The 71,163-nt window shown below is 40.1% G+C and overlaps 2 protein-coding genes across 5 annotated transcripts; both read left to right on the top strand.

Moving 5' to 3' along the window:
* Nucleotides 1-21,895: 21,895 nt before the first annotated feature.
* Nucleotides 21,896-59,011, top strand: NDP (norrin cystine knot growth factor NDP). 4 transcript variants are annotated; one of them, XR_014793778.1, is made up of 6 exons: nt 21,896-22,228; nt 35,769-36,149; nt 45,537-45,981; nt 49,727-50,383; nt 58,622-58,780; nt 58,897-58,949. XR_014793778.1 is itself a non-coding variant. In XM_084870935.1 (3 exons), exons 2-3 carry the CDS (start codon nt 35,976-35,978, stop codon nt 45,762-45,764), a joined length of 402 nt encoding a protein of 133 aa, XP_084727061.1. In that variant the 5' UTR covers nt 21,896-22,228; nt 35,769-35,975; the 3' UTR covers nt 45,765-48,681. The 4 variants fall into 4 exon arrangements, 1 of the variants encoding a protein (XP_084727061.1); XR_014793777.1 differs by having other exon boundaries at nt 58,622-59,011; XR_014793779.1 differs by lacking the exons at nt 58,622-58,780; nt 58,897-58,949 and adding an exon at nt 51,190-51,354.
* Nucleotides 59,012-66,218: 7,207 nt separating this feature from the next.
* On the top strand, nt 66,219-68,322 carry LOC311615530 (erythroid transcription factor-like; the record flags this gene model as incomplete). Its single annotated transcript, XM_084870883.1, has 3 exons — nt 66,219-66,633; nt 66,736-66,842; nt 67,951-68,322. The coding sequence occupies 3 exons, from the start codon at nt 66,219-66,221 to the stop codon at nt 68,320-68,322; spliced, it is 894 nt and encodes a 297-aa protein (XP_084727009.1).
* Between the last annotated feature and the right edge of the window lie 2,841 nt (nt 68,323-71,163).

The following is a 71,163-nucleotide window of genomic DNA, read 5'->3' as shown; positions in this document are numbered from 1 at the left end:
TTGTCTTCCAAGGACTTCAGACAAAACACTCACACAGGGTGGCATATCATACAGCAAAATGAGCCGCAGGTTGTATATGCCAGAAGTCTGAGAAAAAAATAAAATGAAAACAAGTGTGTTGGGCCAAATAATAAGAAATAAACAGAAATGAAGTAAAGTCACAAACCAAGCCAGAAAAGAAACAGAAACCCCATAAGAAAACACTCCTAAGGAAATCAACAAAATGTGTAGCCAAAGGAACATCAGGAAGGTTGTTCCCAGATGGCCATCTCTCCTGGGCAGTCTCCCCTTGGGAATGGAAACTCTAGTAGGCAGCCAGACTCTCCATTCTAGGCCCAGTGCAGAGCATTGCCTGTGTTAGGGCATGGGCCTTTTTAACTTCAGGAACTTTTAGTGAATATATGAGAAAGGATTCTTTCCTCAAAGCCCAGCCCTTCCTGGGGAGGCTTTGTTGCTGAGGCTCCGAGTTCAGGGTTGGGGAAATGGAGTATGAAGTGGAGGAGTAAGGGGCCTCTCCACTTCCTGGGGCAAGCAAGATGCTTAAGAAATGAAAAAGGGTGTGGTGAAGATCATGAACTTTGTAATTCTATGGTGCTAGGCCTGAGTCTTACTTCCCTTAGTTCTATGGCCTGGGGTGTTCATTTCAGTTCTCCTGTGTAAAAAGAGGTTAAAAGGTTACAGTGGAAATAAATGGGATAATTTAAGTAACCACTTGGTGCTCAAAATGGTGTCTATTGTTATATTAAGGTCTATTATGTTAGTGTTGGATGGGGGAACAGGAAAGGGACAAGGGATTAACCAGATGGTAGCAGAAGTCCCATAAAGCAATGAAGGAATACTGGCTTGTCCAGGAATAATCTGCCCTTGTGAACACTTTAGTTACAGTATTCTTATTCAAATTTCTTATGAGTTCTCCGTCTCTTTGAGGAGTAAGTTCTCTGGGAGCTACCCATGAACCAATTTGCCCTTCCTGGATGTCCTCAGAATTGTCTGGATCAAATTCCCCACACAAATATATAGATCAGTTGTGTGTGTGTGTGTGTGTGTGTGTGTGTGTGTGTGTGTGTGTGTTTCTTTGGGACAACCCAAAGATCCTGGCATCTCTGGAATTTCCTGGGTACCAGGAGTTGGGTCCAGGGAACCAGCCACCCAGTGTGGCTGGCTGCAAAACAGACACACACACCAAACAGAGAATGGAAAATAACTACCACTCCTGTGGGTTTTCCCCAAGCTTATCTGAACCTTCACAGTCTCTAATGGCTGAATCAACACGCATTACGGAGATATAGGAAAAATAAAGATAAGGTAAAGAAAACAAATATTCATTCTGCCTTAATCTCACCCAATTCCCAAAGGGTCTGTTCACGTATCCATTGGCCCTAATTGTCTAATAACAGAGGGGACATGGTGCCCTCAAACTGGGTGAGTCCACTGATGGAATATCAAAGCTTTTTTCCATTACATTTTCCCGTTCCTACCCTTTACAGGACATGGCTGCTATATCAGTCAAGTTTAGATTATTTTCTGTCAAATAGGAATATTACAGTAGATTGATATAGACAGTTTGGAGGCTAGTGTTTTTATTGATTTTAAAGAGAGTAATGAAGAGAAAGAGAGAAAGAGGGAGAAGGAGAGAAGAGGAGGAGGAGGAGGAGGAGGAGAGAGAGAGAGAGAGAGAGAGAGAGAGAGAGAGAGAGAGAGAGAGAGGGAGAGAGAGAGAGAACATCAACCAGTTGTCTCTTATATATGGATCAAACTTGCCACCTTTTGGTATATGGGATAATGCTCCAACAAACTGAGCCACACCGGCCAAGGCTGGAAGCCAATTTAAAAGCTCAGATATTAGAATTTGTTGGATGATCAAAAATTATTCCATGCTGCACACAGTATTATTCATGTGGGCATTTATCTTCCAATTGTAGCATTCTTAGCAACCCTTCATGGTAATATTGTTAAGTAAGTGAATTCTTACTTCTATACCTTCTTTTTAGGTATTCTCCATTCCCCATCCAGTGTTTTCCTCCTCTGCATGGTCCCAAAGAGACCCTCACACTAATATACCCCAGCTTAGCTAACCTTTCTCTCCCCAACCTCTCTCTACACACAACAAAAATTTATGGGTCCCGAGACTTAGTCCTTCAATGCCAGGAGATATCTTGCTTGACAAGGTGACAACAAACTAATCCAATCAAAGAATACTTCATAGTTTGTTAATGTCCATAATGAATTCATGTATAGTCATTCTTGGGGAATATATTTCCATTTTAACAGAAACTTTCTGAGATCTTGAAGTCATGAAGTCAAAGGAAGGGGGGGAATATTTGTATATCCATTTGAGGCACTGACTATTGCCTTTATGCTGCTGATTGTCTGTACCATCAAACATTTTGATGTATCTTGGAGAAAGCAGCTTTTACATTCCTGGATTGGGATAGTGTGCTTGGACAACATCAATGATAGTTTGGCTGTGCTACAGAAAATAATCCAGAAGCTCTTGCCTTTTCAGGCTTGAGCTATGTTATTTATATTGTCAGATACTTCTGAGGTTGCTGTCATAATGGTGGCCTTAAGAATATTAACAGACTCACCACTAGAATTGAGAAATTCATCCCTCCCTCTGTTACTAACTAAGTTTGTGGTCCCGGGAGAGTAGCTTCACCTCTCTGAGACTTTGTGTGTGTGTGTGTGTGTGTGTGTGTTGTTTAAAAAAAAACAGGAGAGTTACACTAGATGATGTCTAACATCTTTACAAACTTGAATGTTCTATAATTTTAAAATCCACTGGGGAAGCCTGCTAGGGCAATAACTGTCTAAGTGTTAAAAACTGATGTATTTTCAGTGAGATTAGGGTGTTGCAGAGATACTCATTGGTGACATTGTTTTTTTGCCTGAAGATTGGTATTTTGCCACAGTGAGTCCTTTTGCATTGGTTCAAGTGTTATATTACAAACCCATAGCCACTGTTTTAAAATTTTTATCTTTCCAAGAACAATTGGATGGTCAATGAGTATTTCTTCTACACATCTTCAGTGTACTTATTTTACTTACACTTGGTACCAATCCAAAATTCTTGGTTTTATAATTTGTCTGATCTTATTTTAGCTGGTAATTTTTTCTGTCTACTTAGAAAGGCCACACTTTTGAATAGCTACATGGGATATACTCATAGTTTTTCAAATTTGATACTTCCATGTTACTTCTTTTACCCCTCAAATTGTCAAGGTAGTCTACTGACAATTTCAAACATCATGTTATCTCCCAAAATGGATCATACACCTATAAGTCTGATTTAACAGAAGTTTTTCACCAGCAATTCTACTTCTGGTTATGTATCCAAAAGAATTGCAAGCAGGGTCTTGAAGAGATATTGTAATGCTGCTATGCTGTTCATAGCAGCTTTATTCACAATAGCCAAAAGGTAAAAGCCATCTAAATGTTCATTGATGGATGAATGAATAAACAAAGTGTGGTATAGCCATACAATGGATGTTATTCAGCCTTAAAAATAAAGGAAATTCTGGCACATGCTGTAGCATAAATAAACCTTGAGGATGTTATACTAAGCAAAATAAACCAGCCACAAGAGATTAAAAAGTTCTGGATATGCCCGAGCCAGTTTGGCACAATGGATAGACCATCAGCCTGCAGATTGCAGGCTCCCAGATTCAATTCCAGTCAAGGACACATACCTTGGTTGCAGGTTTCCCCGGCCCTGGTTGGGGTGTGTGTAGGGGACAACCAATTGATGTGTCTCTCTCATATCATTGTTTCTCCCTGTCTCTCCGTCTCCTTTTCACTAAAAATCAATGGAAAAATACCCGTGGATGAGAATTAACAAAACAAAAAAAGTTATTGATATTGGTTGCACAATAATGTGAATGTAGTTAACACTACTAAACTGTACATTTAAAATGTTTAAGATGATGTTTTATGTTTTGTGTATTTTATCACAATTTTAAAAAACTGTAAAAAATGTTTTTGGACTGCTTCAAGTTCAACAATTCTGTAGTAGTGGCTCGCTAGCTTGCTGTTTAGGCAAAGTTCTGGGAGCTGTGTCTGGTCACTTTTTTTGTCTGTAATCTGTTTACAGTGAGACACCTGGCCAATATATTCTTAAATTCATATTGAGTTCATAAGTTTGGTGTAAGTCTCAGCTGTACAGATATTTTATTTTTCCCTGTTTATCTCAAGGGATTGCAATTTTGGGGATAAATTTTATCCCAGGAGTGCTAGATATTCTCTTGCCACTTTAGGCATCATCTTAGGATCTAACCAAGGAACTGTTCTGTTGAAAACATGAACACAGCAATCACCCAAACAGCCCCTCAAAGACTTAAAAGATAGCACGTTGTTTGTCTATCTCATTCACTTTTTGCACACACACTGGATGCTCAATAAATGTTAAAGTGTGAAAAGAAATATCCCTTAGGGCTTGCTTCAAGGGTGTGCAATTCTTTACATAGAGGCCCATACTCAGAAAGGACCCACACTTTGATTAAAAGCCCTGTTGTTACTTTCTTGACCTTCTTCATAATTTTACCTTTGAACTTGTGTTTTGTTCATGAAATCTAATGGAACAATAGAGCATGAGTGTAAGTAGAGAAAATATTAGTGATATGAGTGCTCACTGTTCCTTGTCACTCTAGTGTATATAGTATTTGTGATGCTCCATGAATACAGAATTTCAGTGGACCCCTAATGTGAATCAGGGAGACTCAAAGTGTGTTCCATCTACATTTGAGTAAGTTGGATATCTTACAGCTCTCAAGGGTGATGCTTTCCATTTGCACCAGAATTTGCTTCAATTGCAGAATGGAGGCAGTGATATTCTAAGAAACATAAAGGAACAAGGAACCCTATCATATTTCTTGCTTTTATTACTTCCCTGTAGTAGTCAACCACTCACACAGAAAAGGAAAAGATAGAAGAAAAGAGAGATAAAGGGAAACTCATAATTCTTTTTTTTTCAGGCCTTATTTATTTACTATAAACTAAAGATAAAGAGTGTTGATAGAATATATTCATATGAAGAAGCAAAGTAAAAACAGGTTAGTTTTGTGCAGTAGTTCCACTCTTTTGGTAAGAAAAGGCACATGTCTATGTATGAACTAGGAAATCTGAATTGGGTAATATCATTAATTCTACATTTTAGTTAAATATTCTTACATTTGCATTGATTACTGGCATCATGCAATGGAATATGAATGGTAAATTAATGCTAATCATTTAAAATTTTAATTTTTCTTTACTTAAAAATGACATTAAATAACAAGTAAAACCTTCATGGCAAAGCAAGAGAGAAACTACAGAAGAAAGAAAAAAAAAGCTTTATATTTTAATACCTTTAAAGGCACCTTTCCCCTGCTTTGTGGACAAGGGGCTCTGCATTTTCATTTCACACTGGGCCCCACAAATTGTGTAGCTAGCTCTAAGGTCCCTTACAGCATTTGGCTAGCATGCATTTTAGGGAAGTGGAGAATTGTCAAAGGGCCTCTGTGTTCATGGGACCTTGAAATTAAATTCATATCTCTGGTTCCAAGGACTAAAAAACCACAAAACTTTGTTCTTTATTTTTGCTCCTCATCCATACTGGACGTGTGGTCAGGCCAGAGGGATGTGAATGAGCCGCTCACATTCTAAAGGTTACATGACAATCACTTTTGCTTCTCTAATATTAACCAATGGCACCTGTGCTAATAGTTACATGTGAATTAAGTTAGGAACAGATGGAGTTCTAAGGCCAATTGTTGCCAGTCATGGAAAACCTGCCCTCCTTAAATAGCTTTTAGTGTAATTGTCTGCCCACACTCTGCCCACTTTTCAGGTTTAAACACAAGGCGACATTTGGTATGCATTTCCTGTAATAAAGAAACATGTGATGATTATTCCCAAGAAGTTATTTTTGAGACTATTGTTAACTGTGGTCTGTCTTTGGTTTCTCAGTTAAGGAAAAAGCAACTTGACTCAAAGCATCATTTGAGTTAAGTCAGGCAACCACAACAGAGCAAATCCCCTGAAGGAAAATGAGAGGGACACATTTGCTCCCTACTTTACAGACACTGAGATATGGAATTAGTTGGTGAACCCTCAGAGAGAGAAAATAATACAAAGCTGTGTACAACATTGGGAATACAACCAACACGTAAAGCCATCTCTTTTCATAACAGTCATAAATAAACATATAGTTATTTAAATATACCATCTTGAGGATAGGCACACACAGCTTTGGTTTACTTTCCCTTTTTTAATTCACTTCAGAGAGGAAAGGAGAGAGAAACATCAACGATGAGAGAGAATCATTGATTGGCTGCCTCCTGCATGCCTCCCACTTGCGTTGAGCCCACAACCTGGGCATATATCCTTGACCAGAATTGATTCTGGGACCCTTCAGTCCGCAGGCCAACGCTCTATCCACTGAGACAAAACTGGCGAGGGCTTTTTTGCTTTGTTGTTGTTGTTGTTCCTACTTTTAGTATTGAAAATCAATTATGCTGAAAGGTAATAGCTTCTTTCTGTCAATCTGAAGGAAGGTAACACAATGAAGATTGAAGCCATTAATTAAAAGAATAAGATAACATGTACATTCAAATTGGGAAGGGGTTTTGAAAGAGAAATCTATGCTCATAGAGTCGGAACATGGTCAGACCTGATTCATGCTTAGGTCTTCTGTCTTGTGCCCAATGCTTATCTCACAACATCGCCACCAAAGTAAGTAGAGAGAAGGTGTTGAATAGAGGCTAATACCAGGGAATGCTGAGAAATCCTGTAATCTCATTCCCAGGTGAGTAGTAAGGCATTAGTAGTGAGTTGGTGCCTATGGGGCCCACTGCAATTTCTAGGAAGGCTTGGGATCTATGAAAATGATAGCGATCCATTTACTTAGTGCTGGGGTGAACATTCCTGGATAAGTGTGTTTGAGATTAAATGCAGTTTATTTGAGAAGGTATCTGACCGAGGTTAAGGGTGAGGCAGGGCCTTTGTAAATCTACTGTATATTGTACCTATTAAACCTATAAAGTCCTCAGTCAATGCTCATAACTAGTGGCAGGTTGAACCATATGAAAATGTTGATGGAGATTTCATATGGTTCAAGTTAATACTTAAATATTTCTACTTGATATTTTCATAAAAAGATATATTTTTATTAAAAAAAAAAAGAAAGAAAAGAAAACACATTTGGATTGTAGTCTTCTTGTTCCTCCTTTGTTAATTGTGCTTGGGGTAAAATGAGCCCTTTGCCTTATGAAGTTTTATCCTAAGTCTCATATGGTTCTATACTGTACCCTTCTGGTGTATAGTGATCAATTGTAATATATGGAGCAAATAATTCATTATGAATAATAAAGTGCTGACATTTGTGAATTTGTAGCTTATTTAAAATAAATCAGTGCAGCTGAAACCGGTTTGGCTCAGTGGATAGAGCGTCAGCCTACAGACTGAAAGGTCCTGGGTTCGATTCCGGTCAAGGGCATGTACCTTGGTTGCGGGCACAACCCCAGTAGGGGGTGTGCAAGAGGCAGCTGATTGATGATTCTCTCTCATCGATGTTTCCAACTCTCTATCCCTCTCTCTTCCTCTTTGTAAAAACTCAATAAAAAAATATTGGAAAAATAAAATAACATAAATCAGTGCAGAATCCAGGTTATGCCTATAATAATGATACTCTAACCAATTACACAATGGGCTTTTTTGAAAGAAGGGGGAAAAACTACCCTTCTTTCAATAAGGTAGCTTTTCCCCCTTCTTTCAATAGGGATAATGCCAATGGGAGAGAATCATACAAGTGAGCCTTGGGGGGCAGGGGAAGGCTAAAAGAGGTCAATTGAGGGGGTACATATGTAATAGTGTCAACAATAAATATTTAAAATAAATGAATAAATAATAAAATAGAAATAAATAAAATAATTTATGCTTACCTCCCCCCAAAAGAATCAACATATAGAATAAAAGTAGCCCTGAGTTTAATAACTCTTTCTAAAGAGTTATGGAAGACAGAAACAATATACTTTTACAAGTGTAAAATATATGAATCAGCGTAACTGAGGAGTACCGGTTACACAGTATGGAAGCAATGGCCACTTGTCTGCCATATTTGTTTTCCTCTTTTTCCATTCTAATAGACAGTTATGCTGGCACAGGACTATACAGCTTCACTTGCATGCACGGGTAGCCATGTGACTCAGTGCTAGTCAATAGCATGTGAATTGGAGTGGTGTGTGAACACTTTCAAAGGGAAGAGTTATATCTGTCACTGTTTTTCCTGTCCATTGGCTGGAATGAGGATATGGTGGTGAGATGTCTTGAACCCTGCAATGAGGGTAATACCCTTGGACTGGAGAGGCAACAGTACAGAGGAGCCTGGGTCACTGATGGTTTCTGTTTCCCGTGTGCTTAAATAGATACAATTTTCTCTATATTATTATGTGTCTCATTTTCCAAGCCCTAAACACTACTGAATAATTCACCAGAGATGTTGGTTGAGGCTTTTACAAGTCAAAATAATTGTGGTTTTTATCTGCTTTGCCCAGAGATAACTTTAGTTTTTGTAGGCTTTGCTTTGACAACAAAGTTTCTGCCACCATTAGTGTTCTATAGCTATTGTAACAAATTACCACAAATAGTGCTTTAAAGCAGCACACATTTATTAGCTTACAGTTATGTGGTTTAGAAATCCGATGAGGGTCTCACTGGGGTAAAATCATGATGTTGGAAGAGATGTATTCTTCTCTGGGGGGAGGGGGCTCTAGAGGAGAATCCGTTTCCTTGCCTTTCCAGCATCTAGAGGCCCCCCGGCTTTCTTTGGTTCGCGACCTTTCCTTCATCTTCAAAGCTAGCAATGTTAAGCTAAATGCTGCTCATGCTGCCTTCTCTCTTCTGCTTCCCTCTTACTCTAAAGGACCCTTATGATTACACTGGGCTCACCTGGATAATACAGGTTCTTCTCCCCATCTCAAGGCCAGCTGATTAGCAACCTTAATTCAATTTGTACCTTTTTTTCATGTGACCCAAGATATTTATAGTTTCTGGGGATTAGGACAAAGATATCTTTTGGAGACCATTTTCTGCCTACTTCAGTCATTTTTTCTTTTCTTCTGTGTTTTCAACCCTCCAAAAATTCTGCTTTATGTGCATATATGTATGTGTGTATGTGTATGTATTTGTATATATCTATTTGCTACCTCTGTCCTGTGAGAAGACCTAGAAGCAATGGCATCCTAGTAGCAACTGAGCACACCTTGCACTTAAATTTGGCTTCTATCTCCAGGGAAGAAATCTGGACTCCTTAGGATAATGAGTAATTCCAAGGTTGGGCAGAGAAAGATGAGCCTAGAACATCTCATTATGATGGAAAGCCACAAACTCAAAGACCTATGGAGGCATGTTAAAAGGACACCAAAGCCACCTTGAAGGGGTTACTACTGAATAACCTGAGACAATTTGAGCTTAGGTTAACAATAATAACAATAGATTATAGCCCATTGAATGAGAATCCATGTGTTCAGGAAAAACTCTCTTTTTTCCTTATTATCACACTGAATATTTCTGATACCAAATGTGTGTGGTTTTCCTCACATTGATCAATTATCTGACATCAGCTGGGTGTCCTAAAATTCAATTCAATGCTAACCCTAATCAGAGTTAATACAGACCCCACAGGTTAAGGGCTCAGTTCCACAAGACACCCGCATCCCTCACTTCAGATGCCAATTGCAACTTGTAGTTCCCCAGGTTCCCATAATCATCTACACTCCCTACCAAAGCCCCTCCACTGCTCTGACTGTTTTTGCCTAGCTTATGTCACCATGATCTTTTCTCTATGCCTCCTGTTTAGCACAAACTTTGTGCCATGAATCTCTTTTTTAAAACTGAAAGAGACTATATCTTTGGAACTCAAATCCTTTGTTCTCAAACTATTGTCTCTGCCACAGCTTCAAAAGCCTATTTTTAAAAAGCAAAAGCAAAACTAAGTGCATTTCCCGCCTTTACTCTGCTCTAACAATGATTTCTTCCCTGAGTTGATGATGCCTGGAACTGGAAGTAGGAGACAGGAAATGTATACAAAGAAGGGCAAGCAGGAGGACCTTCAGATCCTGTTAGCTTATAGTTCCAAATTATTAATTTAATTTAATTTAATTCTCTCTCTTTCTCAGAAGAGTGCAGTGTTTCTCCATCTCTCTAAGAAGAGTGTAAGAATTAATTAAAATAGGGCTATATTATAAGAGATGTCACAGAGCTATATTTGGTTATTGATTAACATGATACAAATACGATATAGTCATATCTATATATGATGATTTTAGGAGTTTTCAAAAAGGAGAGGGGCACTGATTGATTGTAATATGTAAATCAGTGGAAAGAAACATCTAACGAATTTCATGTTAAACCAAAAATTGGAATACACGAGGTGAGGTCATGAAAGAGATGTTTGTAGTTGTAAAAACATTGGTGCCATAATGTGGTGTTATGGAGGAGGAGATAATTTCAAGGAGTAAGTGGAAAGCTGTATTAAAATGAGACCTGGAGAATATTATGCTAAGTGAAATAAGCTAGTCAGAGAAAGACAAATATCACATGATCTCACATATATGTGGAATTTAATAAACACAATAAAATGATGAATAAAATAGGACTAGAGGCATGGAAACAGGGAACAGACTGATGAAACTCAGAGGGAAAAGGGGAGGTGGTGCTGGGAAGAGATTATCCAAAGAACTTATATGCAATATGCATTGGGCATAGACACAGGCAATAGGGTGGTGAAAGCCTGGGGTGGGGTAGGAACCAGGGAGTTTTGGGGGACAAGGAGGAAAAAGGGGGAGATATTTGTAATACTCTCAACAATAAAGATTAAGGAAAAGCTCTAAGGAAGTAAAATCAAATATCTATTGAGAAAAAGCTATTGTGCTAGTTGGAATGTTCTCATGTGTTGGTGTTGGGAGTGCATCAAGTAACATTCCCTAATATTTCAAAGATATTGACATCTCAATACAACTTGACACATAATAGTACAATAGAGATTGTAGAAGTGGACAAAGAAAGCGGAAATGTTGGAAAGTGATCACTGACCTAGAACCACTTTCCATGGGTACTGGTCCCTGAGGCTCTGAACCCATAACCATATACCTAATGGTGGGGGTTATTTGACTCTTAATAAACATGCAAATGAAAAGAAAGGAATAATAATACTAGTATCCTTTTACAAACTGGCAGGATAGTGTATTCAAAATCAGCCTTACATTATTCTGTTCTACCAGCTGTGCTTAACCATTATCTATTATTTAATATTCCAAATGGGCTCTCAAAAAAAAAAAGGATTAGCAGAAAATTAATATGCAGCATTAAATTTTATTTTATTTTTAAAATATATTTTATTGATTTTAGAGAGCAAGGGAGAGGGAGAGAGAGAGAAACATCAATGATGAGAGGGAATCATTGATTGACTGCCTCCTGCATACCCCCTACTGGGGATTGAGCCTGCAACCCAGGCATGTGCCCTTAGCCAGAACCAAACATGGGACCCTTCAGTCCGCAGGTCTATGCTCCATGCATTGAGCCAAATCATCTAAAACTGCAGTATTACATTTTAAATTTCATTGGATATTCATAACATTATCTGATTTTTTTCTCTTTTCAAAGAATTCCTTTCTGTTCAACCTCTTTGAAAAGAAAAATGACTTTCACTAGATTATTTGAAAAATGAGCTTTGATTTAACTAAAATGAATGTCTTGAAGTCATTTTAGTCTCATCTTTGTACTGCGAATACAGAAATAAAAAGAAAATCTATAGTTTTAAAGGACCAATGTATTTTAATTTATTTATTGAATGATCAGTTGATATGTGATGGAAACTTCAATAACATCAATTCTGAAGTAACCACATGGTGGACATTTGCTGCTAATCAAATAACCATTTTTGGAACTTGGTGGTATGAATAAAGTCTTGCTCTGTGTCAGAGGACACTGGTAGAACCAAATTTAATGTCTTTCTGCCCAACAGCTGGATAGCAGCTTCATGGGATGACTGGGAATTAGACCTTATAGCAAAATGAGGTGGTAAGTCCTCAGTGACAGAAAGAGGGGGAGTATGTAATTGATTGTCTGAGTTTGTATGATTAATGGATGACTGTGGGGGCATGATGAGAATGAAATTTATTTAGAGAAGCTCCCATGTTCAAACTTCCATCCATACATGGCTATGGGGTCATAGTCTTTATGCCAAGTGCTGACTTGGTGGCCACACTACTTCACGCATACATTTCACCAGGATTAGGCAGTGACCTATAAGTTTGAGAGACACCAGGAAGTGGGAAAATTTTTGAAAAGTAGAGAATGCATGTCATGTATCTGTGATTTAAGAAACTTTTTATAAAGTGGGGATTTAATCAAGAAAGCAAGACAGAGCCCACTTTGGGACTAAGGACTCAGTAAACTCCAGCACATCTGCTCAAACACAAATGACAGAAGAATCTGAGTGGATTTTGATGTCTATCGCCAGTGCCTCATCATAGGACCTGTTCAGCCTCACTTAGCTCTTGGATTCTCAAACCAGCTCAGTTTTGCAAAGAGGCGCTTAATTTGTCCACGAATGATCTCCTGTGGAGAAGACTAGCAATTAAGACAACCAATCCTGATTAACCAGGAGGCCTGGACCTCAGCTCTCCAAGCATGCCCTGATAGGTGCTGGTGCTTATCCAATCATGAGTATTGATAGAGAAAACTCTTCTGTTAACTTTTTTTGTCATATAGCTCTAGAATGTTTGGATCCTCCTCCCATTTCCATAACAATAGAAGACAAACTGGCAGGATATGGATGGGACAAGGTTCTGTTATATCCAATTGCTATTAGTTTCTGGTCCCTGGTCACCCAGAGGAAGGTCTGGCAGGATAGGGATCAAGTGTGGTTCTACTGCATCACATTGCTATTACATCCTAGCCCCTCACTACATCAGGGAAAGCCTGGTTCTTTCCTAACCAATCATCTTAAAAGCTTCACATCCAAAAGTGATGGCCCTCTTCCACATCTGACATTTGAAAGGAAGCTACCCCAGAGTGTAAGGAGCAATGGAGAACTCACACATCTGCCCTGATCTTGTCTCCATGAGTTTTTCCCAATAAATGATGTTCCCAAAGGTCTGGTCTATGTGGCAGCAGAATATTTGTTCCTTGTTGTGCAATAGGTTTCTACTATGTCCAAATCAGAATTCTTAGTTATGCCTCATCCATTCACTGTGTGTATCTTCTAATCTTCCCTATTTCAGTTAAATAGGAACACTCATCCATCACCAGTTGTTCATACAAAAATCTTAAGTGTCATTGCCAATTCCCCTTCTTCATCCACCCTATAAAGCCAAACCATCAGCAAGTTCCACAAGAGCTCTACTTTCAAAATATAGTCAGAATACTACCATGTTTCACTGCATTAGCTTTCTAATCAGATTGCCTATTTCCAGAAAAGACCCACAGTCATCTTTTATAATCATGATTCAAGTCATGTCACTCTGTATTTTGAAACTCCCCAGTGGCTTCCCATCACATTAGAATACACTCTGGATGCCTTATCATGACTACAAGGTTCTACATGATTTGGCCTTTGCTTCATTTTCTTCCACTCTTGTTCATTTACCCTGCTGCAGCCACAGTTGCATCCTTTCTTCATATGGACAAGCTAGTCTTGCTCTCACCTCAAGGCTATTTCCTCTGGCTGGAATTGTCTTTTCCCAGCCCTTCCACAACTCTTCCTCACTTCATCCATAACTTTGTTCATATACCACTTCATCCGGGGTGCATTTCCAATCACACAATCTAAAACAGCATTCTTCTTCACTCTGGATCCCCTCGTGCCTTTTTTTTTCTTTTATAATACACTTAGCATCACCCGAAAGTATATTTTATATTTATTTATGAAATTTCTAATAAAATTTCAGCTTCATGAGAACTGGGAGCTTGTCTGTCTTGTCTGTCTCCAAGACCTAAAACAAGGCTTGGCACCGTTCTAAAATTATTTGTTGAATAAATGAATAAGACTGAAAAAATATGAAAGTAATTTCTCAGACATCTGGGAAAATCACAGGACATTTCTGAAAATATATTATTCATCAATTTAGTAAGAAGATGTAAGGTATCTACACTCATTAGGTATTTAATAAATACAGATTGAATAAGCAAATAGATAAAATGAAGCTGCCTTTATCACACAAAACAATTATGGAATTCCTCTAAGCCTATTATTTGGACTCAAACCAGAAAAATGATTTGTAAAATTAAATATTAATTGAAAAAATTTGGGGCAAACTTTTCAATGTGTAAAAAAAAAACTTCTGGGAAAAACAAAGGAGTGTCAAATATGATGAAGAGTATCATTTTTCTGCATGGAGAAGATCAAGAAATCCAGTTTTTCTTTGAATATCTAGTCAATAACTAGTTATCCTTTCAAAGGCATGCACTAATTACAAGCTGTCAGTAAAACTCTTACAATAATTATTTATGTGTAAATTTGACCTTAAGTAGGATTAAAACCTAACATGAATTTGTGGAGCTACTAGTGAATGCAGTTTGTACATGATCATTGAGACATGCAAAGTTAATTATTTTTAGTAATTTTTTTCTTTTTTTATGTTTTTATTTCATAGAGAAGAATGGAGAGGAAGAGAGGAATAGAAACATCAATGATGAGACAGAATCATTGATCGGCTGCCTCCCACACATCCACCCTCACCCACTGGGGATTGAGCCTGCAACCTGGGCATGTGCCCTGACCAGGAATTGAACCATGACCTCCTGTTCCATAGGTTGATGCTCAACCACTGAGCCATGCCAGCTGGGCTTAAAAATATTTTTTAAGTGGGTGTCACATTTTATACTAAAGGAAGTGAATATTTCTTAATACTGTGAGATTTAAGAACTTGAAAAATGAGATTTAACAATAGAATCTATTATTTTATAGTAAGACCATAAGAAATTAAAAGTTAAATATAACTGAAACCCTTCTGTTTCATTATATGGAGAAAGCTATTACTTTCTAGCCTACCAGTAGTTTTATAGGCATCATAACATGGGAGTCAAAGCCTCTGGTCCTGTTTATAGCCAAGGCCGAGTTCACCATTTCCTTAGTTGTTTTCCAGCAGGGCCATGTCTAACAACACAGCGCACTCATCTTTGAAGTCTAAAGCAATGTCAGTTCAATGTCTCAAATTACCTTCACACCAAACCCCTCAAATTGTTGGTCCCCCCCCCCCCCCATAACACAGATAAAGTAACCGAGGTTGTAAGAAGTTAACAGCCCTGGCCAGTGTGGCTTAGTTGGTTGAGCATCATACTGTGGACCAAAAGGTCACCGATTTGATTCCTGGTCAGGGCACATACATGCCCAGGTTGTTTTGGTCCCCCATTGGGGCAACTGATCTCTCTCTCTCTCTCTCTCTCTCTCTCTCTCTCTCTCTCTCTCTCTCTCTCTCTCTCCCTCCTTCCCTCCCTCCCTCCCTCGCTTCCCCCTCTCTCTCTTCCTCTCTTTGAAAAATCAAATAAAAATATTTCTTTTTTTAAAAAGGAAGTCAACTTTACCAAAATTACAGAGCTAAATTTTTCCAGGCTGAGGAAACTGGTGAAATTAAGGATGCAAAATATGAAGCAGCATTGGAGGCAAAAACAATGGGTTGTATTTGGTACCCAAGTGAGTAGTGCTGGTGAGATATTTTAATGATGGAATAAGTGGAAGCTCTTGCTTTGAAGTTCAGAAAGTATGCCAAAAACAGAAATTCACCTTGAGGTAACATTTGAACCATGAACTAGATAAATCACTCAGGTAGTTGTTAATGGAGAAGACAATTGAGGCTGTGAAGGAAAGAATGCCAGGCTAAGAGTGGATTCTATAACATAATGGACACTAAAGGAAGAAAGAATCTTTAAGGAAGAGTTACTCATTTATGTCAGATACTATTGAGATGTCCTGAGGGGTAAGAAATAAGACCTTTGAAATAAAATGAACATTGGGGCCCTTACCTCTAGCATGGAGCATCTCTAAAAGTTTGGCAGAGTACCATGTGATGATTTTTGAAAAAATATTTATTTTATTGCTTTTCTTACAGAGAGGAAGGGAGAGAGATAGAGAGTTAGAAACATCAACCAGCTGCCTCCTGCACACCTCCTACTGGGGATGTGGCTGCAACCAAGGTATATGCCCTTGACTGGAATCGAACCTGGGACCTTTCAGTCCACAGGGTGACTCTCTATCCACTGAGCCAACCCAGTTTCGGCCCATATGATGATTTTAATAGTCCTATTTCTCACCTAATTAAGGAAGGGTTAAGTTTAGAGACAAGATGACACATATTGTTAGAGGATTTGTTACCTCCTTAAATATGTTATTTTTTTCTCAAATATTCTTCAGATTGCTTTAAAATCTTGTATTTTTAATTTTGTGTATAAAATAATTTTTCATTATCTTTATGCAGTAACTCATGCACAGAAGAATGTATTTTTTTAAAAGGTCCAGATAAAAATCTTAATTTTTCTGCTATACTAACAATTTTGTCCTTAAAGTGGTTTTTATAAAGTTCAAAAGGTGCTTAAATTTAGAGCTGAGAGTCTCTTTTTTTAATCATCTTTTTATGAACCAAAGATTGTACTGATTTATGCCTTTGATGAGATGTACAGTATGTTGTAAGATAAAGATGTTCTCTCAATACTTTGAAGATGCACATAAAATGGTGGAAAAGTTGCCAAAAATATTATTCACTAAAATTAGCACATATCTAGTAGTTAATTAGCTTTTACATTATAAAATTATTTCTTGAATTGATTGACCAGATAGTTTTATAATAGCTAAATATGTATTCTTTTTAAAAATATATTTTTTATTGATTTTTTTTTTTTACAGAGAGGAAGAGAGAGGGATAGAGAGCTAGAAACATCGATGAGAGAGAAACATAGATCAGCTGCCTCCTGCACACCCCTTACCAGGGATGTGCCCACAACCAATGTACATGCCCTTGACTGGAATCAATCCTGGGACCTTTCAGTTCACAGACCAATGCTCTATCCACTGAGCCAAACCGGTTTTGGTGTTAAATATATATTCTTAAGTCTAGAGCTATGCTTTGGAATTGCTGGGGGGAGGTGTTTGTTTGTTTGTTTGTTTTGCTTTATTCCTGAGGCTGTCTCCTGAGTCAGGTAATATTTCGGGGGTGGGAAGAAGGGAGTATGCCATGTTGTTGTTGTTTTTAAACCAGACTTCATTTTTTAGAGTAATTTTAAGTTCACTGAAAAATTAGTGAAAAGTATAGAGTTCCCATATTTTGCTTATTTCAGCACATGCACAGCATCCCCTAACTTCAATATCCTACATCAAAGTGGTACATTTGTTACAATTAATGAACCAATACTGACACCATTTTCACCCGAAGTCCATAGTTTACATTAGGGCTCACTCTTGGTATGGTACATTCTATGGTTTTGGACAAATGTATAATGACATGAATCTATCATGATAGTATCACAGAGTAGTTTCATTGCCCTAAAAATCCTCTGTGCTATGTGTATTCATCTGTTCTCCATTTACCCCAACCCTTTGCAACCACTAATTTTATTTTTACTATCTCCTTAGTTTTACCTTTACAATTTTATGTAGTGAGAATCATACAGTATATACTCTTTTCAGATTGGCTTCTTTCATTTTGTAATATTCATTTAAAAATTCAGCTATATTGAGGTATAATTGGCATATAGGGTGGGGACAAAAGTAGGTTTATAGTTGTTCATATGGAAAATAATACAATAATTAACAAATAGCAAGAATAAACTGTGTTTCTCATACCCAACAACTGTATACCTACTTTTGCTCCACCCTGTATAAAGTAATGTGCATTTAATAGACCTCCATGTCTTTTCATGGCTTGATAGCTCTTTTCAGTGCTTAATAATGTTCCATTGTCTGGATGTACCACAGTTTATTTATCCATTAATCTACTAAAGGAAATATCGGTTACCTCCAAGATTTTAATAAAGCTGCTATAAACCTTGCCGGTTTGGCTCAGTGGGTAGAGTGTCAGACTGCAGACTGAAGGGTAGTAGGTTCAGTTATAGTCAAGGAAGGGCATGTACCTCCATTGCAGGTTCTGTCTGAGAGGCAACCAATCGCAAGTGTCTCTCTCACATCAATGCGTCTCTTTTTCTCTCCTTCTCCCTCCCTTCCTCTCTCTCTAAAAATCAATGGGAAAAATATCCTTGGGTGAGGATGAACAAAAAATAAAAAAATAAAGCTGCTATAAACACTCATGTGCAGGATTTCGTGTGGACTGAAGTTTCGGCTTCATTAGGTAACTAGCAAAGAGCACAATTCCTGGGTAACATGGTAGAGTATATTTTGTTTTGTAAGAAAATAGCACATTGTCTTCCAGAGTGGTTGTACCATTTTCCATTCCCACTCATAATGAGTGAGAGTTCTTGTTGCTCCACATCATTGCCAGTATTTGGGGTTTTCATTGTTCTGGATTGTGACCATCCTAACAGATGTGTAGTGGTACCTCGTTGTTATTTTCATTTGCATTTCCCTGATGACATATGATGTGGAGCATCTTCTCACCTAAGTCCTATTCTTATTTGTATTCCCCATAAATAACAGCATTATTATAAAAGCATTACTCAGTGAATTTTTGTTGAATGAGGGCAGCAAGGTATAGTGGCTAAGCCCTGGCCTTTTAGAAACAGAAAATCCAGAGCTCATATTTGCTATTTCCTTGCTGTCAACCACAGGGATATCACCTATCCTCTCAGAGCCTCAGTTTCTCCTTTTATAAAATACAGAATAATAAATAGTATCTACCTTAAAGGTAGGACTATTGTGTCTGTCTCTAAAAGAGATAATGCATATAGAATATTTGTCACAGAGCTCAGCAGAGAATAAACATATATTAAATAGCTGCTATCATTAGTTAGTTACAGGTATTTTTGAATTAATACTATCATATTTATGTAGATGATAATGATTTGCATTCTCAAAGATAATTATAAATCATGCCCCGCAGACCATGATGCCATGATGAGATGTTGGGATTTTACACACACACACACACACACACACACACACACTACTATATCCATGTAGATATGATGTCAAATGTTATTGGCTTTTAATGAGTAATTCTGATTATATATATATATATATATATATATATATATATATATATATATATCCATATTATATAAATGGATTTTGTCATATATTTACATAGGAATTTTCTACTTTCAAAATGTTAGAGCAGAGACTATAACAAACTGGCAGTGAATCTGAAACCATCTGTTTGATAAAGTAGCTAGAAGGAAATAGAGGCTAGGCTAGATTTCCATTTGTATGTTAATGATTTTAGTTTGCCTAGTTTTTAGAAAATCCAATGTTCGGGTCAGAACTCCTGGCTGCCAACCTCAAAAACTCTCTCTAGCTAATTAAAGCAGAAATGAATTAATTGGCAGGATTTTGGTAGGTGTGGTGATGGGAGCAGTTCACAGAATTACCAGGAAAGCTAGAGCTCCAGGCTAATAAAATTGCAGCAAACACAGATGCAGTCAAAATGACCACATTACTAAGGGTGCTATCATAAATAGTCCCTGTGTTTCCAGATCGCCCACTGTCGCAGGAGTGGGCTCAGTTGCCTCCAGCACTGGCTGCTGTAACCCCTGGGCTCACAGTTCCAGCATGACTGCAGGAAATAACCTCTGAATGTCTGGCTTGGCCACTTCTCCTGGATGGCACAACTGGTGAGCCAGGCTTGGTTACACGTATCTCTCTAGCTGCCTTGAGGAGGGGAGAGGAAAAATCTGCTCCCTGCAGTTTCTGCAGGGAAGAGGCAGATCCTTCTTCCCCCCTGCCTTGGGATTACCCATGCTTCCCGTAAATAATCAGTAGAGCCACCAAGAAAGAGAGAGGCAACTTTAAAACTGTACCTGATAATAGACATCTCCTTCTCCAAACTTTTCCCACTCTGAGTGCATATAAAATAACAGCAGTAGCATTTCCATCCCTTTTGTGTAGATAGAACTTTCAAGAGAGCCCTTCTTTCTCAGATACATTAATGATGGCCAGTAAAGTAACCACCCATGGTTCAGCGACCTTTCTATAAAGCATGATAATGTGATGAAAAGAGTTGCTGTTGCCAGATTCCTATTGATACACTCAGAAATGAATCCTTTGGAGCCCAACGGGTGGAGTCAAAACCTCCCTCTTGAAAGGGGCAGCAGATGGTATTCTTTGCCACCCCTGACAGAATAACGGCTGGAGGAAGCAGTGGGGCTCCATCTGGGAGAGAGTCTGTCTTCTGCAGCCAAGCAGTCAATGTGTTTGCAATCTTTACACTTTCTGTGATACTCTTGCAGAAGTTCAGATTGTCGAAGGCTGGAAAATTCCAACCAGGAAGAACCATACCTTTTCATGTTACTTCAGAGCAGATAGAGTGACTCTGAGAACCCAAAGGAAAAAAGGTAGCAGGGTGGAGTGGTGAGCATATATCGAGAAAGCCATACATTATTCAGTAGAAAGAATGAAAAGGTGGATGGATATCAAGCTCTGATATTTGAAAATGTTGGTGGCCAAAGAGTTTATCCTCCCTCCCAATCTGAACCACAATATTGAGCCAGAAAATGTGTTCATGACTATTTCCATGACTCTTACTCAGCTACAAGTCATTTCCCCTTTCTGATTATTTCCATTTTTAAGGCTGAATTTCTTTTGCTTTTTGATCTTCTTCTTTTAAGACATTTAGCCAGTATCATTATGGGCCAACTGCCAGGTTTTCTTCCAGGGCTTTGAATGTGTCATTTATCCCTTATCCCATGTAAGTGGATTATGCCTGTGGCTGGCTGGTCACAGGTAGACAGGGTTTCACTGCTGGAGCAAAAGAAAGGGGGCTTCTTATTAAAGGGTGGAGTAGAGATTATGCAGAAAAGTAATAATGTGATTATATATCTATTAATGAATAAGAAATTATGTGACACAGTTGAACACGAATATTTCAGCATCTACAATTATATGGGACTCCCAAGATAAATTTGTTTTTAAGTGTTACGATATTTACTACCCACTGAAATGCCCTTTTTAATAGTCTCGGTTTAATTCTTCATTGGAGTTAATGAAAACATTATTCTGGAGCTGTATCCATTTGACATAAAAATTTATAAGTGGTTTAATGGTACTTTGTGTTTTTCACAAAAACTGCTGATGTTTTTTTGTCTTAATTTTAAGCTTTTTAAGGGAAAGAATTGTGAAATATTTCCCTTTGTATTCCCACAGCTCATAGTGCTTAGCCCACACACACAGTCACCTTTGCCATTTTCCTCCTAATTGTGGTGCAGTCGGTTGGCCTTACCTGTTAGTCTCACGCTCACATATCTCAAAGAGTCAAAGATTACACTTTCTCATTGTTTCTAAATTAGACCTAAAGTTTTATTCTAGATGATGCAAATGAAGGTGCTTATTAAAGTGCCATTGTGATTTAATAATGGATGCAGTGCTAAAAATCATTTAATGGGTGCACAGCTTTCACCACCCACACACATCATGATAAAATAGGGCAGAGTTTTGCACTTGCTTCAGCAGTATCGCCTGCAGAGCAGTTCTCATTCCCATCCTTCTCTCTCACTTAGAATTTCAACTTTCTCCTAATCAGCTGCTGCATCGTTAAACAGCATGCCGTTCTGTCTTTGTGTTCCTGAACCTACGTGTCTTTATTGCAGACTGCACATCTTTGTGGCAGACACATGCTCTCCGATGAATTAAATCCAGAATATTCATTTATCCCCAGAATATTTCCACAGTGCCTCCCTCCCCCTAAAAGGGGGGGGGGGACTTCCTTGCCCTTCTTCAATGCCGTTCCCATCGCAAGATGCTCCGTGGAAGAGAGCCGAGCAGTGGGCAGAGGCTGAGTCCCAGATAACCAGCGCCTCACATTTCCCTGGCATTTCCATTTGCTGGTGCGCTGCTGTGGCCGCACGCCTGATTGATATATGACTGCAATGGCACTTTTCCATTTGACATTCTCTCTCTCTCTTTCCCTCTCTCTCTCCGGCTCTCCCTCTCCCTGTGTCGCTTAAACAACAGTCCTAACTTTTGTGTGTTGCAAATATAAAAGGCAAGCCATGTGACAGAGGGACAGAAGAACAAAAGCATTTGGAAGTAACAGGACCTCTTTCTAGCTCTCAGAAAAGTCTGAGGAGAAGGGAGCCCTGCGTTTCCCCCAAGGTAAGCAGGAAAACAAGCGCCGACAGCTTGCCTAGAAAATGACTCTTTCCCAGCCGAGCATTTCATCCTCCTCTCCGACAAAGAGACAGCCTTGAAATGCCACTTAAATTTGCATTAATTTAATTTGCATTATTCTGTAGCATGCTAGTATTGTGTTTTTTAAACGAACGGGTCTTTGAAGTCTGTGACAGAACAGGGGAGCCTCACAGAGAGGCTAGGCTGGGCACTCTCTCTTGCTTTGACTTAAACAGATTTAATTTTCAAACTCTCTGCTTAGTTGGATGGAACTTTGCAATGGTTTTTGTATTTGACCCTGTGAAAGGAGACTGAGAAGCAGCAAGTCGCAGACATGGATTCCCGATGCCCCAGTATCTTTCCCACTACCCTCATCCCTCTTACAATGGGGCACTCTTAACGAAGGCAAGCCTTCGAGTTTAAAAGTGCACTGTTTACTTTTATTACTACTTATGTATGCTGCTGATCTCCTGCCAGGACTCTGCCGGAGTGCTTAGAATGACTTCAAACAATAGGCAACATTTATTTCCAGCTTTCTGTGTCACGGTTTGCAGGAATCCGTTGCACTCTTCTCCCAAACTGCAAAGGCTTTGCTGCCATAGATGCAGTGAGGAGCGCTGTGGAGAGAGGAGGATGGATTTACTATATGCTTTTGATTGGGCAAAAATTCCTAGGAAATGCATGCTGTTTGACTTGGCCTTATTGCAGAGGGTTATTTTTAGCAGGACCGATGCTACACTGTCTGAGCAGTGGCCGAGAAAGGATGCTCTGACCAACATAGGGACCGGCACCTATAGCAATGACTCACCTGAGGAATATTTGAAGGGTTCTTTCAGTCTCCTGAATACAAGTTCTCTATTTAAGTGAACAATTGGGCTGCAGTAGGCCTTTGCATGACTCTTTCTTGGGGGACGGGCAGTGTGACTGTGTGCAGAATGCTAATGACTCGGAATGCCCTGTAAATGAAGCTCATTGTAATCAAGGAGCCCAGATAAACCTGCGTGAAAGAGGCAGCCTCCCCTCTGTACTGAGATCCAGGTGCAGGAAAGGAAGCTATTTGGCAAGATGAGAGTCCCAGGTTCTATTCTTTGCAACTGTCATTAATAACAAATATGGATGCTATGAAACATGTCTCTTTTCCTTCCGAATATTAGTGAATTTTAATTGCAATGTTCTGGCATTGTCCAATTGCTCCAACACATAATATTGAATACCAGGTGCATTTGAAAATATAGAGATGCCTAAAAGGCAGTGTTGGTTGTGGGTGTCAACCAAATATAGCGGGGGGAGGGGGAGATAGACTACAGAACATTTCTTGATTGGGTCTTTAGATCAAATGCAAATATCTGCCCATTTTCTTCTCACCAGTTTGACTTCTAAAAGTAACTTTAGGGTTCTACCAACCAGTTTTCATTGTGGAGCAGAGACATTGGGAAGCTTTCTGATTTTCTCTAATAACTAGCCTATCAGGTATTATGAAAAGAAAATCTGACTTTTCAATGAGTTAATTTATAAGTTTGAGATACTCTCTGTTTGAGAAAGCCTTTAATCATGGTATGGATTCTATTGCTACACACTTTAATGGTGATTTTTAAAACTGCTGCTGTTAACAAAGAATTTAGCTGAATCACAACAATTTTCTTAAACTATTATTCAGGATTGTTACATAAGAGTGTCTGAACACAAAGCAATGTTTTGAGTCATATACTTAAAAATACATTTAGTTCAGGTAAAGGGAAAACTGATTGAGGCCTTCTTGATGACTCTGTACTAAGCAATTGACACCCACAGATGGAAACATGCCTTTGTAGTTTTCAGTTTTAATTGAATTCCAATGACAAGGAGAAAATTAATGTTTTCCAATACATTTAACAATTTCCAACTTGTTTATTTTTTTGGGTCCTTAAAAAATGTGGTGAGCTTCTCAGAATTATAGCTACCAATGGTGGCTGGCAAATTTCCTCCATTTCAATAACTCACAATTCAAATATTGTTATTCTTATTGGTTAATTATTCATTCCATCATTCTCCTAATGGATTATTCTAGTCCTGACAAATGCAAAGGTGGATGAGACATTGTCCCATGCCAGTGGGTAAACTGGGCAATGACTTCCTTATTACAAGGAATCATTTGAAAAATCTGCTACTATTTAGATTTACTTGAAATGATTGCCGCTTATCAATGAGTTTTCTTACCATTATGATTAAGGCGTTCCCTGTTAGGCCTTTATCACTGGATTCTGGGTTCACATCACTTGTGTAGCTGTGATGGCCTGTAAATCTCCTGCCTAGGTAGAAGAAACCTGGGAAAAGGGCAGTTAACCCCTTCTTTGCTCCCTTGATCACTGTTTAAATAAAAGACCACGTGCTGTGTTTATCTTGGATGGTTGTGCATCACCTACTCAGAAGCTGATGTGAGGGCTACTTGATGAATCACTGAATAAGGAACATGGACAGAGGAAGATGTAGTCACTATCTCCCATTATTTACTTGTCCCACCCCCAGGATCCAAACCAATGACCTCTGGACCTGGCCTAAATTCAAGAGGCCCCTGGGAAGAAATTGCCAGAAGTTGTGCTCCGAACCCACACAGTGTTGCTTTTAAATAATCCATTCTCATGTTTTCTGATGTGGGTAGATTACTGGGAAAAAACCCTCAAGACAGCATCACCAGGGTCTTTGATTTGGTCCTTATCAGCAGATAACCATCCCCACCCTTGTGATTGGATTAAATATCTCTGACTCCCTGGAGTGCCTGACTCACCCTAGCCAGCCCTCAGCTTCTTGGCCAGCAGCCTTCCAGCCCATCCTCACCTTTTCCCATGAATCAGTTAGGGCTATTTTGTCCAGACCCCCTGGCTGGGCCAGTGGGAGCCAAAGGAATGGGGAGGCAGGTGGAAGGACTGAGAAGTGCTAAAGCAAAAGGAAGGAGGGTAATGCGAGGGTGGGTGAGCTCCAAGACCCAGGTTTCTGTGGCCTACCATGGCTGTGATCAGCTGTCATTTCCTCTTCGTGTATGACACTGTGCAACATATTAAAATTTCTCTGGGATGGTATGTTTGGAATTCCTCTGATGCCCCACCTCACCAACTTACCCGGACAATAAAAGCAAGGTTGTAAGCCTTTGAACAGCTGGCAGGCTATATATTTCCTCTCTTTCTTTCACATAATCTAATTCCGAAAAGAATCCAGCTAGACTGGCAGTGCCATGTCTGGGTACTTGTTTCCTCTAAGTGCTTCCTCCACACCTCCTCCCGCCCACCCTGGAATCTTCCTGGGTGGCATGTTGCTTTTCTTTCTTTCGCTCTCCACCACTCCCACCCCGCCCCCTCTTTCCTTTGCCGGAGCTCCTTCCATTGTGAGCTTGCCCTTTGCTCTGCCCTTCCTCACAGCCTGGGTTCTGTTCCTTGAGGTCTCCCCATCTCCATAGTATTCCCAGGATGTCATTCTTGGCAGCAGCTTTGCAGGGCTGATAGCATTGGGGGGCTTTTGGAGCCTTGAGCCTGAACCCACTCACAGAGAGAAGCAGCCACATGGCTCGGCTGCCCTTTAGGCTGCTGAGAGCAGGGCTGGAGTGACCCGGGCTGGCAGGGATAAGCATACCATCACAGTGACCCGCACATCTCTGGCAAAGGGCTGGGGGTGGGAGTGCTATGGGAATGCCTGGGTGCACTTCGGCCTACATTAAGAGAAATGTAGTTATTCTCTCTTTCAGAGGGAGAGAAAAGTGACTGGAAACAAAGCGCCCTGGATTCTTGGGCGCTGCCCTGCCCTGCCCTGCCCTGCCCCCCTTTCTCTGTCCTTCCCACATGCTCCTCATCCCAAGGAAAAAGAAGGAGAGATGGGACTTTTAATTTAGCTAGCATGGGCCTGAATGTCTTTATGAAGCCCATTCGGTAAAAGGGAGAAGGAGGAATGGATCCTGGGTTGAGCTGAACTAAAAATGCATGGGATTATGGAGATGGGCTTCTGTTTTGTTTTGTTTTTCCCTTCTCTTAACACAGAACAACAGATGGGTTTGTGAGCTGCAAATGGAAAAAAACTGGACTTTTCACTTAGACTTTCACATTTAAGAGCCTCAAATAATCCCCTCTGTGCAGCATCCCTCAAAGATGCTGCTAATGTCCTTGGTACCAAAAGGTATTAAATAGCAATCTACAATGCAGCTTCCTACTCCTTTTCTTTTCCTAGGGGCTTTGGTAGTCTTTCTGAATTAGCTAAAGATCATTAAAAGGCCCCAAAGAAAAAAAATTAACACAGCTGAATTAAAATGAGTCCTTTCCTGTTAGCTTGACAAGGGGGGGGGGGGGAGAGAAAAGAAAGAGAAAAGAGAACCAACTCCCCTCCTCTGCCACTTCTTGGATTTTAATATGAATTATTCCATACAAGTCCCTAGGCTAGAGGATCTATTTAAAGACGCCTGGCAGCATGAAGAGAGAGGGTAAAAATACAACCACTCTTTTGTCCATCAAAGGTTTTCTTTGGGAGGACATTAAGAGCATTCTTATTTTCCTGTCTGCCCTGCCAGTGGCAACATTCCAGCTGGTAGTACCCACTCCTCACCCATAAGATCAGCAAACATGAGCCTCTATGTTTTATTCCAACAGAAAACAAAGAGTGGGGAATCCTTCTGAACCCCCTATGTGTGTACAGCGGGGTGGGAGAAGCTGGTACTGAAATGAATGCTGGTTTGTCTGTGCAGGTTGCATGTGGCAAATTCACATGCCCACACATTTGAGTTTTTTAGGAAGATTGTGCCGATGGCATTATTTTGTGGTGCCAACTGCCCTCACATCTGCAAAGCTTTTGTGTGTGTGTGCCTGCCAATCATTTACTTGGTAGCATTCATGCTTACTGTCCCCTTCATCAAAGTCTGATGGATGAACATATATTGCTGAGAGTCACACCCCTTAGACCCATTTTCAATAGTTAGAATCTAACACCCTGGATAGGGTTCAAAGTCTAGAACAACTGCTTTCTTGTTAGAAAGAGTGCTGACTCAGAAAATTCAAAAAGTGGGTAACTTCAGTTGACGATATATACCCAGTGCTTGTAATCAGGAATTCATCCAATCTGGGTACATTTCACCCTCTTGTCCAAATCTGCACATGAACATTAAACTCAGTTCTATACAATTTAGATACATTTTCCTTTTTGTTTTCTACAAAAGCTAAGAATTTTTCATGTAATTTTCTCTCTTCCAAGAGGACTGGCTAAATCCCAACTTTTTCTTTTAAGCTGTAATCCAACCAATTGCAATATCCCTCAAAAATGAAAGGGCAGCAGGTTAATACATTTAAGAAAATTGATGAGCTGTCAGAAAATGCTCAGGGGTGACCTTTTTGCAGTGTCACAAACCAACAATAGCCTTAAACATGGAGTCTCTTTCCATTCTTTCATCAATAGGGAATAAAAATAAGAAAGCAGGTCATGGGAGAAGTAACAGAGGAAAGGATTATTTTGGATGTTCAAACTTTTCCACTGTAGATTTTCAAATAGCACAATTTGAGAAAGGAAAGCTTCCCTTCATTTCACGTACTCCCTCCCAGGAAGAGTTTGAACTCTGAAGTTGCCTTCTTTACTTGACTTTAGAAAAGGAGGTCCACTCTTCAAGTGAAAAAGATATCCTCTATCTTCAACTCTAAGTAAAATGTAGGCACACAAATGCCTATTTAATGGGAAGAATCAAAGAAATCAAATCCTTAATCAAAGTTTAATTTTTCTTTCAAGCACAAGGCAATGTTTTAGGACTTGATACATGTTGTGATTTTCCCCCAAATTATGAGAAATTACTCCTTTTCAGAATTTAAAATTTTTGGAGCTTTGAAATCTAAAGGCAGCAGAATAGAATTGATGCAGGAGAATTACCAATCAAACAGAAAGCCTTAGTGTGCGTGGTTTAAACAAAGCAAGATATAAACAGAAAACCAACAACCTAAGAAGTTCAGAGTTATCAGCAATATAGGGAAACATATTTTTATGTGATATTATTTTAACCTTACTCTTTTGACATAGGTCTGCATCTACAACTGTTCCTGATTGCAATAAGATTGAGTTCAGTATTCAAATCCAACCATTGGGAAGAAAAGCAAATTGAATGGGAAATGGAAAGACTGCATTGGTCCTATTGTTTATGCCCCATTTCTAACTAAGGGCTCTACATCTGTTAAGTGAGATCACTACTCATTATTCCACAATGTTGTTATGGGTGAGGAGATTCAAATGAAGCTTTGGAAACACTTTGCTGGAGACTTTGAAGAAAAGCCAACATACTCATTTGGCTCCATGGTAAATGGGAGCTTGTTCCCTGAGCTAACACTAGTCACCTCTTCTCCTAAGGCCATACCACAGCCAGCAGTCCGGTAGCAGAACCAGTGTCAGATCACATCAGGCCAGGGTATCCAGAACACTTGGCCACCTTTTCGTTTCCGCGGGGAGATAGTATATTCATATGTTCTGGCAAGACAGTTCTTGGCTTGGGTTCTCAGAACTCTCCTCTTTTCTTTCTCCCAAATGGTCTTTATACAAAGATGAATGGTTAGAATGTTTCTCATTCCTCACATGAAACCCCTTTCCTAGGAGGAAGCGAGTGAAATAAAGGAATCTTTTTCTATCTGAAATTGTGTATTTGACATCATTGAAAGTGCAGTGGCAGATTTTGAACATCAAATATAATCTTTCTGCTCCACCACTATGGCTCAGTGGATGAGCATTGACCCATGAACCAAGCGGTTGCTGGTTTGATTCCTGGTCAGGGCACATGTGCAGGGGGCATGCAGGAGGCAGCTGATTGATGTGCTGCTCTTACATCACATCGATGTTTCTATCTATCTCTTCTTTTTTCCTCCTTTCCCCTCTCTCTAAAAAATATCAATAAAAACATTTTTAATAAAAATAATCTTTCCTCCTCTTCTTTTACTTCTGTGGCTTCTCCCTCCCCTATTTTTATTATTTTCTGATGAAAGGATGGAAGAAGACTCCATGGTTAGGGCTATTGTTGATTTGTGACACTGTGGAAAGGCCACCCTTAAGCGTTTTCTGACAGCTTGTCAGCATATCAGTCACAGGTTTTAGTCAGCTTGCAGATTTACAAAAATAATTTAAACTCCTGGCGGAAAAGTCTTTAACTGTATCATGCTTTTTGACACATGTGGAATCAGACCTGGTCATTTCCAATTTATGAAAGGTTTGCATTCTAAAAGTCTGTTAGTTATGTCGACTATTAAGAACTCAGAGTGAGTCTTTCCTTAGAAACTACAGAAGCCCACAAAAGCTCAGCACAAGATCCAAGTGTCATACTATTATAAATGGGCAACTCTTACAGACCTGAGTTGCAGCCCAGGATTTCACAAAGGTACCTCTCCTAGCACAAAGGTTTCACACCTAGCAGAGTGCCTTGCTCTTGACCACTAGTGCCTTATTCATTCTACCTCTGCAGAAAAGACAACTCTAACCAATTTTCCTCTTCTATCCTGAAGCAGAGCATCACAGATGATAATTTGCGTCTCAAGCTCAGTCTAGGAATACGATTCATTCATAGGAAGGTACAGGAGGGTTAAACTCAGCCTATTATATATCATCATCATCAAATGAAAAAAGTTTAATTCTAGCATGATTGACTATTTGTCTTTCTTCTCTCCCCATTTGGTAGATACTGGAGAAAAGCACTACACATTTTAAGACAGCTTTAAGAGAAATGGGAACTGGTAAAATATCTTCACTAACTGCTTCCTATTATTAGCCCCATATTAATTTATGAATCACATTGGTTTTAAGTGCTATTTTTATTTCAGGCCACCAATATGACCTCACCAAGGGGCAAATTCTTATAGCTTGGCCTTCAGTGTTGCCTCAGGCACTGCATGAGAACTTGTTTGAACTATTTTACAATCATTAACTTCTTGGGTAAGGTAGGAACTCTTTCTGTAGCATTGATTTGGAGACTGTATAGCCACAAAGCAGGTTCTATACTCTGAGAGGCTTAGATATAGTTAAAGAATATTAGAAATGTATAGAAACATCTAGACCATTCCATTCATTTTGTAGACAAGGAATCCAAGTCCCAGAGAAGTCAAGTGATTTGTTAAAGATTGCAAAGTCAGTGATGGAAAGATAGGACTCAAAGCCTATGGCTCCTCAGATCAGCCTTCTTTCTACCAGATTGTGCAACAATAGAGTGCTCTTTATGTTTCTAATATTTAGAAATAGTTATCTAATATTTCTGACAAATGAGTGTAAAACACTTGGAGATGGGATACTAACAATGTAGTCTAGAAATCAGTTTGGGGAGAGAAAGATGAAAGCTGTAGACAAGTGAGAGTTTAGATAATAATGAAATGTTCCTCTGGACTTCTTGAAAATAAAAATTTTAAGTTTCAGGCATCTCGAGGTTGAGTCCTCCCACACCAGTTTCTTCCCAGACAGTAAATTTATTCAATCCAAGGATCATCACCAGAAATTACTTCTAGTCCCAGGCCTTTTTTGCACCCCTATTTACCCCAAGATTATAATTTATTACTTTTTTCTGAGCTATATTTATCCTTTCCTTTTGTTTTTCCCATCTTTTTTCTCCCTGCATCACCATCACTGTTAAGCTTAGCCATGTTTGGCTAGTAATGCAGGTTGGGAGAACAGAGGGTCCTAAACCAGACTGGAGGACTTCTGTTTAATCATCCTTTTCTCCTAAGTTGGCACAACCCGGGCAGATACTGCCTCACATGCTCCTTCACTTCTGATTGTAGTGTAGACACCATAAGACAACAGAGACAGGAGCAGCTTCCCCTCACCCCCATACACACACTGACCTTGTGGCTCCCCATCCTTTGAGCTACCTGGCGCTGGCAGTCTGGAGGCCTGGCAACATTCATTGTCAGTACTACTGTCTTTGGATCAGCCCAGGCTTGGCTTCTTGGCTGCTACTTATGTGCTGTCTGATAAAAATAATGTCAAAACTCATTCATTGAGCACATGAGATGCTTTATGGAGTCCAACATGTTGTTTACAGTTTATAAATTAAGTGGGAAGAGACATCTGACTTATTCTCCAAGGCATCTAGTTGACTAGATCCAATTGGAATTCTTTGAATTCCTGAGAAGGGGCTACTTAGCATTTCACAATTCCTGATTAGACCTTGAGTTTCTTGCTTTTCTAATCCTAGTATGAAGAGTTATCTAGTGGCAACCTTTCTTTCACACTTAAAGCTTGGGGTTGTTTTTTTGTTTTGTTTTTTGTTTGTTTGTTTGGCAATTCCTTTGAGAGAGGCTCTATGTCCTGTCATCTTTACTTTACTCATGCCCGATATGATTGTTTTAAATTATAGTAAATATCAAATAATTCTGTCTGTTACACTGACGCCATTCCGGTGTTATTATATTTTATCTGCTTAATTTGATATTCTTAGAAATGATGCAGTGCATGTTGGACACAAATTAGATGTTAAGGGAGTTTATCAATGTGTCCACAGAATAAACCAGGAAAATAACAACAGGCCAAGACTCTTTGCTGGTGGATGCAATGAGCTGAAAGAAGGAATTAGGATAGGATTTATTTTTAACCCTGACCCTTAACTTTTCTCTCCTAGAATACAAGCAGGTGCTCGATGAATGTGTTGAATAAATACTTATTGAAAGAAACCACAGGAGGCAATATCTGCATATATTAGTACTGAAAAAAAGCCTGGGCAGATGGGGGAGGGTCTGAATGCTAGAGCACTACCCATTTACATGGCAAGCATGGCAAGATTAAGGCCACTTGTCTTACCCTGTTGCTGGAATAACTTTGCAAGAAACCAACACTTTACCCTCTGCCAGGCAGAAGGTCAGCCCAAGAGGGAGCTGATTTGTAGACATAACACCATCTCTCACCCAGGAGGCTGGACCCACTGTAAGCTCTGCTATATTATTTCGCTGAGGATGACAGGTGGGAAAATCTGGGCACCAGTTGTTCTTTTCCACTGGTATCATTTGAAGGGTAGCTCCAAAGTCGGGCACGCCATCCTACGTGCCTCTCCTGTCGGCAACAGGTCCACATTGAAGCTATTAGTATGTGGGCTCTGTACACTGGCCAAGCCCATGTCTCAGATACTATACCCAGAGCACAGAGCAGCCCTGGGGCTACTGAGGTCAGCAAGAGAGTCATTCTCTTATTCAATCCCTCTTTGGCTGGGCAGAGGTTCTAAGTCTTGATAAGCAGCATTTGATTTTATGCTATGTGGCTTTTTTAAAAAATGGAAGCAAATTGGAATTAATTTAATTTTGAGAAAAATGACAGAAGCTCCTACAAGACGGACATAGATATCCCTAGACTTCCATAAAGTCTAAATATTGAGTGATGTAAATTCCCTTCATTTTCCATTTTCCTCTTTGTATTTCCCTCAACACTCTGCACATTCTCACCTATGTACACCCCAACCAACACAATGTTTGGACAACTTGACTTAACATACCTATTTTCTTGAGAATTATGTTTATTCCCTCTAGCACAACACGTTGAATCATTCAATTTGAACACTTAAAGCAAAAATCCCAATATTATTTAACTTTCTGTTTTGAGGTTCTGTGAATTCTGTGGCATATTTATATCGTTGCTTGGATTCTTATTTCAGAAGTCAATATAAAAACTGAACAAAAAGCAGCATGCGTTGTGAATGTGTTGAAATGAAAAACCTATTATTAATAGTGAAGCAACATTTCCTCTGTCATTTCTTTTATACTTTCAGGGGGGGGGGGGGTAAAAAATGAACTGTACTTGCAATTCAGGATGTTGCTACTAGGTGGCAGTAGTGCATAAGAACTAAGAAAGACTAGCAGGTCTTCCTATATTTATAAGAAATAAAAATATACTATTAAATAATACTGACTGATTTAAGCATCCACTAACTTAATTATTATTTTAAGCCTAGATTTTAAAATAGAATGTATTCTCGACCAAAAGTTAATAAATATAAATTTTGGGTAGGTATATATTCATAAGTTCAAAAATCTACAGATTAAAAAAAGGGTACACAGTGAAGATTTTCTCCCATGCCTATCTTCCAACCTCCATAGGTAACTAATTATATAGTTTCTTAAGTACCCTTCCAGAGCTTCTCAATGCAAATACAAATAGACACAAATATATATTCTTGTCCCTCCCTGTTTTAACAATACAAATCTGTAGAGTTTCTGCATTATTTTTATATAGTTGCATAGTATTCCATTGTATGAGTGTTGTATAATGTATTTAACCAGTTCCCTACTGATGGATATTTTGTGCTCTATTTTATGCTATGGCAACCAATGCTATAGTGAATAACTACATGATTGCATGATCTCACGTGTAGAATAATTCTCAGAAGTGAAATTTCTGGATCTAAGTTATATACATTTGTAATTTTAATAGATATCACCAAATTGGCCTGTACAGAATTTGTACCAATTTATATTTCACTGTCTCTAGAATGGGTCTCTTTCCCATAGCCTTGCTAACAGGGTGCATGATCAGACTTTGGAATCTTTCTAAAGCTGATTTGTTGAACAAAGTATCTCAAATCACTTTTAATTGTCATTTCAGTGAGCATACACATCTTCTATGTTTAAGGACTATTTGTATTTTTAAATGTCCTTTTCTGTGGAGAAAATGCAAATGCCAACAAATACAACTATCTATGGAGTTTTGTTGTTGATGTTGTTGCTTGTTTTTTACTATCATGCTATACATGTTTTTCTTTCATTTGTTTTGCTCATTTGACCATATCTGCTGGTCACTGCTCTGAAGAGAAGGAGCTGGCAGTGGGAAGGGAGAGGCAAGACTAGACTGTCTGCTTTTCCCGTTATCCCTTTGCCATTGGCTGCTGGGGAAAATATCTGTATGCTGGAGTGGTGAAAGGAGAAATCTAATAAATTCTCTTTCTGAGACTAATTAAGGCTTCAAAGAGACAGATAACCCATTTGGGATAACATAGTCATATTTAAACTCAGGAAATGGTCAGTATTAATGCAGTTTCTGAACATCGAACCCGCCAAAAGCACTGGCTCTTTGAACTGAAGTCTTGGTGAATTTCAGTGTAATGTGCACAGGAAAACCTAGACTTTTGAAATGAAAACAAAAAATGCTCTTCTTATCTTTTGCTGATGTGGAGATTAGGGCTCAGTCTTAATCAAACTTAATGAGATGTTTCCATTAGCATGCACATAAAAGAAAATGGCACAAAGTTGTATGAAAAGATAGTATCCTCAACTTTAGGGTTTCTTCTGCATATGAAGATGGTGTTAACTGACTCTATAAGTATCAGGTAGTGACATTTTAAAGCAAGAGGGAACTTTATTTGCCATGTTTTTCAACTCCTCTACTCTACAGGTGAGGAAACTGGGGCTGGTACTATTTAAATGAGCTGTGCACGGTCCCCCAGATAATGAATGACAGTGCTAGGGTCCAGGTAGGTCCTCTTGTTACTGAATCCTGCTCTTTCTTCAGTTTAAATAACCCCTGTGAAACACACGCTGAGGTTTTGTCATTGCCAAGGATGTGGTGCTCTAAAATAGGCCTATTAACACATACTTTCCTGCTTGGGATCCCCTGCCCCACATTCACAAGGCAGCACACATGTTCTTTTTATTTTGGATGTAATGTTAGATTGCCCCCAACTTTCCTAAATGTTTGAAAACATTTTTATACTATATATAGTCTGTTGTGATAAAAAGTATCAATGTTGGCTATGGGTTATTGAAGTGATTTGGGGGGATCTCTGGACCCCAGTCCTTAGTCCAAGAGGTATATTTAAAAGAACAAAGCAAATTTCAGGAAAACTGGTATAGCATGATCCCATTTTAATGGTAGTTTTCCACTCCAATGACCACTTATTTTTTCAAATTATGCCATGTGCTCAGGCTACAGAGACTGCAAAAATGTGTGACTGTATTGGCAAATACCCATATTGTTATGACCACACATTGGCATAATATGTATATCAGATGCAGTTTGTCATTGATACTGGGTGCCATGGGGCTTAAAAGAAAAACAGGATGAGCCTAGAACTGGAAAACTAGGTGGGTGGATGGGTATGGACTTAGAAGTGGAAAATGTATTTCCTTCACATGGGAGATGGCTTGTGTTCATTAGTATTGACCTTTCTCCTTTCTATCCCTGTAAGCTGACGTTGACAAAAAGCTTACTTAGAAACTGAATAGATTCCACCAACCGGGAATTAGGATGAGACCACCCGATTCAGTTATGCTGTGGCCACAACCACATGTTTAATTTTTACCATGGGTTGAAACTATTCTTGCTTGTAGGAACATGGACTCCAGCAATTAAAGTCAACACATACTCCCATTAAGCCATTGTTTCCACTTCCAAATGGTTATAAATATGGAGCATAAGCTATGGAGGGGGTGTGGAAAGGATGACAGTTTATGCTAATGACGCTCTAGAAACCAGTATTCTTTACTTGAAATGACATGGAAAAATTCTACTCGATATCTCCTGGGTTCCGTTAGTTTTTCTCAGTAAATGTTTCTGGGGAAAATAATTTCTGTTTTCATTCCAGCTGTGCAGCAGATAGAGTGATGATGGATTGCAAGTGCAAAGAGTAAGACAAAACTCTGGCATACAAAGGACAATGACAACCAGAAAGCTTCAGCCAGATCCTGCCCGTTCCTTGGAAGGAACTGGATCCTAGGAGGTGAAGGCATTTCTGATTTTTAGTCCTCTGCCTCCCTCTGCTGTTCCTCTTGAGAAGTTTTTCCTTACAACAATGAGAAATCATGTACTAGCTGCATCCTTTTCTATGCTCTCCCTGCTGGCACTAATGGGAGATACAGACAGCAAAACGGACAGCTCCTTCATGATGGACTCAGACCCTCGGCGTTGCATGAGGCACCACTATGTCGATTCTATCAGTCACCCACTGTACAAGTGTAGCTCAAAGGTAAGACCAAGATCTCTGTGAGGGTAGCATTACTTCTAGAAACAGGAGAGAAACCAGATTCCTTTGTCAGGGGATGGAGAAATATGAGGATAGCTCAAACCAGAGCTGTCCCACGGAGCTTTTGGGAGAATCATGCGCTTACGGTTTCTCACCACGCTTTGCACTTTTGTCAGTAAAGCTGCCTAACTAAGCATGTGTACTCGCAGTCAGCTTCTCTCTTTTCGGAGCTACTTTTTGTAGCTCAAAGTCAATAGGAAAAGCTGGAAGGTTCTCACAATAAAATTGATGCTAACAAAAGATAGGAGGGGTGCGTTTCATCCTTGGTTGTGAAATTTATGAGCAGTAGTGTCCTTTTTCAAGAAAGAAAAATGGAGTCTACAAGTTATTTTAACACTTTGTACCTCCACCGGGAATAAAGAAGAAAGGAGTGAGGCAATGTAAGAAATAGGGTTGATCTGTGAAATGTACTCCTTGAGGGGCTCTTCACAGAGTTTCCTGATGAAATAGTTGGTCATTGGCCTTGTGGTCCAAGCCTTTCTTCATCTTCTATGTTTATGTAAAAGCTAGATGCCCAGTGCATGGATTTGTGCACTGGTGGGGTCCCTCAGCCTGGCCTGTGGGGATCAGGCCAAAACTGGCAGTCTAACATCCCCCGAGGGGTCTCGGAGTGCAAGAGGGCAATCTGCAAAGTTGCTGTCGCTTGGCAGCTCCTGCATTGAGTATCTGCCCCCTGGTGGTCAGTGCGTGTCATACCTACTGGCCAGTTGGCCAGTCTTTTAAGCTTTAATTTGATCAATTGTCATTTTTATATTGATTATCCAAATCACTCTTGTTGGAGTAGATTGTATGATTTTTGCACAGGCAACCTCTGCAACTGATGTCTGAGTACTGAGACAAATTGTGGGAAGGAACACCATGCTTCAAAGGTCACCAAGAGTGACCAGCCACATGGACCACCCAGAAGGGAGGCTCATAGTAGAAAAGAGCAGACTTAGAATGAGAATTCTCATGGCTGTCACCGTCCCAAACAGTCACATGAATGAAATTTGCCCACATTTGGTAAATAGGAATTTGTTTAGGCCAACCTCAGAGATTTTCACTTTTAATCCTGGAACTAAAACCACTTAAACATTCTCATATGGCAAATATTTTTTAAATTACCAGTATAATTAAGAAGTTTTTGTAATATCAACCATTAGAATTAAGTCTATATAAGTAAGTCTCTCTACCCTCTATCTAAAAACATTACAACTTCTGTCTGCCTTTAAAATTTCCATAACTTGTCTGATTATAGCTCAATGATGATGGCTTATTTACATTTGGGAGGATAAAAACTTGAGTTAAATCATTTTAACCATTATATTAGTAAGATCTACGACTGTGGGAAAAATTAGACATAAGGAGAAAGATTGCAACAAATAAAAGAGTTGTGTTACCAAACAGCACAAAGGGTATTTGTCCCAAAGTCCTGCTTGTACCTAACAAAAACTTTCTGTCTCTTATTTGTACTTGTAGAGCTAAAAAAAAAAAATGAATAAACTTAAAATTTTGCAAGACCACAGTCCCTTCTTAGGAAATAAAACTAAAACAAATTGAAAAATAAAGACAGGATATGTTTTTACAACTGTGCTCGGAAATGGACTGAAACAATTATTAGCTTCTTTTCCCCCACTCCCACACAGCACTAGCTAGGATTACGTGTTTCTTATTCCATGGGTGATTTCTCCCTCTGTTGAGTTGTCCTTCATAATCATAACTCTTTTTTAAAAAAAAAAAGAATTAAAATTATTTAAATGAAAGTGTCAATGTGATAATAAGAAGGAACAGAAAAACAGGAGCATCTTCAAAAACAAAAGAACAATCTGGAAATATTTTGTGAAAGGATGGAGGGGTGCCCTAAGGTCAAAGAAGAGATGTCATTAACTCCAACACAACAAAATCACAGTGTTTGAGCATGAATTCTAGAAACAGACCTTAGTCTACCTTTATTCACCTCTGTTTCTTCCAGAATGCTATGGTAAATGGCATTTACCATAATAATAAGAGAAATGTATGTAATTTCATGGAAACAATCTGTTCTCAAGTATACCAAACTATCTCAAATATAGCAATAGTTTACTATAAATGGTGCTTGTAATTAGAAGCCTTTCTTCTTTGGCCATAAAATATGCCCGGTAGAATCTCAACTACCCAGACCTTTCCTGGATTAGATTTTCTTTATGTATCCATGAACAAAAACTGGTTTTCATTCCAAATTATTCTATATTTCTTAGCTTTCACAGACCTGGGTTGGTCTTCTCTCTAGTGGGTCTCATTTAACAAAAATTTGTCTTTCTAGACTTGAGATAAAGCATTTAACCTCTCTTTAGAAAATAGCCAACGGGGGTTTTTACAGAGAGGAAACTAGGGTAGGTTTTCCCTCTCTGCAAAATTTTCTCTCAACATGATGTTCAAAGGCTGTTATTTACTAAATATATGCCTGCTATTTGCTTCTCGATTGTTAATCCTTCCTGACTTACATTTATCCAATATTTGCCCTTAGGAAGACAGATGAAGGGGAGCCTGTTACCTAAGCTTATCGAAGGGAGGGTACCTGATTTTATGCCAACCACCGTATAATATACAATATAACCATTGCTGACAAACCTGTGTTGGAAAGCATTATAGCTCCCATTTTACTGGCAAGGAAAACTGAAATCTGAAAGAAATATTACGTACATTGCCCAATGTGATATACCAGGAGTAGCAATGTCTATTTCGGAGCATTCATCTAACAACCTGGCTTCATGTTGGAGGAAAACAAACAGAATGCAGAAGCTAGTATTTCGGAAACAAAGCTTAATTTTCCAGATCTGCTGGAAATGATGACTTAGACTCAGTAATCTTTCTAGAACTAGAACTAGTAGTGAAAGCTTTTCAGGGAGCATTCCATGAAACTGCCTGTTCCCCTAGCTCTAAACTTGTAGCTGGTCAGCCTCAGGGGTCTGTTGCCCCCCCCCCCCCTCCTAGCAATTTAGGAAAGAGATGAAATGGATTCAGACAGTAAAGACTGGCTACACTGGTCCACTAAGGAGGTCAGAGTGGCCACAGATCGTGATGTGCCTGGTGGCATTTAGTGGTGACACCTCCTAGGATTAGGTTAAAAAATTCTGAGAGTGGCAGCTTCATTTACAATCTTGCCTGAAATTCTGAGTGAAGGCTATAGAATAAGCAGGCAGAAGGTCAGTAGTTAGTGGAAATGAGCCGTCTGGGGCATCTTTAAAGGAATTTAGACATTGCACACTTTTAAGTGAGAGAGACCTGGCTTCAAATTCAAGGTCCACAGGTTGCCAACTGGGGAAAGAAGTAATTATTTGGTACCTCTGTTTGTTGAATGGAGCTATTGCTGTCTATCTAAATGTGTGGGCATGAGTATTGGTGATAATATTTATAAAGCATCCAACACAGAGTCTGGCATATGATAGGTATTAATAAATGATATTATGATGGTGATGACAAAGTTATAAACTTGACAGGTGTTTAGGCTCACTTTTCTATTTCTGTCACTACTGTGACCTCAATAACTGTTGGGATCTGCTATAGCCTTAAAGGATTAAGAAAATAAACCTCACTGTAGTTCATGTTGAACAGAGAAATTTGGCAGTGATGGGAGAGCATACAGAAGAGCAAAGTAAATGTAAGCCACTGTGGTAGGTGCTAAAAGGAGGGATAAAAGTCAAAAAGAAACAGATTCTGCTGTCTGACCTCTCTTCCCAGGTGAGAAGAGGAAAGAGGGACTGGAGGGGGTCACTTTTGGATTCAGTCCAGGGAGAGGTATTCAGGAACTGAGATCGGGAAAGCAAGCTGGTGGGATAGTTCTGTGAAGTCTGAGTTGGATGAGTAGTGAGAGATGGTGGCCCTGGGACAGGGGTGTGGAACCATGACATAAGGAAGTCTGAACTCTGAATGGCCACAGGAGCTGCAACAAAAGAGAAGGAGGAGGAGGATTCAGGAGACAAATCCTGGGAAAATTCCCAGAGTACAAAGGACCTGGCATGCCAAGGACTGAGCCTTGGGGTTGGCAGGAAGTCGGGAAGATTGATTTTATAACGCAATTAACTATTGAGGAGGTAAGAGTTATTAAAAAACAAAAAAACAAAAACAAATGTATACAGAATTCCTACTATGTGAAGGCATTGTGGTAGGTTCTGGAGACACAACATTAGAAAAAAAAATACAAAATTTTAGCTCTCCTGTTTACAAGTAAATAGAGGAGAGAGGGAAGGGAAGTGTTCTGTGCACAAAGGCCTAATCATGTCCAATTGAGTTTTTACATAGTGAAGGGACCAGATTTCAGTTGGAGTTTGCAAAGTTCACACCCATGCTGTCAAAGCTCTCATCACCACAACCACATCCCCAATAAATACTGTTTCTTTCCCTTGGTTGAAATTTTGCTGATGCCCTGAGCCTGGCATGGACATTTTAAAGGTCTCAAGGTTTATCTGGGTCCCTGGAAATGAGGTGAACCGTCATTTGTTAAAGGTGTTAGTAAGGGAAGGTTTAGGAGAAACGTGGATAAATCTGGTTCCTGAGGAAAACGGGGTGCTTCATAGGGTGTCATGGAATATAAGGTATACAGTGTTCACTGCTGAGAAAAAGGAAAAACATGTTTCTCACTCAATTGGGGTAAAATAACCAAAACTCTGTTCTTGGATGGGACAGGTGCATCTGTATTCTTATACTGATGGAGACTTCGAGTCAGTCATGGCCTGAGCCAGGATTCCCAGGGGTTCCACATGACAGAAAAGGAAAGACTTTAGGGATGGTAATAATCTTTCAACAAAGGGTGATGAAATCCATCTGTGTTTGGGATTTCTCTCATCAGAAGATAGTTGTGTATTGCAGAAAAGATATAACTGTCTAAGAACCATGATAGGGTCACCAGAGGGAGCAGAGACCTGATGTATCCAGTGCATTCTTTGGTCTGGACCCAGGAATCACTGCAGGCCACTACCATCACAATGTCGCTTGAACTTGCCCATGATCAGCCTGAACATCTTATGAAAACTGAGGGCTTGACAGGCTGACTGTCATGGCCTAACAGCATAGCACTGCATTTAGGAGAAAAGGCTCAGGAATTAGGCTGTGTTGGTTCCTAATCCTGACTCTCCATTGCATAGCTATATGACTTCAGTCATATCCTCTGCCTTTTGACTCCTTAATTTGTAAAACAGGGAGAGTTTACCTTCTGAAATGATTATTGAGAACTAAGTTGCATATGAAGGGCTTGGCACAGTGGCTGGGATCTGGTTAATATTAAATACATGTTATAAATCACCATCTTTACTATCCTCTTTTATTACCCATGGACCTTTCTATTACTCTTAGCTTCAGCACATGGAAATCAGATAGAGCATGAAGGAGCCTGTTCTTGAGCAAACACTCTGAACCTTCATATTGGAAGAAACTGACTTTCATATCCAGCTGAAACCAAGCGACAACAAGGTTGGGGAATACAGAGGAGCTACTGGAGGAGTTGACTAGCTTCTTAGCATCAGGCCACTTGTTTGGGACACATAAGATAATAAAAATTAAATTGGACCCAAAGGATATAACATGTATCTGTCACTCACCTGGGCTGTGAGAAGTCATCCAAGCATGAGGGATATGTCAGCCACAAATCAGGGGCCACCGTGTTTTAGCAGGTGACCCGATGTTTGAAAGTGTCAAATGTTTACTGAACTGAGGGATGAATGGGTTAGGAGTTAGAGAGTGTGTGGTACTATCTTGAGAATTTCTGGGAGTCCCCAAATCACCAGGGGATAGAGCTGAGTGAAGATCTTGACAGTGAAGAAGGTATTATTTAGGACTGCCATGGATCTTGCAAGATGCAGCTCTGTGTACGCTTGGAGATGATGATGATGATGTGTCCCAAGAGGCCCATAAAACAAACGTCCGACTTGTATGGAAATGATATGTAGTCAGGTCTAATCAGAGAATGGTGAGTTGGTTCATACCTCAGGAAAACATCTTAATGTCAGGATGCAGGATATTATAGTGAATTAGACTAGGGGTTTCATTTTAGACAAACCTGAGTTTGACTCCAGCTCTGCCTTTTATCAGATATATGAGTTTGAGCAAGTTACTTAAACTTTCTAAATCTTCATTTACCTAATCTGTAGCAATACTATAGATTTATTTTTAGCATAGGATTGTTATGATGACTAAATTAGATTAAATGTTGTAAGCACCCAATACATTTTAGTGCTATTGTTATTATGAATTAAATGGTCACTATCTGGTGATCCATCTGGAGCAGAGCCTCTCAAATTTTAATAGGCCCAGAGCCTTGCTAATCAAAGTGTGGAGGTTAGCCTAGCGAAACTCATAAGAAATTCGGAATATCTGGTGTCAGAACTACTCAATCACATTATACATTTTAACAAGATCTGATTTACATGCATTTTATAGTTTAAGAAGCTCTGGTCTGGAAGACGTTCGTTAAATCTGTAACACAGGTGAGGTATGGCAGAGACTACTGTAAAATGTGGCATATCAAGAGTGAACCCGGAGAGCAGATATATCCCCTTTTCATTCCTTACCGAAACACATTATGGATCTTATCTTACACACTCCCCACTTCACCTATCCAACATACACAAAACACACCTAGATTTTAATATAGTTTCCAGCTTTCAGATAATATCTATATACTGGCAATCTCTCAGAGAGTAGATTTGCTCGTGCGCGCGCGCGTGTGTGCGTGTGCGTGCGTGTGTGTGTGTGTGTGTGTGTGTGTGTGTTTTGAGAATATTAAGGGCCCAATAATTGTTTCATAGTGTCTTCTTCAAGAAAAGATCATTTTAATTTGGCAATGGAGGTAGTTAAGATTTCATTAAGCAGAGCTAGGAGAAAAGGGTATTCCTAAAAGAGTAAAGACATGAGCAAAAGTAAGAGGCAGGGAAATTCTGTATAGTTCCATGAACTCGCAAGTAATTAAGCTTGAACAGAATAGGTAGTGTGTGATGTGAATAAAAACTGTTGTAAGAAAGACTGGAAAGATATGTGAAATCCATGTCATAGAGGGCCTTAGTGCCTGTTTAGGATTTTAAATTTTATTCTGAAGGCTGGGAACAGCCTGTATATTTGTGTATCCTTCTTGCCCAGAAAGAGGGACCCATTGGAGGTGGCTCCAGAATCTTCAGTGTTGGAGATCTTGTCCTTCAGAATGAGCTGAAGGTAGAGCTTGAGAACCTGAAAACTTTTAGTGAAATTACTACCAGTTTAGTTTTTCTACAAATGGTCCCATATTGCTGACTTTGTCATTTTACAGACCAAGGCTAATTGCCTGGTCATTCAAGGTCTACATTTGATTCACCTGTATGTGTGTCATTTGGGGATGATGCCCCACCATGTTTTGCTTCTGAATTAAGTCTGTTGGCATAGGTTCACTGTATCCATCCAGACTCCATTTTAGGAGGTTATTCTATGAATAACTGCTTAATCTGCCTAATAGATTATCTGCATTAGAGATGAGTAAATTGAACACAACTTCTTCAAAATGAGATGTCAAGGAGCTCTTCCCATGTACTGGAGGGTGTGTGAAGAAGGGGCTGGGGAAGATCTTGCTCTCTTTCATTAGAAGGATAGGATTTGCCTAGTTACTACTGACCTATGGCCTAATCTCTCCAAACCTATTTCAGATCATGTTAGTTTCAACTATCAATGTGAAGAGGAGGCAGGATGGAATCAAAGTTTTAATAAAACCTAAATGAGTTACAGCTGCTTTTTTCTCTCTACCTCTGATCTTTCAGAGAAAATAAATTAATAGGTCTCATTCAGTTTATCTTCACCAAGCCCTGCGGGTTGTTTCCTAGTATCATATTCTCTTGGTTGCTAAGAGATTGTTGGCTACTGCCCAACATCTTCTCAGGTAATGATCTATAATTATCAGCTTCTCTTCTTGTTGGAAAGACGGGCAGGCCATTTCCTTCTTTTAATCCTTGGGTGTTTAATTCTGTCCTGTAGGATAATATCAAAGATAATAGCTGGTGGAGTTTTTTTATTCTTCTTATATATTTCATTTCTAAAGATAATATTTAAACCTACAAAACTACCTTTATAACAAGTCTTTTTTTTAAAAAAAAAATTATCTTTATTGTTGATACTATTACAAATGTTCCCTTTGTTTTTTGTTTTTTTTCTCATTGACCCCCTCCACCCAGCACCTGCACTTCCTAGGCCTTTCACCACCCTGTTATCTTTGTCCATGGGTTTTGCATATGTGCATACAAGTTCTTTGGTTTATCTCTTCCCACCTATCCACCCACCTCTGCCTTCCCTCTGATATTCCATAATCTGTTCCATGCTTCTATGTCTCTGGATCTATTTTGTTAATTATTATTAATTTAAAAAATATATTTTTATTGTTTTTAGACAGAAAGGGAGAGGGAGAGAGAGAGAAACATCAATGATGAGAGGGAATCATGGATCGGCTACCTCCTGCACGCCCCCTACTGGGGATCAAGCCCGCAACCCGGGCATGTGCCCTTGACTGGAATAGAACCTGGGATCCTTCAGTCTGCAGGCTGATGTTCTATCCACTGAGCCAAACTGGCTAGGACCAGATCTATTTTGTTCATCAGTTTATTTTGTTCATTTGATTCCACATATGAGTGAGATCATGTGATACTTGACTTTTTCTCTGACTGGTTAATTTCACTTAACATAATAATATCCAGGTCCATCCATGCTGTCTCAAAGGGTAAGAAAGCCTTCTTTTATACAGATGCATAGTATTCCGTTGTATAAATGTAGTGTAGCTTTTTTTATCCGCTCATCTGCTGCTGGGCCCTTGGGCAATTTACAATAGTATCACTCGGATTATCCTTTTGTTTTCTTCTTCAGAAACCGATATTCCTTTCGTTTAGAAATTTCCTTCATATAACAATTTTTTTCTGTAGTTATTCTTTACCCCCTGACTTTAATTTGGAATGACTTTCTGCATTTTAAGACTCATAAAGTTGACATCAGGCCAAGGGTAGATTGCCACCTGTCTGAGGAGATTTCTTTTGTTCTTTGATTTTAATTTGCACATCGTGGTGGTAGGCCTTATTCGGTTGTTCTAAACTCTGAGTGCACTTAAAAATCACTCAAGGAGCTTTGAAAACGACAAAAGTCTGGCTCTGTCTTGAAGGATTTTAACTCAATTTGTCTGAGACAAGGCCTGGGTGTGGGCATTTTAAAAACAAGTTTTACCTCATGATTCCAACATGCAACCAGAGTTGAGAGCCACTGATCTAGTTCAGCAGGAACTGGCAAAGAGTATCAGGTTCTTGTAAAGGAGGCTGTGCTACCTGGCTGGGGCTTGGCATCTTCACATAGTAACCACCTTTCTTCTCTCCCCAGATGGTGCTTCTGGCCAGGTGTGAAGGACACTGCAGCCAGGCATCACGCTCTGAGCCCTTGGTGTCCTTCAGCACTGTCCTCAAGCAGCCCTTCCGCTCTTCCTGTCACTGCTGCCGTCCCCAGACCTCCAAGCTGAAAGCATTGAGGCTGCGCTGCTCAGGGGGCATGCGACTCACGGCCACCTACCGGTACATCCTCTCCTGTCACTGCGAGGAATGTGGCTCCTGAGACCTGCTGCTGAGTGGCTTTGGGATGGGACAACCTCCCTCCATCAGTGAGACAATTCAATCAGTCATGGACAGACTGGCAAGAAAGAAGTTAAGGCAAAAAAAGATGCAGCAATTCCCATGGGATTCTGCATTTTTCAGTAATAAAGACTCCACATGCTTGTTGACAGAGAGAGATACTCTGGGAACCTGTTGTCCATTCCTGTCTCCTTTCCCTGGTACAATTTCTTCTGTTTCCTTTTCAGATTCAGGCATCTTCCCCTTTGGTGCTGAATGTTGTTTGGGTTTCCAAAAATTCAGCATTAGTGGGAAAAGTGGGCCCCCAGGCAAGAATGGGTTAGACTGTTGCTGTCTGGTGCAGATTAGAGAAGCGTTCACTTTGGAAAACAGGAATGCCCAGTTCTTCCTGGGACATCAGCTAATCTTTATTTATCTTGTCATTTGCTCTAAAGTTGCCATTGCTGCTAACGATTCCCAATTTGAAATTCCAGGCATCAAGCATGTTGGTATGTTTATTCAAGTTCAATCACAGCCAGCTGACATTCAAATAATTAAATAGATTCTCTTAAACGATGCTGGGACTCCTGATAGCTGTAATTACTATTCAGAAATGACTTTTGGACGATAAAGGTGGCATAAGAATTTGTCATCTGAAGGCTCCCTCAGATAAATTATGGTAAAACTTTGTAAGGGAGCAGACTTTTAAAGACCTGCACAAATACAGATTCTGCACTGACTTTGAAAAGAGCATAAGTGTACTAGTGGCCTGGAGAATGCACTATACTCATGCATGCAAATTAGACAACCAAGTATGAACCTATTTGTGGGTGTGCTATAGCTCTAGTCATGCTGCAGGCATTTTCTCCAACATCCACTGGGCCATATGAAGCTTGCTGCCAAAATGGTGGCCTGGCTCATCTTCTAAACATTTGGTTTAAATATATTTTGGTCTCTGAGACTCCAAATTTGAGTCATTCCCATGTTGTGAAATAAAAAGAGAGTATCGTCAAAATTCTGCTTAAGCATTGTTTTTTCCTACTAAATATCTTACTTGGATGCATCTCTATTGTGTGTGCATTGTGGTGGTGGTGGTGGAGAAGTCAGAAAAAGAGGGAGATATGGTTCCAGAATGCATGGTGGGGCATTTTTAAACTTGGCTTTTAGTCTCAGAATATAGTTTATTGAACAAACACAAAATCTGATGCATTCTGGCTTCCTTAGGCACTACAAAATAAAATGGAAAAGTCATCACCTATTTAATTCCTTCACTTTACTCAGAAGAGAATAAATATTCATAAATGAAGTCTGAAGAACCAGAAAGAAGATAAATTGTTCACTACTTTGGTTTCTGTGTCATTGACCATCCAGTGCTATAGGTCCAATGATACTCCTGAGCTTTACAAGAACATTCACAGTACTAACATAGTGCTGTGTCTGCTTTAGGCATCTCAACACTAACCCAGACTGGCAATTCAGTTTCCAGGGCAACCTTGACACCATGCTGTCTTGGCTCACCAGAAATGCCAGTGCACCCCACTGTTAGTACAGCCAACCTGTGAATTACTTTTCCTGTAGACATGATGGTTTTATAAACTCGTTGGCATAGCTTTCACACATTTTTTAAAAATCCAGCAGGGTTAAATTTGTATTTGTGCCTTTGGAGCAGAAAAAATATAATGCTATTAAGCCTTGACCTAAATCTTAACCTTCATTGTGTCAGAGCCAGGCAGTCCACTAAATTGGCAGTTGTCTCATTCTGAAGGCAAATGTGAAATGTTAATTTGGACCATTATATGAAGAATATTTTTGTCATAAAAAAGGATTAAATTTAATATCTAAAGTTAAATGGTTATAATTCTTAACTGATAATGAAAGTATTAACCGCTGGTCACATTTATAGCTATTTTTTCATGTCACTAATCAAAAAGTGGAAATAATACTGTAGCCTTAAAATATATCTTTCTGGCTTTGAAAACTCAATTTGCTTTAAGAGTCACATGGCCCAAATTCCAGTATTTATTTCCTTACTACCGTTTTGGGACTGGAAGGGGTAGTTATATGACTCATATTTTCCAAATTCCCTGGAAGCCATAGAAAATATTCTCTTCAAATCCCATTACATGGTCTATTGTCAAAGCAGAATATGCTTGAAACAGTAGAGAATCATAAGACCGTGGCATTGGGGGGCGGGGAGCATTAAAAAGCAGCCATTCTCTTTTCTCCCTAAATTGATGAGCAAATGAAGGCCTGCAGAAAGTCAGGAGCTTGCCTAAAGTACCACACTTAGTTGTGGATTTGGAACTAGAACCAGAACCCAGGTTTCCAGCTCCACAGCATGGTGCTTCCCTTCCTCCCTCTCCACCAGTGAAAGGAACCTCACTCTTTTCAGGATTTTGGATGCTGAATATGGTGAATGGGTGAAAAAGGGTGCGACGAGACAGTCATGTCAAAATGGGGCACTTCAAGGCTGAGAAAGTGGGGAAAAAACTTATATTTTCCCTAAAGGCCTAAAAATAACCCTGGGAACTGAAAAAATTTAGACACTATTGGAGTTTAGATTACTATGGAATTTGTATTATATCTTTCAAAATTAAACATACTTAGCCTTATTTTAATGTCTACCCTTGAGGGATTGAGAGAGAACCAAATGAAAACATTGATTGGTTAAAAACATTACTGCTGGAATGTGTAAGGAATGTTCATCCGTCTTTCCCATTTGTTATGCATGAATAAAGGCAGACTAAAATATGTTATAATCTTAGTAGCTTACATCCTAAACGTCTGTATGATAATCCATAATGGTGGAGAGCAAGACTCTTATAAAATGATCTTATCCTCATTATTTATAAGCATTTAACAATAATGAGCTAACACTGCACTGGAAGATAGACGGATTACGGACTGAATTGACGTCTCAGTTTCCCACACCAATCTCTTAAGTCTCATTTGTGTAAGCTCCTGAACTTTCCCCAGAAACTTAAAATGAAAGAAAATCAACCCTTCGCCGAAACCGGTTTGGCTCAGTGGTAGAGCGTCGGTCTGCGGACTGAAAGGTCCCAGGTTCGATTCCGGTCAAGGGCATGTACCTGAGTTGTGGGTATATCCCCAATAGGGGGTGTGCAAGAGGCAGCTGGTCGATGTTTCTCTCTCATCGATGTTTCTATTTCTCTATATCTCTCCCTTCCTCTCTGTAAAAAAATCAATAAAATATATATATATATTTTTTTTTAAAAAAAGAAAGAAAATCAACCCTTCTAGGTCCTGAGGAAATACGTAATGGTTGATTTTCTAGTAAACTCAAGTGTTTGCTAATCTACCCAACACACTATTTTGTAGTAGGTAGAGTAGGATTGCATACGCACTATGACCAAGGAACTCTTTAAGTTGATTTCTTCCTTGAAACTTCGGAGAAATTAAGGCACAAATCTGGTTTTGGTCACTTCTTCAGGCATCATTAAAACATATACACTTGGCCCTGGCCAAGGTGGCACAGTTTATTAGAGGATTGTTCCTGCACCAAAAGGTTGCTGGTTCAATTCCCGGTCAGGGCATATACCAGTACATAGGTTTCAGGTTTGATCACCGGTTGCGGGAGGCAGTCAATTGATGTACCTCCTCTCTCTCTCTCTCTCTCTCTCTCTCTCTCTCTCTCTCTCTCTCTCTCTCCCTCCCTCCCTCCCTCCCTCCCTCCTTCCCTCCCTCTCCCTCTCTTTCTCTCTCTAAGATCAATTAAAAAGAAATTAATAAAATTAAATTATTACAGTTCTTTAAAAATAATGACCTTTTTAAAACACACGCACACACACACACACACACACACACACACACACACACACACCATATACATTTGAGAAAGACAGCTGCCAAGATGGAACACTGAATGCATGGGGATCAATGGGTAAGAAGGCTTAGATCAGAAAGGAAACCCATATCCTGCTAATGGTGCTTTCTTCATGACCCTAGATGCAGCCACATCCTGGCAGAAAGACATACTCATTACCTTCAGAAGCTAGAACAGTGGAGAAGGTTGGATCTGGGAAGAGAGGTTCTGCACAAAGCTGTATCATTACATCCCTAGAGGAGTGCTTTACTTCATAATGTCTTTTTCAATGCACAATCAGGTACCCAGAAACTACTTGCTGAAGGACAGTATTTCATGAGAAAATGCCAACACACCAATGTCTTCCTGTAAGTCTTCACTTTATGAATATTAATGAAATTTTTTTATTTATGCTACTATCAATCTATAACAGCATAGGCCTTTTCTTCAAATTGATTATGAATGTAATTCCAAATTCCACATTGAGTAAAGTCATTCTGTGCCTTCAAATATGAATGTCTCTTCTTATGTGGTAGACAGAACATTTTAAATTTGATGACTCTTGTGAACATGGATAAGCACCAGGGAAAGACTTGTTACCTTAGCTGTTGATCTTCTTCAGAGACTGTCTCAGCTGCAGAGTCACCTTGCCCAAGGGCATTCTCTCCCAGGGGTAGCGGAGGAGTGATGGAGGATCCAAGGAGTGATGGAGGTGGGAGCATGAGAGCCTATCTTGGCCTGATGCAAGACAACTCCAGTGGACAAACTTGGTTCCAGAATTGTCCACTAGGCTGACCAAGGTATGCCAGTTCAACTTCTCTTTGTGCCCAAGTTTGCTTCTCCCCTGGCCTTCCATAGGTGCTGATCCCTAATAAATTCCCTGCACCACAGGCTCCATCTCAATATCTGACTCTTGGGAACCAAAGCCTGAAACAGTAACTTTAACATATTTTCTTGGCCTGTAAAAAGAAACACGTGCATCTAAGCTGTGTAGTCTCGTTATGTGGTCCAATAATATTTAGGGTTAAGATTATGTTTCTGTTTCCTCTAAGTTCATAATTTAAATATATGTGCCGGCATCTACTATATGTCAGAATGCCAAATGCTGGAGATGATGAGGTGAAAAGGGCATAGCCTAGCTTTATTATGTGCACAGGCTACAGAGGGCTAGAGATGACTATAATTAAGTGTACTGATGACATATAGAGATAATCTACAAAGTAGATGATTTTTATTGAGTTTATTGGAGTTCCATAAAATTATATAGGTTATATAATTTTATTAACCATAATTTTATATGGTTAATAAAATTATATAGATTTCAGGGGTACAATGCTATAATATATCATTCATATATTATATTGTGTGTTCACCACCCCAAGAGTCCGTTCATCACCATTTATTCTCCCTTTACCCTCCCCTAATCCCCCCACCCCCCCTTCCCTCTAGCAATCACAGTACTGTTGTCTGTCTATAAGGTGGGTTTTTTTTAATTTTATTTGTTTGCTTGATCCCTTCATCTTTTTCACCCAGCACTCTACCCCTCCTCTTTAACAGCTGCCAGTCTGTTCTCTGTATCTATGAGTTTATTTCTATTTTGTTGCAGCCATTGTGGAAAGCAGTATGGAGTTACCTCAAAAAATTAAAGATGGAAATGCCTTGCCGAAACCGGTTTGGCTCAGTGGTAGAGCGTCAGTCTGCGGACTGAAAGGTCCCAGGTTCGATTCTGGTCAAGGGCATGTACATTGGTTGCAGGCATATCCCCGGTAGGGGGTGTGCAAGAGGCAATTGGTCGATGTTTCTCTCTCACCGACGTTTCTAGCTCTCTATCTCTCTCCCTTCCTCTCTGTAAAAAATCAATAAAATATATTTTTTTAAAAAAATGGAAATGCCTTATAACCCAGCAATTGCACTTCTGGGAATATATCCAAAGAAACCTGACACACTAATTTGAAAGAATATGTACAGCCCTGTGTTCATTGCAATGTTATTTACAATAGCCAAGATTTGGAAGCAGCTCAAGTGCCCATCAGTACATTTGTGGATAAAAATAAATAAATAAAGCTGTGGTACATTTACACACTGGAATACTACTCAGCCATGAAAAAGGAAATAGCTTTTGCAATAGCATGGTTGGACCTGGAGAGTATTATGTTAAGTGAAATACACCAGTCAGAGCAAGACAAATATCACATGATTTTACTTATATGTTAAATCTAATGAACAAAATAAAGCAGATGATCTTGTGTGTTCATTTTAAAGCGGTTGTTATAAAAGTAAGAGGATATGACTTTTAGTGATAACATTAGCATTTGTACATCACTCACATAGATTGAATCTCATTTGGTTTCCAAAATATTCATGTGAGATTAATTTTATTACAAAAACTCACAGACTCACAGATAAGCTGGAGGTTGTCTTCTGACATTTTAAACTCTGTGCTTTCTTTGCTATTCCCAAACACTGTTTTTATTTCTAAAGTTTGTGAACAGAAGGAGAGAACCATGAAACCATTTTGTGTTGGTATGTGTCAGTTCTCATTAGCAAACTATGATCCCAGAATGAACACAAAGCATACAGGATCTTAACCTCATTGAACTTTAGATACTATGCTATATTAATATAAACTTCTGACAAAAGAAGAAAGAATTCTAAATTATATATGAAAACAAAGCCACATTTGTGAGTTTATTTATTTATTTATTTATTTTTAATATATTTTTATTGATTTTGTACAGAGAGGAAGGGAGAGAGATAGAGAGTTGGAAACATCGATGAGAGAGAGTCATCGATCAGCTGCCTCTTGCACACCCCCTACTGGGGATATGCCCGCAACCAAGGTACATGCCCTTGACCGGAATCGAACCCGGGACCCTTCAGTCCCCAAGCCAACGCTCTATCCATTGAGCTAAGCCGGTCTTGGCAACACATTTGTGAGTTTAAAGCCCTATCATATTTGGCTATAATATTTCGAATGACTCCAATGTCCTTGTGTTATACATACATGTTAACTTGAATGTTTTATTTTAAAATTGTTGAGGATTGGATATGGCTCCCTAGAAACAGCTTAATTTGTGAGGCCTATCATCATCATCATCGTTGTTAACCTTGATTAATAGTATGTAATGAAGCAGACTTGTGCTTAGCATTTTCTCTGCTTTATCTCATTTTATTCTCCCAACCAACTTTGAGCTTAATATAATCCCCAATTTGCAGACAGTATGAGTTAGTGCTTATGGTTTGTAATCACTCAGACATTTTTTGTTTTCCAGAGTTCTTCATTATCTTCAATATGATCACCAAAACTAATATTGCCATCATCATCACAAAGAATATTTAAAGCATCTGTACATGCACATATGTTTATAAATATAATTTTTAAAGAAGTAAAGTACTTCCCTGTAATAAGCTGACATTCACCACTAAGAAATCTTATATTTTTACTTATTTATTTTATGTTTTTTTTTTCTTCTTTATAAGAGTTGTGTATGGGTGATGTTTTACATAAGTAATAAAAAATGGAAGAAAACTCATTGAAATATTGCTTTGTCTAATCTCAGAACATAGTGAATTGATGTTAATACATCATTCATTTTGAACATTTTTAAAAATGGAAATAGGGAATATTTCATTTTCAAAAGTGTTACATTTTTCCTTTTATTTTTTTTCCTAGCTCACTGTTCCTCTTGTCTAACAAAGGTGGCAAGCAGCAGATAAATGGAAAGAGATGGGGGTCATTCAATGGTGGGAGGGTGGGTCAGACAAGCTTAGCTTTTGTGCATTGAGGCCCTGGATATATGCCAGGAGCCATTTAGGGGAAAAGAGAGGCTTTTAGGCAGAGTGCTCATTCATAATTAAGTTGCTTAGTTGCAGGGCCATCAAAGGCAAACTTCAAATACCCTGACAGCAAAGCCACCTGTGCTAAAAGCAGAAGCAGGATCATGCAGTGGAAACACAGGGCTATGGCAGATACTCAGAAAGCACTGAGCACAGAGAACATTTTGAAAAACAAAAGCAAAAGCCTGGGTCGTGTGTCTGAGGAACCAGGCAAGCATTTGTTAGGTCTAAGATTCAGAATCAATCACCGGGGCCTGTGCTGATGCACAAGAAACCTAAGCCTTGCTTCGTGTGCTGTGTGGCCTCCAACAGGAGAGTAATTTTAAAGTAAAAAGCCAATGACAGCACTCATGGAATATTTACCACGCTGAGTATTGTGCTAGACATGATAGGTTTCCAATTTAATCTGCTCAACAACTTTGTGGTTAGCAGCGTTTTGCGGACTGTTTCATTCTTGGTAAGCAACATTTCTCACAATGTCAGCCCCCCCAAAGAATTAGATCATCATAGCAAACAGCATGTTAAGCAACATTCACACTGGCAAGTCATTTGGTATGTAGCCTTTAGATGGTGCTCACGTTCCACTCTAACACACAGTCTGCAAGAACTCTATGCTCAGAGCCAAGAAGATGGAAGGACCTCAAGAAGCTAGCTATATTTCAAACCTCCTGTGCCAGACCCTGGGAAAATACCCACAAATACCTTTGAAGTGTGGAGATCTTGATAAAAATACATTTCTGGGGCTTTCATTGCCACAGTAAGGTTTTAATAATGCTAAATGTAGCAGACTACTCTGAGCAGGTCTCATGAATCCATGCCATCAGTCAGTACTTTAAATGCGAATACACACATTCACAAGTCCGATTCATCTTGTGTATTTGTTCATTGGTTAGGTCTTATGGTGATTCTTGTTCAAAATGCTGCTAGATTGTATGATGGAGCTATTTATTTTGCATGACAGTTTGCCTTGGGAAAGCCTCATTCATTCACTTAAAAAGAACTGCTAAAAGCTAGATCATTCTTTTTTTTTCTTCCTTGCTCTGAAAAGAGGGGTGGATAAAAACACATTACACCATAGCAACCGTTCTACATCAGACTTTTATGTCTCATTTCTTCTCTTTTCCACGCGTTGTGAATTTCTGAGGCTCCTTTTGTCTCATAGTCCTGCCAAAGAGACAATGTTTTGCTATCCGGCTTTTCTTTGGCATTGCAGCAGGTGAGAAGCTGTGTCACAGTGGCATAAAGAAGCCCTGGCCATTGTTGAGATTTTCTGTGCAGGGAAGAAAACAATTTCTTGTCTATTCACATATGGGATCTGACTAGGTTCCCAAAGTACCATACTTAGCATATGTATGTGGTGCGGGCGTGTGTGTGTGTGTGTGTGTGTGTGTGTGTGTGTGTGTGTGTGTAGGGGGTGATGGTCAAAAGGGAAGTGAAGTTTCCAGATAATCTGATGAGAAGAGAGTTTCAGAGCTTCATGATACCATTTTTCTAATGTCTGAAATTCTATAATAGTGAAAAAAATCAATCTGCTCAGAAGAATTATGCAAGAGGCAGAATTAGATCCAAAGGGACAGAAATATGTGTGAGCTACTCGCAAGTATTTCGACTCAATTTCAGCAAAATTTTGTTTTCAGTTTTAAAAACATTGCTAACTTACAGAAGAATTGCAAGAAAAGTACAAAAAATGCACATAAGCTGGGTACCTTTATCCCTTCATTGTTAAAATTTTGGCACATTTACTTTATCTCTCTTATATATGGTATTATATTTTCTGGAACCACTTGATAGTAAATGCCATTATAATATTCTTACATTTATAGATATTTCATCATGCATTTCCTAAGAATAAGGACATTTTCTTGCATAACCTAAGTAAAATTATACATTCCATACTCAAATTTCAGCAATTTTCCCAATATTGTCCATTATAACAATATTATTTCCTCTGATCCAGAATCCACTAGGATACATTACTGCTGATATAAGGAAGAATAGACTTTGTAAGATTTAAGACCTTCAGAAATGAAAGAGGCTGTATCAAATATTAAATTTCAAATATCAGCTTGGCATGCTTATCATATAGAGCTTACTAGCTTGGTTGTGGGACAGAATAAAAGACCTATTTAAATAAATAACCCAGCCCTAGCATGCTTGTCATTTGTTGATTTGTTGATGATAGCCATTCTGGCAGGTGTGAGGTTTTTGATTTTCATCTCTTGGATGATTAGTGGTATGTTTGCATCCTTTCATGATTACTTTCCAGTATTTAAATCGTGCCTCTGGCATCTTTAAAATGGATTTCCAAATTTTTATTACTCAAATTCAGTTCTACTTTTCTTCATTTAACCATTCCTGTTAAGACTTATTTTGATGTCATGCAAGAAGTACTTAAGTCATATTTGCTAGATTTGAAGATGGAGGAAGGAAGCCATAAGCCAAGGAATGCAGTGGTCTCTAGAAGCAGTAAAGCAAAGAAATACATTCTTCTTTAGCACCTCCACAAGAAATGCAGCCCTACCAACAGTTGGATTTTAGCCCAGTGACATCCATTTCAGACTTCAGACCTCCACAACTGTTAAGATAATAAATTTACTTTGCTTCAGCCACTAAATTATTTTGATCATTTTAAAGTAAATTGTTCTCAGTAACTATAGGGATGTACAGCTCAGCTTTTATCTGGAAACATTTCTGAGAAAATATGAATTGTCATCTGTGACAATATGAATTTTCATTTTCCCATGGACACTTTTATTCAACCAGTTTACTTTGGGCCCACCCAGATCATCCAGAATGATCTCCTAATATTAATATAAGCTGATGAGCAACCCTAATTCCATCTGCAACATCAATTCCCCTTTACTATGTAGGGTTAGGGTTCTAGAATTTAGAAAATGGACACCTTTTGGGGACCAACTTTCTTCCTATCACAGTGACTATATACTAGTTTCTAACAAAAACACAAAACTTTCTAAATGTGAAAATATATCCTCCCCAATTTGAAAGAGATGAAATGAAGCAGAAAATTGAAGGGGAAAATGAGGCTCAGAAATAAATAAGCTAAGGACTAGTAGACCTATGGCTCAAACTCCTGGCTTGACTCTAAATCCTTGCTCTTTTTATGGCTTCACATGATAAAAAGTCCAAAGACTCATCTCTTGAGAAGTGGAATTATGACAATCAGTCTGGTGGTTGTTAGTAAGGTGTGTCTAAAGTTGGAGATATATATGATTATGATCAGAATTGTTGTTCCTAAAGACTGCCAAAAACCAATTAAGGAAGATAAAGGGGGTCAAGAGGAGCCAAAGACATAATAATGACCTTCAAACATATAATAGGATTTTCATGGGGATGAATTAGGTCATTTTTCTTTATTTTCTTAGAAGACAAAAACACAGAAGTAGATTTAAGTTAAAACTGCAGAAACTTTATATCTTCATTAGAAAGAATTTTTTTTCTTTCAAGGGAACAAACAAACAAGCAAACAACAACACTGGAAGAGGCTTCCAGGGGAAATGATAGGGACTATTCTGCGAAACCTTGAGAAATAAACAGGATAGTGATTTGAGAGAGATTGAGGCAATTCCCCAGAATGGAAGTGAGGGCCTAGCAAGATGGATGATTTTCTAGGATCACTCTTTAGTTCTAATAAGAGATGGTAAGATTCTGAGCACAAGGTAGAGATTATCATGTGTCATGGTCCAAACTCAAATTGCTGTTGTTTCTGACAGTCACTGACAATTTGGAAAGCTCATCAGACTAAAGTACAAAGGAAAGCTTCAGTGTCAAACATTTTGAAAGTTAATGCTGCTGGCTTTGAAGGGATGGGATAATATGGTGGAGAAATACCGGCATTACTTCTGTAGTTTTGGAGGGAGTAGTTGGAGTAGAGTGTGTTTTAGGTTTTGATCCTGATTCTGTAATTTATTAGCTGAGTGACCCTAGGCAATTTTCTGAATTTATCTGAGCCTCAGTTTTCTATTATGTAAAATGAACGTAATAATACACATGTCAAAGTGTTTTTAGGAAGATAAAATGAGGAAATATGAGCCACGTTCTTAAAGGTAAACCTACAACATAACAGACACTCAATTAATGCTATTTTTCTTCCTTTAAGCAAACCGTGAAACATACTGCATTTGATTTGAGATGTTTTCATGCTGCTGTTAACTGTTTTCACCTCTCTAGGATTTACCTTCCTAAGAATGTACCTTCTCTGTCTATACTTTCTCTCCCACCACTATGCCCACATCTGTACTTCACATTTACAGCTGAGTGGTCCTTCAACAGATGCTGAGTGATAAGACATGCTCCTATTTTCAATGACAAGGGGAAGACAGAACAACATGGAACCACCCTGAGAGGTGTGAAAACAGCCAGCAGATCTTATGATGCCCTTAGGGTCATATGGTACTTGGCAAGATGGCAGGTACCCTGTTTCCCCGAAAATAAGACAGTGTCTTCTATTAATTTTTGCTCCCAAAGATGCTCTAGGTCTTATTTTCAGGGGTTGTCTTATTTTTCCATGAAGAAGAATACGATACACATTTATTGTTAAATGAAAATAAAGGAAATTTATTAGCTGTATACGGTATGGTAGTATGGTAGTTGTCAACACAAACCAGACAAACTGTGAATCCTACAGTATCAAGAATTTACTCATTTATTCAGTGACAATCATGTCATCATCTTCTGGAACATCATCAGAACAATCCAATTCCTGAATTTCCTGGTGAATTTCTTGCGACTCCATTTCTTTCAGAATCAGTGGACCAAATCTCTCATGTTTAGCCTGGGGGGGGGGCTTATTTTCGGGGGGATGCCTTATATTTCACTCAGAAGGAAACCTGTAAGTAGGTCTTATTTCCGGAGGATGTCTTATTTTCGGGGAAACACGGCAGTAAAAGTAATAAATCTGAGCTATAAGTTGGGCTTTCTGCTGGCCTGGCTACACTTTAAGTGGGTGCTCCTAAGGACAGGTATCTTTCTGTTTTTAACTTCAAAGAGTTGGGTTTGTTGGTGGAAGATATGCCATTGGTAATGATTGATGCTTTTGGACCAATTGGGTCCCTTTTTATTCTCAGGTTACTGTATATGTCACTTACCACATATAAGATGCATAAGATGGTGATTCTCCAGGGCCATCTGACCTCATCATAGAAAAAAAAAAAAAAATTCTAAAAGATTTTTTTGAATTCCAGCTCTGCCAGCAGAGGGAGTGCCCGGGATTAATGTAGAAAGCCTGACTGCTATGATCTCTAGCTGTGTCTTGGCTCAGAGTCATTCCGATAAGTGGATTATGGTTGGATGGGAGCAAAAGAATCACAAATGGCTGCAAATTCTTCCCCTCCCTCCAAGAGGTATAGTCTGTTTCTGAACCTCTTACATTTTTATTGGCCCTGTGATTTGCTTTGGCTATTGGGGAGTTAGTAAACTGGTTGCAACCAGAAACTTGAAAAGTGCTTGTCTATTTCAGTTGATGCCATTCTAGGCCAGCCAGCCAACTGCCAACAAGCACCGGATCCTAGAGCAGGGGTTGGCAACTGCAGTTTGCTGGACAGTTGCTTGTTTTTGTAAATAAAGTTTTATTGGAAAACAGCCATACTCTTCATTTATTACTATCTATGGCTTCTTTAGTGCTATACTGGCCAGGTTGACTAGTTGTAACAAATACTGTATGTCCCACACAACTTAAAATATTTACTACTGGCCTTTTACAGAAAAAGTTTGCTGACCCTTGCCCTAGACACATGAGGAAGCCCAGCCAAGCCAAAATTAAAAAAAAAAAAAATCTCCCTAGTCGGTCCCAGCCAGTATTGCCAATCCATATAACTACAAGTCAAACAAGGGTTATTTTAACAACTTAATCTTGCAGTAGTTTGTTATGTAGAAAAACTAACTTGTACAGTCACATAAAGGTTTCTTAGATAACTCTGAGAACAACATGTAGCTAAGAAAGCTTCAGGAGTCAGATGAAGATCATAAGATAGCCAGTACAATATTTTTGCCTTTAGCCTCTGACAATATTTTGGAAGAGGAAATTGATTTACTTTTATAATATCCCTACACGCATATATAAACTGGAAACAGAGGATTTGTCCCCGGAGTTATACATACAAGACCACACCTAACGATCTCTCAACATTTATCAACACATTTCTATTGTATGCTGGTATTGATTGTAGACAGATTACATAACTGGATGGCATATCATAATAGATAGAAGAAAATTTGCACATAAAGACTCTCTGATATTAAATTTTGACAAAGCTTTTTAAAAATCTGTGCCTTTCTTGGTAACTATAAATATTGACATGTTGTCATTAAGTTGTCTCACTCTCCCATCAAAATGCATGTAACCCAAAATTAAAGAAAGGCCGTTTGGTGGCTTATTTAAGTCTGTCAAGAAAATATACTCTGTGGTAAGAAAAAGGAAGATTTTATTTTTAACTCCCAAAGAGCAGATGCATTATTTGTTTCAGCAATTAGAACTAGTAGTATACTTCCCCAGCCCCATAATTCTAGGCCCCCAAACTCTGGAAAATAGAATGCCTTTTGAGACAAGATCACTTCATCATGTCTGTATGCAAATTGCCTATTCTTAATCATTCCCTGTGTCTCTTTTTTAAAAAGTTCATGTGCCTAGAAACCCCAAAGTAAGTATTTGCTGATAATTTATTAATTTGTTAAACCAACATTTGTCAAGACTTATATGAGAAAATAAAGAATTGTGATTATTTTACTTGTGTGAAAGAACTACAGCCAAAGTTACATAAAGCCATCCATTATTAAATCTAAGTTTAGTGCACACAATTTCTTGACACTCAGACCTTGATGAAACTATATCTTCATTCTCTGATGAAAATTCCAAAAGTTAAAATTGCAAAGATGTTATACCAACACTTATCATGCCCCAGATTTCTATGGATACTTTTCCCATGAAAATATATGATTCATATGATCATCACAAGCTTTTACTCTTTAAGCTGCATTTAAAATGTACTTTTCTTCATCTACTAGGTACCACCTTGTTGAGTTTCTGATAAATTTTTAGTGTTTTGCTATTCTAATTAACTCACGGTATTTGAAATAACTAGATAATATTTCACATATCATTTTTTTCAGTGTCAATTTTAATTTAAATGATCTCAAACTAAAAGTCAGAAATACAGTGTCTTACCTTTAAGATACTTATCCCAGAAGCCTCTTCTTTATCTGAAGAGGAAAAAAAACCCTCATAATTATAAATTTTCCATCAGGACTTATAAAACGAGTCACAGAAGAGTTACCATGAGATGTAGATCATGGCTAAGTTATGGAAGACATTATTTGGTGACCAAGTTGGAATGCTAATTTAAAAATTAAAAATCATCTACAATACCCCATCAAAGCACCTTGCTTCTGAAGGCCTCTAATGTTTCTTGCCAGAATATTGGGAAGTAGGTAATAATAGATAGACATTTTTGCAGAATTTTGGACATGAAGACTGGCTGATTAAAAATATTAACTCTAAAATATTTTCAAGCTAAAACAAGTATCTGAGCCGAGACCAGTTTGGCTCAATGGATAGAGCGTCGGCTTGGTGACTGAAAGGTCCCGGGTTCGATTCCTGTCAAGGGCATGTACCTTGGTTGCGGGCATATCCCCGGTAGGGGGTGTGCAAGAGGCGGCTGATCGATGACTCTCTTTCATCGATGTTTCTAGCTCTCTATCTCTCTCCCTTCCTCTCTGTACAAAATCAATAAAATATATAAAAATAAATAAATAAATAAATAAAATAAAACAAGTATCTGAGTACATAACTATTTATCCTTTGTCTTTTAGCTTATCATTATCTCTGTGAAAGAGAGCAAACAATAAAGCAAGAAATAACTTTAATTGTATATCAACATTTTAAAAACAAAATATATCCTGATTTGATCTAGAGGCATAAATCTTCTCTTTGAGGTAAATAATAAGTGGGCAAGTATCCAGTTAATTGGTGAAAAGGAACCATCCAATAGTGGCCTGCTTTCACAGTGGGCACATAAATATTTGTAGGTTAAAGCTGTTTTTATGTACAAAGGTGGCACAGACTTCCTTTTTCTAGATGTAACATGTCATGTACATCAAAACATTTCAGTTAATATGATTTATTATGTGACAGTATGGTGAGGATTTTGGCAATATCATACTCATTGAATCATGACAGTCTTGTTCTTCCACTTGCAAAATTGGCATAAAATATATAGTTGCTTTGTAATTAAATGCAATGATTAAGAAGATATGGGTGATAGGAATGAGAGAAACCCTTTAGGCTAGCATTGAAATCTCTGGGAACACTCAAGAAAAAGTTCACCCACAATGGTGATATTTTTCTCTATGTTCTTTGTCTTTAAAAAACAAACAAACAAAAACACACCATTCTGTATTCTTTTCTAATTTTTTAGGGTTTAAGCTGTTTGTTGAGTCATCTTTCTTTCAGTTTATTTCCTTTCTCCCATTCATTTTCTTTTTCTTTTTTTTTAATAAAATTTTTATTGATTTCAGAGAGGGAGGGAGAGGGAGAAAGAGATAAGAAACATCAATGATTAAAGAAATTGATAAGTTGCTTCCTGCAGTCCCCATGCTGGGGATGGAGACCGCAACCCCAGCATGTGCCCTTGACCAGAATCAAACCTGGGACCCTTCAGTCCACAGACTAACGCTCTATCCATTGAGCCAAACTGGTGAGGGCTCACATTCCTTTTCCTATAAAAAAAAATTTCCCCATGAGATGGGCCTAAGTGGCCACAACCTGTTCTGATCAACAAAAAGATTCAGTGCAAATATGGTTGTCTTTCTGTCTGTGTCCTAACTCTTCTTATAAGTACATCAGTCATATCAAATTAGTGACCGCATTTTAACTTAATTACCTTTTTAAAGACCTTATTTACAAATAATGTTGCATTCAGAGGTACTTTAGGTTAGGACTTTGACAAATGAATTTGGGCTACATAATTCAGCCTATCACATCATGCTGTTCTAAATTAGTGTCCCTCTGTAGAACAACATGAAGAGAAGACTCTATGCAGGTGGTATTTCTTCTTCTTTAGCACCACCACCACAACCACCATCACAACTGTCACCATCTTCATTCTCTTTTTCTTCTTTCCCACCTATTTGTCATTAAATATAGCAAGAATCAGGGAAAGTTAGAGTGGGAGCCATGAAGCCTGATCTGGCTTCGAGTCCTGCCTCTAACACTGTACTTGGGGACATTATTTCAGCTCATTGGGTCTTGGTTTCTCTAAGAAGTATTGACAGGAAGGAAGATATTAAAGATTTTGTCTATCATGAATTTCACAATTCCATCATTATATTTATGACCTTACCCATAGGCAAAGTAAGGAATATTGGAGGTTATTCCAATACAATTCCTGTTGTTCTCAAAACAATCTTTAGCTCCCTTGTTACACTATTAAATTATACTCTTAGAAATTCCTTCTTACTAAGTAAAATAAGCCAGACAAAGTCTGCATGATCTCATTTATATATGGAATTTAAAATAGTCAAACATGTAGAAGCAGAGAATAGAACGTTAGATGCCAGAACTGGATAGAGGAGAAAATGGGGTGGTGTTGGTCAAAGGGTACAGAGTTTCAGTTGCACAAATTAAATAAGTTCTGTAGGTTTATTGTGCAACATGCAACCTATTATCAACAATACTGAATTGTATACTTTGCTAAGAGGTTAGATTTTATATTAAGTGCTCTTACCATTAAAAAAAAGAAAGAAAAAAAAGAGTGTATTAAGAGAAAACTTTTGGAGGTGATGAATAAATTTGTGACATTAATAGTGATGATGATTTTACAGGTATGTACTTCTTTCCAAGCACATCAAGTTGCACACATTAAATATCTACAGCTTTTTGTATGTTAATCATACTTGAGTAAAGTGATTTTTTAAAATGGTGCCTTCATTGGGTGAATACCTTGACCCTCTAAATACCTTGTTAAAGATAATACATTTGGGAGGAGCAATTATGTAAATAATAATGTACAACAATACATCTCTAGATTCGTTTGCTATTTTTGCAAAGAATATAACTAATAGCATAACTTAAGTGTGTATACCTTCTATTAGCCAACAGGGAGTTTCTATTTAGCCCTTATTCTACAATATATTACTACTAATCCTATATAATAAAAGCCTAATATTCTAAGTGTCAGATCAACTGGTGGGCCATTCAGCCAATCAAAGCATAATATACTAATGATATGCTAAGGCTGCTCAACTTCTTGCAATGATGTGCACTGACCACCAGGGGGCAGACAGTCAACCAGTTGACCAGTTGCAATGACATGCACTGACCACCAGTGGGGACAGATAGTTGACAGGTCGATCAGTCATTATGACATGCACTGACCACCAGGGGGCAGATGCTCCAACTGGTAGGTAGGATTGCTGCTAAGGTCTAGCCAATTGGGACTGAATGAGATGGGCTGGACATGCCCTGGAGCCCTCCTGCAGTCCCTCCCTGGCAGATCAACCTCCCATGTCCCTCCCCAGGCCTCTCATGCACTGGTGGGGTCCCTCAGCCTGGTATACACCCTCTCACAATCAGGGACCCCTCGGGATGTCAGAGAGCCAGTTTGGGCCCAGTCCTATTGGCCAGGCAGCGAGACCCCACTGGTGCATGAATTCATGCACTGGGCCTCTAATAATTATAATAATAGCTATAATTTATTGAATAGGTACTAAGTGGGTTTTTTAAAATCTATTATTTCTAACACTTAGCAATGATAGAAAGTAGGTTTATTATCTCCATTTCACAGGTAAAAATTCTGAAACTCAGAAAAATTTCTTAGCTTTTCCAGATGTACACAACTAGTAAATTTAAATCCTCTTCTTCTTGACAGCACATCATCCCGCTCTAACACTACATTATTTCAGAACTGATTCTGACAAAGACCTTACTCTCAAGGATCTTGCAGACTAGTAAGTGAGCTACAAAAATAGAAATGAAGTAGGGCATCAGGAGCCCTTCTATAGATTACCCTCTACTGCCCAAACATTGGATGATTAATGGTGTTTTGTCATCAGCTCCAGAAGATGATGAAAGCATCATTAACAATACTGATAATTCTTAGACAAGTACATTTAAAGATCTTTGTACTTTATGCATAAGATTACACAGAGGCCACCAAGCATGGGATCTATTTTAAAATAGACCTTATAGCCTGGCTGGTGAAGCTTACTGGTAGACCATCGACATATGAACCAGGCTGTGGACTCTATCCCAAGTGAGGGATGAGTAAGAGGCAGCTGATTCATGATACTCTCTCATCATTTATATTTCTATCTATCTCTTCATCTTCCTTCCTCTCTGATATATATATATATATATATATATATATATATATATATATATATATATATATATATATAATAAAGAAATCCAAATCTGACTCTTTGGGAACCCTGATTGAGTTCAGGAGCCTTCCTTCCATTGTTGACAATGAACCCTGACGTCACTCTGCACACAATCCCTACCTCACGCCCCACCCCACAGAGTCCACAGGAACCCGTGATCCAACTCTCAACATGAACCTCAGTCTTGAACTTACATGGAAAACCTTTCCTGAACCTGTGGTGGGGCGCCTGTCCTGACCCCCTGCTTTAAGTCCAGCCCTCATCCTATACAGGCGCCTACAGCCTCAGCTGGCACAGGACCCCCTGCCCAGACACTGGGCAGGGCTTGCTGACATATCTCTGTCCTGGCTCCATGGCCTGACCCCAGGAAGCTTTGTCTATAATAGTGCTGGAGCCTATAACCAGATTCTGCAGAAAACCTTTCTCTGACTTCCAACAGAAATCTATAACTTGACTCACTTCAGGAATCTCTGACCTGATCTTTTGTAGGAGCCCTGAAACTTGCCCTCTGGAAACACTCTCCTGACCCTGTACAGGAGCCCCGATGAGACTCTCTCTCTCTCTGACAGCCTTGTTCTGGAAGCCTTACCCTCACCTTGTGCAGGAGCCACTGTTCTGACTGTGGCCAGTGGCTCCCACATGAAACAGCGTAGCTCTGGGGAGCCTACGGAATCCTGAAGCAGACACTGCTATAGGCTTGTCAACCCTGTTCCCCTTTCTTCCTGACTCACTCACTTTCCCAGCCCCCCTTACAAGGACAGGTGGACATGTGACAGTTCTGATCAATGGAGTGAGCAGAGTGACATACACAACTTCCAGGCCTGGCCCATAGGAATCTCTCAGGGGCCCTGGCTGGTGTGATCAGTGGTTAGAGCATGGGCCTGTGCACCAAAGGGTCGAGTGTTCAATTCCTAGTCAACAGCACATACCTGGGTTATAGGATTGACCCCTGGCCCTAGTCAGAGCACACGCAGGCTGCTGCTGCACTGGCTTTCCTGGCAGGGTTCCATGCTGTTGGGGTTGCCAGGGAGACCCTTAGCTAGGGTAGAACCCAACAAAGAAGCCATTTTGGAAAGGGCCAGAAGCCTTCACATGGCTATGTGGACCAATTTGTCTACGTATGTGCAGGCCTGGGAATGTATATCCCCAGAAGGCCACATCAGGAATGAATGCAGTAAGTAGGTGGGGGTGGCCCTCGTTGTTGAGTGGCCCATGGGGCTCCACATAGTTTTGCTCAAAGTCCATTGGGAAGTGGCTTCAGGTGACTGCAGCTGCCAGGGTGACCAGTGGGGCTCAGGTCCAGGAGTCCGTCAGGGCCAGCAGCTGTTCTGGCAACCTATGGGAAGGTGGGGAGGTTGGCCACCATGCTGGGGCTGTTGGGTACCACTGCACCCTGAAAGCAGGATGGCGTCAGACCTTCTGTCCCCTTCTTTCTTCCTTCCCATACCCACCCCCTCAACAGGCTACCATGTGCTCAACTGTGTGGAGGAGACCCCAGAGGGCTCACAATACACCAGCTGGGCCTATAGCAACACTGGGGTCTACCTGTCCTCCACTGTGTGCCCCACCAGCGAGGACCCCCAGGTCTCAGAAGATTCCTATGCGAGAGGCACCATCCTAGAGACTGTAACAACACAGCAACTGAGTTTGGACCTGCTGACCATGGCACCTGCAATGCCTTCCTCCGTCCCTGTCCCCACCACTGCCTCCGGGGCCCCTGACTTTCCAAGGGGATTCTTTACTCCCACCGAAAGCTCCCCAAATCCATTGGCCTATTCGCCCACCAACTTTCATGGAACCCTGCCCATGACCACCTGTGGTGAGGTCCCCCAAAAGGGACAGGGAGGTTGAGGTAGGGGGTGGGTCCAAGGAAAAGTTGTGCTGAGCCTGGATCCCTCTTTCTCCCTGTCCACCACACCAGAGGCCAAGGAGTGTGAAAATTGTGAAGCAACGGCCACTTCGCTGTGCTACCAGAGAGATGCAGATAGTCAGACCATGAATAGGCAGAACCAGCTCAAAAAGCGCCCGGTAAGACCCCAGGCCCGGTCCCCTCTCCCAGGCACTGCTGTTCCCACTCCCTGCAGGATCTCTGTCCTCACACGCTACGAGAACCCCGACCACTCTCCCTGCCCCATCCACTCAGGGACCCAGCTCTGTACAAGAGTGTCTACCCTCAGCCCACCCTCAGGCTGCAAGCAGGCATGTGTCCACTCCCTGCACAGCCTTTTTCATACTTGGCTGCACACTGGGATCACCGTGGGGCCCTCCCTAGATGAGCTGATTTACTTGGTCTGGGGCACTGCCTGGGCATCAGGATTATTTCCGACTCCCCAAGTGCGTCCAGTGTCCGCCAACGTTGAGAACCACTGATGCAGCCCCCACCCCATTTGGAAAGCCCCGGGACAGGAGGCCATGTCCTCGCCCATTAGAGAACCCTCAGTCTACTCCTTGTCCCCAACGGTGCCTGTGGTTCTTGTCCAGGAAGCCCTGCCTTCACCCTGACCCTCACCTCCTGTGTCCTCCACCCACCCAGTGCACTGACCCTCACATTCTTGCTGACTCCAGAAGGTCAGCAAGCGGGCAGGTACCCGGTGCACCAACTGCCAGACAACCACCACGGCAGTGTGGCGGATGAATGCCAATGGAGAACCTCTGTGCAATGCCTGCGGACTCTATTACAAGCGACACCAGGTGTGCCCTGCCTCCTGGAACCTGCGCCCTCCCCCATCCCACTAACTCTGCCTACCTTCTCCTTTTCCTTGCCTGTAATCTTTCTATCTCCCTTCCCTCTCTTCCTGTTATTCTCCCTCCCCCCCCAATCCCTCACTTCTCTGCACTTCCATCTCCTCCCTGACTTCCTAATCCCTCCTGCTCCCTTCTCTCTCCTCCATTTCTCATCTCCTTCCGCCTCCCCTCCAGCCATCAGCTAGTCCTATGGCTAGAGGCTCCCCCAGCCTTTCCCCAGCTTAGGGCCTCACAAGCTCATGATTCCTTAGGCATTATCTGTGCCACAGCTGGGGCCTGCTCCCCTAGCCCTTGGCCCAGTTCCCTACTCTTAAGGAGTGGGGTGGGAAGGGTGGAGACACAGAGGCCAAAGTCTGAGGTTGGGAAACACTCATGGCCTCCCTTTTGTCAGGCGAATGTCGCCCAGCCACTGGCCACGCAGAAGGATGGTGTAAAGACCAGAAAGCACAAGAAATCCCACAAAGAAAAGAAGAAGCCAGCGTCGAGTCTGGGAGGCCCAGGACCAGCTGATGGGCCAGCGGGTGGCTCTATGGACGGGAGCAGCGATGGGGGGAATTGTGGGGAGGTGGCCTCAGGCTTGACATTGGGCCCACCTGGCACTGCCCAGCTCTACCAAGGCCTGGGCCCCGTGGTGCTGTCAGGGCCTGTCAGCCACCTCATGCCTTTCCCCGGGCCCCTGTTGGGTTCACCCATTGGGTCCTTCCCCACAGGCCCCATGCCTCCCTCCACCAGCACCACTGCGGAGGCGCCATTCAGCCTTTGAGGACACAGAGCATGTCCCCAGAGCAGGGTTGGGGTCCCTCTCTACAATGAGCCAGCAGTCCCTCTGCAGTCCAACCCTCTGGGCCCCCCCACACCCCTTGGTCTGGATTGTCAAAGATTTGTGAAATAAAGCACCCACGTCCTAAAGTTGGAGGTGTGAGTCTGAGTGGGACTGAATAAAGAGCCGTGCAACGGTGCCCGTGGTTCTCTGGTGGTGGTGTGAGGCTGTGAGAGACAGCACCCATGACCCTTCATGATAGCGGATTGTGATGTGCAAGTATAACATGATGTATGTGAAACCGCATGTGACAGCAACCAGGGTGTATGAAATGGCGTGTACATGCACATGTCATGGGCGGAGACTGTGTGTGGTGGCCGAGTGCTCTGTGCGGTGATGACCATGGGGTAAGGGGGTGAGAGATGGCGTGCCTGACACCAGGCGACTGTGAGAAACGGGGCCCACGTGACTGTATGAGAGGACCTGGGGGTATGTGTGTAACCGGGTGTGCTGAGGCAGCATGTGAGGTTGTGCTCATGTGACTGTGCATGCAGGGTGGGTCTGAGACGGTGTACCAGGCACAGCATGTGTACCAGGCTCAGCATCTGATAAACAAACATTTCTGGAATGCTGAATGAGGACTGTGTGGGACGGAATGTGGAGACCTAGCAGTGCGACCTGAGGTACTGCGTGTCAGGAGGTCTCTGAGGGTCTGGTAAGGGCAGTGCTCGTGTGACAGCATGTGTGTGTGAGCATATCCCGTGTCATGTGCCCTGTCACCGTGCCTCTGAGTGGCCGACAGCATGAGAAGCTCTGTACACATGCTTGTGGAGGCATCAATATATATAGTTTCAGTCTGTAAGCTAGGGACCCACCTCCAGGGACAGAAGACATGTTAGGACAGGAATGGGAGGAAGGAGTGGGGCTGGAATGGCAGCCAGCAAGAAGGGCAGAAGGCCAGTCTGAGACCCTGGGTTGTCCATGGGCCCTCCTGTCACTCATCTCTTCTCTCTCTCAGCCCAGAGAGAGAGAAGAACCACTGATGCAGCCCTGTGGGAAATTGTAGAGAAGGAGGGGGGAGATTAGGAGACAAAATAATCTCTAGGGGGGATATTTAGAGCCCACAGGTGGGGAGCTCCCCACAGTGCCAACTCCCTCCCACCTCACCACTGACCTGAGTGAACTGTTCCCCCTAAAGTGGGGTCTGTTCTTCCATCGAACAAACCCCCACATCGGAGCATGTACGGAGTCAGGAGACATCCTAACCCAGACAGGTTAAGTGGCTCTCCCAGGGCCACACAGCTGGTGGCACAGTGCTGAGCCAGGCTCCGTGGCTTGGCCTCCACACTGCCCAGAGGCTCCTGACCCCAAGCAGCATCGTCTCCTGAGTGCTCACTGTGCTCGACATCAGCTGGAAGGCTCAGCTGCTTTCGTCCATGAACACCTGAAAAAACACTCTAGTCCTGCCAGTGTGGCTCTCTGTCGTTGAGCATCAACAGAACATCATCCCTTCATTAGTCAGCACATTGGCCCACTGCAGAATCGCAGTAGTCCCTGCTCATTACAGGGATTGTCCAGACCTTCCCTGGCCACTCCACAGAACCCCAGCCTCCTCATCCTGTGGGAGCCCCATCCTCGTCTAGAACAGAAACCTCTTTTGGAACCTGTGCTGGAAAGGCCCCTGGACTCACTGTGTTCAGGAGCCCCGGATCCTCAACCCCTGTAAGAACAGCAGCCTTAGCCTGGTTCAGGAACCTCTCTGATGCAGGAGCTCTAAGGGCATCCTTTCTCTAATTAGCAGGAAACCCACCCTGACCCTGAACAGGATCACCGGTCCTCATGTTATATAGGAGGCGCCCTGTCCTGCCACCACAGCACAGGCACCTCTGCCTGCCCTGGGCAGAAACCTCTGAATCCGCACTGTAATGAGGCATCTGCCCCACCCCACCCACCCCTTATATGATAGAAACCCCTGGCCTGACCCGCTTCATGGGACTCCATCTCTCTGCAGGAATCCTGCCTTGACCTTGGGTGGGACACCTCTGTCCTCACACTGCACTGCAGCCTGCCGTCGAGTTAGCATTTTAGAACCATTTCACTCACCTTAAAATCTAGTTCGGAAACCACCTATCTGACTTTGTTCGTAAAAATCCCCATTTGCAGCCCAGCCAGTAATGCTCAGTGATTGAGCATCAACCCATGAACAAGAAGATCATGGTTCGATTCCCGGTCAGGGCAAATGTCTCAGCTGTGGGCTCTATCCCCAGTGTGCGGTGTGCAAGAGGCTGCCAATCAATGACTCTCATCACTGTGCTTCTATCTCTCTCTTCTTCTCTGAAATCAATAAAAATATATTATTAAAAAAAAAAGATCTTATAAGAAATCTTAAATCCTATCTTAAAGATTGGCATGTTTTGGGGGTTAAAATTTTGCTGATTATAAAAATAATACACAGGCATGGGTAAAAGTAGATTTACAATTGGTTGTATGAAAAATAATACAATAATTAGTAAATATTATAAGAATAAAGTGTTTCACATATGCACAAGTGTAAACCTACTTTTGTCCACCTGTGTATGTTCATTGTTGAAAATTTAGAAAATAAAGAGAAGTATGAGGAAGAAAATGCAATAATATCTATTCCCATTTCAAGTGATAATAATTAATCATGTATTTGTGAATATCATCCTAGTCATTAGTTCTATTAGATTTTAGTACTTACTATGTATTTTATTTTGTTCTTGTTTTTTAAACTTAATAACTATATTTTGTCTTTAAATTCTTTGTGAACCTTAGTAATGATGTACACCAATTTAGATTTATCATCTTTTTAATAAAAATTAA

Source organism: Pipistrellus hanaki (genome assembly GCF_964339955.1).
Source record: "Pipistrellus hanaki genome assembly, chromosome: X".
Classification (NCBI taxonomy): domain Eukaryota; kingdom Metazoa; phylum Chordata; class Mammalia; order Chiroptera; family Vespertilionidae; genus Pipistrellus; species Pipistrellus hanaki.
Note: the sequence above shows the minus strand (reverse complement) of the source record. Positions and strands in the feature narration are given on the sequence as shown.

What these genes read in the sequence shown, in the direction of transcription:
- NDP (XM_084870935.1), top strand. Translation starts at nt 35,976, where the DNA reads ATGAGAAATCATGTACTAGCTGCATCCTTTTCTATGCTCTCCCTGCTG. An exon ending in TGTACAAGTGTAGCTCAAAG is followed by an intron (nt 36,150 to 45,536) that starts GTAAGACCAAGA and finishes TTCTCTCCCCAG; the next exon opens with ATGGTGCTTCTGGCCAGGTG.